Genomic DNA, 72,089 nt, shown 5'->3' on the forward strand with positions numbered 1-72,089 from the left:
GATTGGGAGAGCTTTAGAAACCAGCAAAAAATGACCAAAAAAATTGATAAAAAGGGAGAAAATAGATTACGAGAGTAAACTAGCAAGAAATATAAAAACAGATTTTTAGAGCTTCTACAAGTATGTAAAAAGGAAAAGAGTAGCAAAAGTAAGCATTGGTCCCTTAGAGGCTGAGACAGGTGAAATTATAATGGGATAAGGAAATGGTAGAGGCTTTAAACAAATATTTTGTATCTGTCTTCACAGTAGAAGACACAGAAAGCATACCAAAAATAGTGGGGAACAAAGGGGCTAATGAGAGTGAGGAACTTAAAGTAATTAATATCAGTAGAGAAAAAGTACTTGAGAAACTAATAGGAGTAAAAGCCGACAAATCCCCTGACCTACATCCTAGTGTTATAAAAGAGGAGGCTGCAGAGATAATGGATGCATTGGTTGTGATCTTCCAAAATTCCCTAGATTCTAGAACAAGTCCCAGTGGATTGGAAGGTAGCAACTGCAACCCCGCTATTCAAGAAAGGAGAGAGAGAGAAAATGAGGAACTACAGGCTAGTTAGCCTGATAAAGTTGTCAGGAAAATGCTGGAATCCATTGTTAAGGAAGTAGTAACAGGACACTTAGAAAATCATAATATGATTAGGCAGAGTCAACACGCTTTTATGAAACGGAAATAATGTTGAACAAATTTATTAGAATTTTTTGAGAATGTAACTAGCAGGGTCGATAAAGGGGAACCAGTGGATGTAGTATATTTGGATTTCCAAAAGGCATTTGATAAGGTGCCACATAAAAGGTTGCTACGCAAGATAAGGGCTCATGGAGTTGGGTGTAATATATTAGCATGGATAGAGGATTGGTTAACGGACAGAAAACAGAGAGTAGGGATAAATGGGTCATTTTCCAGTTGGCAGGCTGTGACTAGTGGGGTGCTGCAAGGATCAGCTATTTACAATCTATATTAATGACTTAGATGAATGGACCAAGTGCAATGTATCCAAGTTTGCTGATGATACAAAGCTAGGTGGGAAAGTAAGCTGTGAGGAGGACAGAAAGGGGGAGAAATTCAGTATCGCCCCGTTTGGGGTGCAATTATCGGCTGGGCGCAAAGTTTAGCGCCTGCCGCTAATTATCGCCTCCGACTGCAAACTTGTCTTCTATCGCCCCGGAGGTGATTTGAGCGCTAAATCAGGCTCTACACACCCCTCTTAAGGCGTTAACGCCGAGGAGCGAGGCGCTATCTCAGAGCGCTGGTGAAGCTTATGTGATGTCAGTCAGCAATGGAACACAGACACACTGGCGCTGGCCAGTTCTTAAAGGTTGATCTTGCGCTCCATCCACACCCTGCTCATTGCAGCCTTGAATCTCGGCCTGGAGAGACCTGTACATCAAATCTGCTGGAAAGATCAATGGAGAGGCCCAGGGAAAGAGCTCAGAGTGCAGCCCCCACAATCTCTTCTAAATTGATGCAAGGAAGGTCAAATCAAAATGAACCTGCAAAGTGCTGCGCAGTGCCCAAAACTCCTTCACACAGCGTTGAATCTCTCCAGAAGTGTCTCTCTCTCTCTCAGAATGCATGGTGCAAAAATGTCACCAACAATAAAAGGCAGGAAGCGGTCTCCTTTAAATAGCACTCCTGAGTCCCTTCCCGACTGCAAAATGCTCCCCTCAAACTGTCATTGCTAATGGTAGGTGGTAAGGCAGGGGGCGCCACTCAATATCCGGTCTGGGGCACTACCAGAGTGTTGCACGCTCGACTGACGTCACGATCTGTGGGCACAGACCGCAAAATATCTGGTCAATTTCACGAGTGGCGCAGACATCGCCGCGCCCGGGCACTAGTTGCTTTGCACCCCATTAGTGCCCTCTTAGGGCACTAATGGGAGGTGCAAAGCAACTGAATTTTTCCCCCAAAGAGCCTACAAGGGGATATAGGCCGGTTAAGTGAGTGGGCAATAAGGTGGCAGGTGGAGTATAATGTGGGGAAATGTGAGGTTACTCACTTTGGTAGGAAGAATAGAAAAACAGAATATTTTTTAATTGTTAAACTATTAAATGTTGGTGTTCAGAGAGAGTTAGGTGTCCTTGTACAGGAAACACAGAAAGTTGGCATGCAGGTACAGCAAGCAATTAGGAAGGCAAATGGCATGTTGGCCTTTATTGCAAGGGGGTTGGAGTACAAGAGTAAGGAGGTCTTACTACAATTGTACAGGGCTTTGGTGAGACAATACCTGGAGTACTGTGCACAGTTTTGGTCTCCTTATCAGAGGAAGGACATAGATGCCTTAGCGGCGGTGCAACAAAGGTTCACTAGATTGATTCCTGGGATGAGAGGGTTGTCCTATGCGGAGAGATTGAGTAGATTGGGCCTATACTCTCTGGAGTTTAGAAGAATGAGAGGTGATCTCATTGAAACATATAAGATTCTGAGGGAGATTGACAGGTTAGATGCTGAGAAGTTGTTTCCCCTGGCTGGAGAGTCTAAAACTGGGGGGCATAGTCTCACGATAAGGGGTTGGCAAGTTAAGATTGAGATGAGGAGGAATTTCATCACTCAGAGTGTTGTGAATCTTTGGAATTCTCTGCCCCAGAGAGCTGTGGGTGCTGAGTCATTGAGCATATTAAAGGCGGAGATAGATAGGTTTTTGGACTCTAGAGGAATCAAGGGATATCAGGATTGGGCGGGAAAGTGGAGTTGAGATCGAAGATCAGCCATGATCTTATTGAATGGCGGAGGAGGCTCAAGGGGCCGTATGGCCTACTCCTGCTCCTAATTCTTATGCCTTATGCTCTTACAACATGCTACCGCAATATCGGGCTGTCGTGCTGAAGACTTGTGCTCCAGAACTAGCCGCGCCTCTAGTCAAGGTGCTCCAGTACAGCTACAACACTGCCATCTATCAGACAATGTGGAAAACTGCTCAGGTATGGCCTGTCCACAAAAAGCAGGACATGTCCAATCCCACTACTTACCGCCCCATCAGTCTACTCTCAATCATCAGCAAAGTAATGGAAGGTGTCGTCGACAGTGCTATCAAGACGCACTTACTTACCAATAATCTGCTCACCAATGCTCAGTTTGAGTTCCGCCAGGACCACTTGGCTTCAGACTTCATTACAGCCTTGGTCCAAACATGGACAAAAAAGCTGAATTCCAGAGGTGAGGTGAGAGATACTGCCATTGAAATCAAGGCAGCATTTGACCGAGTGTGGCATAAAGGAGCCCTAGTAAAACTGAAGTCAAAGGGAATCAGGGGGAAACTCTCCACTGGCTGGAGTTATACCTAGCACAAAGGAAGCTGGTTGTGGCTGTTGGAGGTCAATCATTTCAGCCCCAGGTCATCGCTGCAGGAGTTCCTCAGGGAAGTGTACTATGCACAGCCATCCTCCATCATAAGTTCAGAAGTGGGGATATCTGTTGATGATTGCAGCGTTCCATTCCATTCACAACTCCTCAGATGATGAAGCAGTTCATGCCCGCATGAAATAAGACCTGGACGACATTTAGGCTTGAGCTGATAAATGGCAGGTAACATTCGCGTACACAATTGCCAGGCAATGACTATCTCCAACAAGCGAGCTTCTAACCACCGCCCCTTGACATTCAATGGCATTACTATCACTGAATCCTCCACCATCAACATCCTGGTGGTTACCATTGACCAGAAACTTAAGTGGGCCAGCCACATAAATACTGTGGCAAAAAGAGCAGGTCAGAGGCTGGGTATTCTGTGGCGAGTGTCTCACCTCCTGACTCCGCAAAGCCTTTCCACCATCTACAAGGCACAAGTTAGGAGTGTGATGGAATACTCTCCACTTGCCTGGATGAGTACAGCTCCAACAACACTCAAGAAGCTCAACACCATTCAGGACAAAGCAGCCCGCTTGATTGACACCCCATCCACCACCTTAAACATTCACTCCCTCCACCACCGGCGCACCGTGGCTGCAGCGTGTATCATCTACAAGATGCACTGTAGCAACTCGCCAAGGCTTCTTTGGCAGCACCTCCCAAACTCGAGACCTCTTCCACCTAAAAGAACAAGGGCAGCAGGCGCATGGGAACACCATCACCTGCAAGTTCCCCTCCAAGTTACACACCATCCTGACTTGGAAGTATATTGCCGATCCTTCGTTGTCGCTGGGTCAAAATCTTGGAACTTCCTCCCTAACAGCACTGTGGGAGTACTTTCACCACACGGACTGCAGCGGTTCAAGAAGGCAGCTTACCACCACCTTCTCAAGGGCAATTAGGGATGGGCAATAAATGCTGGCCTTGACAGCAATGCCCACATCCCACAAACGAATAAAAAAAAAAGAAGCTATGCCTGTCATCGGAAATAACCTTCACATTTCGGGAATGGAAGCCTTTGCACTTCATTTACACCTGGGATATCTCCATTTGGAGCAATTAATGCCATGCGTGTGCAATCAATAGCTCCGACAACCCTGCGGAATCTGGTGATTCTGAAAATTCAGTCATCCATCTGGAAGCACTGTCAAATTGTATATATTGAGCTTCCTTGGCAAAGAGGACATTGGTGACTTGCCTTGCGTAGGTCTCTGCAGGGAAGCAGTAGTAAGTGGATCAGACAGGAGGGAAATTGCTGGGGACTTGGATCTCACCTCAGGCCCCTGTTGCAGTCTCTGCTGAAGCCTACATGGCAGCCAATCTTCTCAGCTTCAGGGCGCCTCTGCCTCTTTAAATGCCCAGTCATCTCTTGTGGCACAGCAGCAGCGTTCCCATTGCAGGACCACCAAAATAATGTGGCCAATAATGGCGGACTCCCTCTTGGTGGTGGGAATCCTACTGAGCATGCAGGATGAACCCTGACCCAGTTTCCCAGGTGATGGAGGTGTGGGCAGAAGTCTCTTAAAATAAAACAAAAAAGGTGACTCAACATTGGCTAACAAGGGAAATTAGGGATAGCATAAGATCCAAGGAGATGACATATAAATTGGCCAGAAAAAGCAGCAAACCTGAGGATTTGGAGCAGTTTAGGATTCAGCAAAGGAGGACAAAGGGATTAATTAAGAGGGGGAAAATAGAGTATGAGAGTAAGCTTTCAGGGAACATAAAAACTGACTGTAAAAGCTTCTATAGATATGTGAAGAGAAAAAGGTTGGTAAAGTCAAGCGTAAGTCCCTTGCAGTCAGAATCAGGGGAATTTTATAATGGGGATCAAAGACATGGATGGCAAATTAAATACATACTTTGGTTCTTTCTTCACAAAGGAGGACACAAATATACTCCCAGATATGTTGAGGAACATAGGGTCTAATGAGAGGGAGGAACTGAATGAAATCAGTATTTGTAGGGAAATGGCGTTAGGGAAATTGACTGGATTGAAGGCCGATAAATCCCCAGGGCCTGATAATCTACATCCTAGGGTACTTAATGAAGTGGCCCTAGAAATAATAGATGCATTGCTGGTCATCTTCCAAAATTCTATAGACTCTGGAACAGTTCCCATGGATTGGAGGGTAGCTAATGTAACCCCACTATTTAAAAAAGGTGGTAGAGAAAAAATGGAGAATTATAGACCGGTAAGCCTGACATCGGTAGTGGGGAAAATGCTAGAGTCCATTATAAAAGATGTAATAGCAGAGCACTTGGAAAACAGTGACAGGATCGGACAAAGTCAACATGGATTTACAAAATACTCAAGGTGGGGTCTCACCAAGGCCCTGTACAACTGCAGCAAGACATTCTTGCTCCGGTACTTGAGCTTGACTAATCTACTGGAATTTTTTGAGGATTTAACTGGTAGAATAGATAAGGGAGAACCAGTGGATGTGGTGTATTTGGACTTTCAGAAGGCTTCCGATAAGGTCCCGTATAAGAGACTAGCATGCAAAGTTAAAGCACATGGGATTGGGGGTAAGGTACTGACTTGGATAGAAAACTGGTTGGCAGACAGGAAGCAAAGAGTTGGAATAAATGGGTCTTTTTTCCGAGTGGAAGGCAGTGACTCGTGGAGTACCACAGGGATCGGTGCTCGGACCCCAGTTATTCACAATATATATTAATGATCTAGACGAGGGAACTAGATGTAATATCTCCAAGTTTGCAGATGACACAAAGCTGGGTGGGCGTGTGTGCTGTGAGGAGGATGCAGAGAAACTCCAGTACAATTTGGACAGATTGGGCGATTGGGCAGATGCATGGCTGATGCAGTATAATGTGGATAAATGCGAGGTTATCCACTTTGGTGGCAAAAACAGGAAGGCAGATTATTATCTGAACGGTAATAGATTGGGAAAAGGGGAAGTGCAACGAGACCTGGGTGTCCTTGTGCACCAGTCACTGAAGGTAAGCATGTAGGTGCAGCAGGCGGTTAAGAAGGCAAATGGTATGCTGGCCTTCATAGCGAGAGGATTCGAGTACCGGAGCAAGGATGTCTTGCTGCAGTTGTACAGGGCCTTGGTGAGACCCCACCTTGAGTATTGTGTGAAGTTTTGGTCACCTTATCTGAGGAAGGATGTTCTTGCCATGGAGGGAGTGCAGCGAAGATTCACCAGACTGATACCTGGGATGGCAGGAATGACGTATGAGGAGAGATTGGGTCGATTAGGCTTATATTCGCTAGAGTTTAGGAGAATGAGAGGGGATCTCATTGAAACTTATAACATTCTAACAGGACTAGACAGACTAGATGCAGAAAGGCTGTTCCCAATAGCGGGGGAGTCCAGAACCAGGGATCACAGTCTAAGGATAAGGGGTAAGCCATTTAGGACTGAGATGAGGAGGAATTTCTTCACCCAGAGAGTGGTGAACCTGTGGAATTCTCTACCACAGAAGACAGTTAAGGCCAATTCATTAAATATATTCAAGAAGGAGTTAGATATATTTCTTAAGGCTATGGGGAGAAAGCAGGGACAGGGTACTGAATTTGGATGATCAGCCATGATCGCATTGAATGGCGGAGCAGGCTCGAGGGGCCAAATGGCCTACTGCTATCTTCTATGTTTCTATGTTTCTCTGCTGGAACACCGCTGCTGGGAGGATAATCCTGCCCCAGTTTCTAGTTCAGTGTATACTTATAAAATTCCAATAACAAAATTCAGAAATAGAGGGTGGAATTTTAACTCACCCCGCCTGGCAGGAACAGAACAAATGCATAGTTAAACAGGCTGTGCAAAGATTTAGCGCCCCATTTCTGCTCAATTTTCGCCTGCTGTCATCTTAACTGGATCCTTTTTTAAGGTGGCCAAGGAGCCCTCCTGATTCTTGTGGGAGCTTCATTGATAAATGACAATTGGGCTCCTGTTATGTCATTTTAATGGCCTACTGAGCAGGAAAGAAGAGGAGGCTCTTAAAGAAAGAGGGAGGTAAGCCAAAAACTATCTTTAGTGGGGCCAGGAGGAGCAGGAGCCCCAGAAGGAAAGTCTGAGCCTCTGTTGCCCCGGGATCCCCTCCTCTTCCTACCTACAATATGGCCCCCCCCACCCCCGTCACTTACCTTGGTGCTGGCGGGCAGTCTCTGGGCACCGCGATTTCAACATGCCCAAAGCCGGCCAGTTGCCTTTTTCCATCCTTTTCGAGCAGGTGACTGGCCGGCGGGATGCAAATGAGGCGTGGGAGTTAAAATAGCTTAGGGATAAAACTGGTGACGTCAAGCAGCTTTGACACAACATCGAAAACCCGCTCCCAGTTAAAATCCGCCCCCCCCTCCAAAGTATCTAATAATTATAGAAAGGAATATTAAGAGACATGTGGCAAATATTTATTTGTTATTCAACTGATACAATTCGCAATCAGTTGCAAAACCCACATAGCAAATGACTTAGGAGTTGGCACAAACATTGCTGGTTACTTATATTTGTCAACTCCAAGATGTAGTCATGAGGGTTAAAACCGTAAAGACTGTAATCATCACAAGATACTACTGGTCTATTATCATAACAATTTCCAGTAACTCCTTCAGTAGCCTTTCCTTCCTTTTTCCCTATTTGTTTCACTGATTAAGTCCTTTCTCAAAACCACCCTCTGGAACAAGGGCAATATTTATCAGTGGGAGTTGCTTTTGGGACACTGTTAATCTTGATTATTACTGGTTATTAATTAGCAGCTGACTGAACTTTCTCAGCAATCTTCCTGTTGGCTCCATATTTCCACAACTGACCTTTGAGCTTCCTGTCACAAGGACCTTCTTCCTCATCCCCTGTCTCTTATTAGATATTCAATCAGGTAGTAATGTCATAGTGGCTGCACAGGAATTTCAAAATGAGTCATTGTAAAAACATATTTTTCCACATGTTCAAGCATTATTAATGCCAGCTGTAATTGTTCACTGTATTAATATGTCTCATATGACCATTGAAAGAAGACAATGTGAATCAATTAATCTTTTTTCTAAGTAATGTTTCTGAACTAAAACTTGATAACTGTGGTATTGTTTTTGTATATCCTCTTAACAGACACGGTCAACCCAGTCGATGGATTGGTGGTGAGGCAAGCGATAAGAACAACAATATGCAGGGGTATGCCTGTACCATGGGTAGATGCCGCCCTGGTCTTGTTCACATCAGAATTGTGAGGCTCTTCTGTTGTTATCAGTCTGATAGTGGATTGTGATCTGCTGTGAAACAATAGGATCATAGTGTAGAATCTTTTATCTGAAGTTCATACTTGTCATACTTTTCAAAATGTTACAATGGTGGATATTGTTTGTTTACTTTATTGTTCAGGAGCCATAAGTTTCTGGCAGACATACCCCTTAAAGAGGCAATATACTATAATTCTAAATATGGGTTAAAAAGCAGCTTTTCTTTTTGGTCAGTGTTCCTTTGTGTTCAAGTAAGTAATCTATCAGAGTGGAAACTGCATCCAGACCATCTGTATTTTGTAAATCAGAGTGCAGTCAAACAAAGACATCTAGTAATGATATAATTGCAGGCAGAATTTGTTTTGTACAATCATTTCCTGCACTGGAGATGCCTTTATACTTTTGGTTGGCTGTAGCTTGCAACATGAAATTCTTACCAATACTTACATCAGTCTAACTGTAGAAGAAGCTAATAGATTAACTTGTTTTCAAAGAAGTGAACTGTATGCAACTTCTTATCCCTACATCATTATACAGTTAGAGATAAATCTAAATTTCTCATGATACTGACTATTCAGCTCACTGTGAATATAATTATAGTTTTATTCCTAATTAACATCTTTGATTAACAAATTCATGGTGAGTACCTGGATGAAAGAAGGAAAAACTTTTATTTATATAACACCTTTCACAACTGTAAGAAATCACACAACACCAGGTTATAGTCCAACAGCTTTATTTGAAATCACAAGCTTTCGGAGCGCTGCTCCTTCTTCAGGTGAAGTGGAGAAATGCATAAAGACACAGCTTATATAGTCAGAGAATCATGTCAGATGTTTACAGGTAACCTTTCCAACTGCCATTTATCGCACCTCGGCAGAGAGATAATCACAGCAGTCAAAGGTGTGAATGGTGTCCAAACAGGTCAGTCAGGGAAACATTACATCAAAGAACAATGAGGTGGGGTCACAAGGGGTCAAATATTGCAGATGCTGGGGTCTGTATGAAAAACAAAAAAACAGACAAAAAAAATGTCTTTTTTTTGTCTGTTTTTTTGTTTTTCATACAGACCCCAGCATCTGCAATATTTGACCCCTTGTGACCCCACCTCATTGTTCTTTGATGTAATGTTTCCCTGACTGACCTGTTTGGACACCATTCACACCTTTGACTGCTGTGATTATCTCTCTGCCGAGGTGCGATAAATGGCAGTTGGAAAGGTTACCTGTAAACATCTGACTTGATTCTCTGACTATATAAGCTGTGTCTTTATGCATTTCTCCACTTCACCTGAAGAAGGAGCAGCGCTCCGAAAGCTTGTGATTTCAAATAAAGCTGTTGGACTATAACCTGGTGTTGTGTGATTTCTTACATTTGTCCACCCCAGTCCAACTCCGGCACCTCCACACCTTTCACAACCTTAGTGTAGTGTATGTACCTTTAAGGGGAGAACTACTTTTTACAGCTCCTGTATACTGTAGTACCGGCAGTGACCACACCGGTATATAAACCCTGAGTAGGGATCTGTACTTTTAGTTTTACAGTAACCCTCATCCAGTAAATACCTGTTGATTGTTCCTGCAGTCTCGTGTCTAGTTATTGAAGGACACACTACATCAAAAATACACGGATCTAACAGTGGCGACAAGGCAGATTCAAACCTACCTGCAACTCTGCATTACCTCCCAGGGATTCGCTCCTGGAGAACAGTGGAAGAAAGTTGAGGCCAGAAGCACAGGCGTCGACCACGAGCAACCGCCCAGTCATCCAGCAGAGATGCAGCATCGCAGGGGAGGCTGTTGAGAGCTGGGCTTGGTTCTCCAGTCACGGTGGTCCAGCGAAATGGGCTGGCAACAGGTGCGGCGCAGACCCTTCCCGGACAGCGGCGGCTAGAGCCGACCGACGGCACAGAAAAGGCCGAGCAGTGTCGATGGGAGAAGAGAGAGGGTAGAGCGCACAGGGCGCAGCCGGTGTTCAGGACCGAACGGCGTCGACGGGAGAAGAGAGTGGGTGGAGCGCACAGGGCACAGCCAGTGTTCAGGACCAAACGGCATCAACGGGAGAAGAGAGGTGTGAAAGAAAATGCGCAGAGCACAGCCGGTGTTCAAGGGACGAGCAGCGTCAGCGGGGAAGAAAGGGAAACATGCAGAGCGCAGCCGGTGTTCAAGGGCCGAGCAGCCGCAGCGGAGAAGAAGGGAGAGTGCAGGAAAACACCATTTTGAGCCGCAGCGGAGAAGAAGGGAGAGCGCGGGAAAATGCCATTTTGAGCCGCAGCGGAGAAGAAGGGAGAGCGCGGGAAAACGCCATTTTGAGCTGCAGCAGAGAAGAAGGGAAGCGCGGGAAAACGCCATTTTGAGCCAGTCTAACCACACCCAGGGATGCCGAAGAGTGGCAGTACCACAGCGTTCGACAATGAAGTCGAAGATTGGACGACATATGTCGAACGCATAGAAGTGTACTGCAAGGCGAATGAAGTGCCAGATGAGAGGAAAGCGCTGGTATTGTTGAATTCCATGGGTGCAAAAACGTATGGCTTACTGCGAAACCTAGTAACCCCAGAGAAACCAGTGGACAAGGATTTTGGAAACAGAGGCCTAGAAATTGAGTGCCCTTAGCGCCGATTTTGCGGCGCTAGAGGGCCTAGCGCTGCATTTGGCGCCGGCGCCGAAATTGCCTGGGGCCCTTACGCCGCGGTAGACCGGTAGCGCTGCGCCGGCACCGATGACGTCATCGGTGTGCGCAGCGTCCCGGTTGCCATGCCGACGGGCCCCAGCGCCGAAATTCAGTTGCGGCCGCCTCGCCCGTGACAGCCGCAACTAAGACTCTGGCAACAGAGTCTTACGAGTCTTTGCGCCGGCGCATTAAAGGCCCCGCGGCGGCCGGCCGCTTTCCCGCCGGCCGCCTGGCCGCAGCTCCCTCCCCGGACTTCCCCGCCCCCCCCCCCCCGGAACAGAAGCAAGCCCGGCACTTGTCCGAGGTGCCGGGCTCATTTTTTAAAAGATTTTCGCGGGCCGCGATCGGGTGCAGGCAGCTCCTCCTTAAGGGAAGGAGGAGGCCTGCACTTCCCGAGCCTGCCGCACCGCATCGGGTGCCGCAGCGCCGGAATTGTGGCGCGAAACGGCAGTTAGCGCCGATTTACCGCCGCAAAGACCCTTCAGTAGCGCCGGCAGCCGTTTGGGCGCGGCCCTGCTGAATTTTTGGCGCGCGCAGGGGGACTTAGCGCCAGCACTAACTTCCGGCGCTAAAGCCCTGGCTAAGCCAAAACTCAATTTCTAGGCCATAGTGTCAACCCTACAGAACCACTTAAACCCCACACCGCTGCTGATAGCAGAAAGATTTAAGTTTCACAAAAGGAACCAGCATAAAGATGAAAGTAATGCTGAGTATTTAACGGAACTGCGTAAGCTATCGAAACACTGCCAGTTTGGAGCGGGACTGCCAGATACCTTAAGGGACAAGTTTGTGTGTGGGCTTCAAAGTGAAGGAACCCAGAAACGGCTTTTATCTGAAAAGGACCTTACACTGGAAAAGGCTTTCAGCATGGCAGTATCACACGAAGCAGCCGCATGGGGCGCTGCAGAGATACAACGGAGACCGCAAGAATATGGCGCAAATGAAATGTCATACGGAACAGTGAAGTGTTATCGCTGCAGCAGAACAACACATGACCATAATGATTGCTGGTTTAAGGACAAAGCGTGCAGACAGTGTGGAAAAGTAGGACACATAGCAAGAGTCTGCAGGTCGGGAAAGAAAACCAGCAGCAAGAAATCTCCACAGGAGAAGTACAAGAAGGTACATAAGGTGACGGAGAGTAGTTCAGATGAACAGAAAAGTGATACAGACTCCGGAAGCAAGGAGCTGGGATGTCTGAAACTACATAAGGTGATCCAAACGGAGGATCATCAAACTATCTGGGTCACGCTCAAGATAGCTGGAGTCCAAGTGAAAATGGAATTGGACACAGGATCAGCCGCAACAGTCATAAACCGAAGGGACTACAAGCGGCTATTCTCACATATACCCTTGAGAGATACAGAGATTGTCTTGAAGATGTACACGGGGCAAAAAGTCTACCCCAAAGGAAAAATAAGGGTGAATGTTGTATATAACGGTAAGGAAACACCAAAGATGGACCTATATGTATTGCCAGATGGAGGACCACCACTACAAGACTTAAATGGATCCGGAAGATACAGCTAGATTGGCATTCCATACAAGCACTAACTGTAGATGCCAAAAAGGAAGACGACGCCACACCTGGACGACTGTCAAAAATGCTAACTGACGCACAAGAAGTGTTCCAGGAGGGACTCAGAACACTAAAAGGCATAACAGCGATGATCAAAATAGAGGAAAATGCAAGCCCAAAGTTTTTTAAGGCCAGACCGGTGCCTTATGCGATCCGCCCAGCCGTCGAAGCAGAGCTGGAAGGTTTGGAATGTTCAGGAGTACTGTCCAAAGTGGACTGGAGCGAGTGGGCCACACCCATCATTCCTGTAATGAAGAGGTCGTTGAGTAATACGCCTGGGGAACCAAAGAAAGTTCGCATCTGTGGGGACTTTAAGGTGACAGTGAACCCAGTCCTTCACACGGTACAATATCCGCTTCCGCGGATTGAAGATATTTTCGCCTCACTATCTGGAGGGAAACGCTTCACGAAGATTGATCTGGCCCAGGCGTACCTGCAAATGGAGGTAGAAGAAGCCTTGAAACAGTACCTCACGATCAACACTCATAAAGGTCTCTACCAATACTACCGGCTGGTGTTCGGGGTAACATCAGCTCCGGCTATTTGGCAAAGGGCAATGGATCAAGTCCTGCAAGGGATGCCAGGGACCCAGTGTTATTTGGACGACATCCTGGTCACGGGCGAAAATGACAGTGCTCACCTTGCCAACCTGGAGCAGGTGCTCACTAGATTGAAGGAATATGGGCTCCGAGCAAATCGCCACAAATGCGAGTTTTTCCAGAAGCAGATCTCGTATTGTGGCCACGTTATTGATGAAGAGGGGTTACATAAGTCCCCTGAAAAGATTGAGGCAGTAGTCAAGGCTCCAGCACCGGAAAATGTGTCACAACTGAGGTCGTTCCTCGGGCTGGTGAACTACTACCATAAGTTCTTGCCGAATTTGTCTACAGTACTACACCCACTGAACACCCTACTGCAAACGGGGGTACCATGGAAGTGGAATGACGAATGTAAACGAGCTTTCCAGAAGTGCAAAGAATTGATCACATCAAAAGAGGTGTTGGCTCATTTCAACCCAGCACTACCAATTCGGTTGGCGTGTGATGCATCACCCTATGGCATTGGAGCGGTGCTTTCGCACAAGTTCCCGGACGGCTCGGAGAGGCCGGTAGCCTTTGCGACTCGGTCACTAACCTCAGCTGAGCGTAACTACGCCCAGATTGGCAGGGAGGCCCTCAGCCTAGTGTGGGGAGTGTAAAAGTTCAACCACTATCTGCACGGGCAGACGTTCACCTTCCTGACGGACCACCAACCACTTGTCTCCATCTTTAATCCAAAGAAGGGCGTGCCGGTGATGACTGCGCAACGGCTACAAAGATGGTCGCTTTTTCTAGGGGCGAACCAATATGAAATCGAGTTTAAGGGCACGAAACAGCATGGAAACGCTGATGGGCTATCACACCTGCCACTGCCTACTGCGGAGGAAGCACCAGCAGTGGACCCTGTCGAAATATTTCATTCGACTATAATTGAACACTTGCCAGTAACTAACGCTGATATAGAGAAGGAGACCCGAAATGACCCGACACTGTCTCGGGTATATGACTTGACGGTGAAGGGTTGGCCAACACATGGCGACTCACTGTTGCCAGCATTCTCATCCAGAAGAGAACAGCTGTCAGTATGCCAGGGGACCTTGATGTGTGGTTCCCGAGTGGTAATTCCACCCAAGTTAAGGGAGAGAGTGCTCAATGAGCTTCACGAAGGCCATCTGGGAGGGGTAAAAATGAAAAGCCTTGCTGGGGCTTATGTGTGGTGGCCCGGGATCGATCAGCAAATCGCGGACCTGACAAAGAGCTGCTCAGGATGCCAGAAGGTCCAAAATGCACCACCACATGCCCCTCTACACCCATGGGAGTGGCCCTCATCTCCATGGCAACGGGTGCATATTGATTTTGCTGGTCCATTCATGGACTCAATGTTTCTAATAGCCGTGGATGCGCACTCGAAATGGCCTGAGGTGATCAAAATGTCGTCCACCACCACGGAGAAAACTATTGCAGTCCTACGGACCATATTTGCCAGGAACGGCTTGCCAGAGCAGATTTGCTCTGATAACGGACCACAGTTTGTGTCCGAAGAGTTTCGAAGATTCATGAAAAGGAATGGGGTAAGGCATTACACATCCGCCCCGTATCATCCAGCCACAAATGGATTGGCTGAGAGGTTCGTACAAACCTTTAAGAAAGCAGTAAGGGCCATGTGCGATGACGACATTCCACTGCAGCATAAGGTGGACAATTTCCTGTTAGCCTACAGAAATGCGACACATGCAGTCACCAACCAGACCCCGGCCATGATGTTCTTTAACCGAAGGTTGAGATCTCGTCTGGATTTGCTCAGACCAAATGTATGAAGAGATGTTGAGAATAAGCAATTCCAGCACATCAATGAGGAGCCGACAAGGAGCTTCAATGTAGGGCAACCAGTCTTGGCCCGCGACTACCGAACAGAGAAATGGCAACCAGGAACGATATGCACACGGCAGGGGCCACTAATGTACACAGTGGATGTTGGGGAGAACATTGTGAGATGCCATGTCGACCAGATCCTAGAGTCACAGGAACGAGTCAACCCCATGACTCGCGCACCTGGTGATGAACCCGACGTACAGGTAGCATCTACCCAAGAAACAGTAGCATCGGAAGCTGATGAACCAACTGACGACAGGGGGCCTCCGCACCAAGAACAAGACACTCAGGAAAGACGCTATCCAGAAAGGGTCAGGAAGCCGCCCCAAAGACTGAATTTATAAATGGACTATTTTCAGTTAATGTGCATGTTAAAAGTGTTAATTGTTAAATGAATGTCATGGTACTGTCAATCTAAAAGGGGAGGAATTGTATTGTATGTACCTTTAAGGGGAGAACTACTTTTTACAGCTCCTGTATACTGTAGTGCCGGCAGTGACCACACTTGTATATAAACCCTGAGTAGGGATCTGTACGTTTAGTTTTAGAGTAACCCTCATCCAGTAAATACCTGTTGATTGTTCCTGCAGTCTCGTGTCTAGTTATTGAAGGACACACTACATCAAAAATACACGGATCTAACACTTAGGACATCCCCAAGTGCTTTACAGCCAATTTAATACTTTTGAAGTGTAGTCGCTGTTGCAATGTAGGAAACGCGGCAGCCAATTTGCACACAGCAATCTCCCACAAACAGCAATGTGATAATGACGAGATAATCTTTTTAGTGTTGTTGATTGAGGGATAAATATTGGCCACGGCAACTCCCCTGCTCTTCTTCGAAATAGAGTCGTAGGATCTTTTACATTCACTGGAGAGAGCAGATGGGGCCTTGGTTTAAAGTCTCATCCAATGACAGCAATAGGACTCTAGCAAGTTTCTATCCTATTGATCACAAACATAATTCTCAAATTTAGGATAATTTCTGGACATAAGAGATCATAATGAATCATAACGAATCATAAGAATATAAGAAACTAGAGATAAAGGTTATTTGTCATCAAGTTTGTCCCTGATGCAATCTATGCACAATCTACTCTCTTATGGGTTTTACCCATTTATCAATGACCTTCACTCACACTATCCACCCTTTTACTGATAATTCAATCTACATTCATCAATGTCCATCAAATCCAATGTCCCCATTGCCTTTCCACCTCCCTGTCCTCCTTTAAGAACCTCCTTAAAATTCACCTCTTTGATCAAGCTTTTGGTCACCCGCTCCTGATATCTCCTTCTTTAGCTTGCCAACCATTTATTTCTGATTATGCCTCTGTGAAGTGCCTTGGGACATTATTCTATATTAAAGGCACTGTATAAAACTAAATTGTTGTTGCATATGACCAACAAAGACAGCTTAAATGCTCTTGTTCTAAAATTAAAACAAATGGTATTCATATAAATACTTTAAATATTTGGAACTTTTTTCACTTGCCTTATGCTTCCTCTCTCTTGGCTTTAGTTTACAGTAATTCCATTTATCGCTTGAAATGTAAATATTGAAATGGTTATGAAAGGCATGATAAAATACTTTATAAATGTCTTCATTTTTTTCTTGTTGTGCTCTTTTTCTCTCTCTCTTCCCCCTCATCCCATTCCAGCCCAAATACAGGGTGCAGTCAGAGTAAACCATTAGCAGGATTATTGATCCTTTAGATCTCTTGAATAGCCACAGGATATTTCAAATTAGGGATAAATACTTCCTTTTGTTACTCATAGCTTTACCATTTCACTTTACTAATTCAAATGCTCATTTAGGCCCCAGACAATCCCCTTTGGAGAGTCTACTCAAAACAACCAAGCCGTTACAACATTGCTGGAGTTTTATGGAACTTTTTGTTCAATGCTTTTAATTGCAGTGATGGATTAAAGTGTGTATGGGGAAAGAATTTGAGTGTTTAAATTGCTGAGCTCTCTTCTAACTGAATCAAAAACAGCAATATAGCTTAAAACGGTGTGTAAATTCCATTACACTATAGGGTGAACAATAACCTGCAGCAATATTTGCCACATTTCTATGGTAATTACATTATTGTTTCCGAATGCTGGGATGTTTTCTTGCAAGACTAAGTCTCAGCAACTCCCCATACTCCACACATACATTGCATTTTACTTATTAGCCACAGAGTTCATTCCTAACTCTCTGAGTCATTTCCTCTCCAATTAAAAAAAAATGCAATAAAAGTTAAAGATCATAGCACCAAGAGCGTTTGATACTCAACAATCATGCTCCCGTTCGAACTCTGCACCTTCACATCTGACAGAGGGCATTATGTACATGCACACCTTTCATTATGCATAGAATGGTTGTCACTAATCTGGTGAGATATGGAGTTGGATCAGCGAGTGCTACCAGTAAGATTGGAAGCTGCTGAACTTTAACTTTGCTGTATTTATTAAAATTTATAGGGGAATTGAGCCACAGAAGTAGAAACTTGAATCAGTTCTATGACACTAAAGTGAAGTTGTTTTCTTTGGGATTCTGAGGAGTATTCCATTTGACTCTAATCAGCAGCAGGAAGTCCCACTCTGCTGTTGTTATGGTGTCAGATCGGGACATGCGGTTTTCTGTGGCCTGGATATTTCTATCTGCATTTTACACAGACTATTCCCTAATCTCAGCATAGGTGATGGGTTGTCAGTACGTCCGCTTTCATCATAAAGTTCTGTCTTTTTGGAAGGTTACAGGAAAAACTTTTTTCCAGCCAAGTGTGAGGTCAACTCCCTAGAACCACACTGCTAGAACACAATCAAATTCCCCAACAAGAATATATAAAAAGGAGAGGTCATAGATCGCCCTGCTTTTTACTGTGATTAATATTTTTCCAACCAGATTTAAAAAAAAATATATACATATTGGCGATGCGTCAATGCCACTTTACAGCAATGGAAAGACACTGCACTTGCTAATCTTTTGCAATGGCTGAGTATCATTTTGAACTGGGTAACAGTTGGGACAATTACATTAAATTTGAAAAGGAAATTGAAGGGGGAGAAATTGGGTATAGCCCCGCTCGGGGTGCTAGAATTGGCGATGCGCAAATTTTATCGCCAGGCGCAACTTATCGCCACCTCCAGCGATATTGGGTTGCTGCGCCACTGAGGGTGATTGCGGCATTAAATCAGGCACTGCACGGGACTCCTAAGGCGCTAACCTGCCGGCGCTACTCAATATCTGGGCGGACGGGTGTAGCGCAGGTGCTGTCAATAATCGATGACCACGAGACATGCAGGCACTGGCCAGCTCTTAAAGGGGCGGGTCATTTAGGTTCAGCAGCCAGACTCATCGCCCTGTAGGCCTCAATTTCGGCGCTGTGCAAACTGAGGCATTGCAAACTTTGACAAGATGGAGAGGGTGAGGCAGAGAGCAGAGCGCTTTTCCCAAAGGGCATTGGATGCTTTGGTTGACGCAGTGGAGCGCCGGCGAGCAGTGCTGTACCCTGACAATGTCAAGAGGCCTCCTCAGAACGAGTACTGCAGAGCTTGGAGGGACGTTTGTCAAAGAGTCAACTCCAGCAGCGTGGCGCCCAGGACTCCTGTGCAATGCAGGAAGAAGTTCAATGATCTCACTCGGGTCGTTAGGTTGAGTGGCTTGTTGGCAATCTTCTTCATCCCTCCATTTGCACCTGACTTTATGGCCAGAGGGTGCGCGATGCCCCAATGGCCATCTGTCAGCCAGGACCCATGGCCTTTTCTGGGAACGCACACGCACATTCAATTCAGGGCATACTGTAAGGGCTGATCCACCATGGGGGGACATGAGATGACAACTCAGGGCATACAGTAAGGGCTGATCCACCATGGGGGGGGCATGAGATGACAACTCAGGGCATACGGTAAGGGCTGATCCACCATGGGGGGTCATGAGATGACAACTCAGGGCATACTGTAAGGGCTACTCCACCATGGGGGGCATGAGATGACAACTCAGGGCATACTGTAAGGGCTGATCCACCATGGGGGGGCATGAGATGACAACTCAGGGCAGCATGTTTCAGAACTTCCCGTCCTTTCTCCTGCAGGGCAAGCTGGCCAGGAACCGGAGTGAACAGAATCGTACTGGCGGGGGCCCTCCTCAGCTGCAGGAACTGATGGACCTGGAGGAAAGAGTCCACCAGATTGCTGGAGGCCGGATGATAGGTCCTGTCACCACTGGAGCTGCCGACCCCATTGTGCACAGCGATGGTAAGGTCATCACCTTTTTGAACTCTCTCCTTCCACTTGTTCCCCCCACCAGCATGCTTTTTCAGCCTGGACCCATGTCAGAGCATTGCAGCACTCTTGCATCCCTTGCTACCACCCTGGCCTTTCGCTAAATCCACTCTTCAACCTCCCTGCTTTCAGATGCTGCATCACCAGCTCGGGAGCCGGGCCATCTAGCTGCCAGGGACACTGACTCCGGAGGCAACAACCAGGAGGAAGCCGGACCATCCGTCCCACCCTCAGGTGAGCCAGCCCATCTGCAGACTGGGGATAGTGCTTCCCTGGAAGGGAGCGGGGGTGGGGGGGGATGGATCTGAGGAGGAACCAGTTGCAGGAACCAGCGGCTTCCAGCAGCGCAAGGGGGGATTGTGCAGGACTTCGGGGCAGCCCTGGAAAAGACTGCCCAGGGCGTCGCGACATCATTGGAAAGGACTGTCCAGGGCGTCGCGACATCACTGGAAAGGACTGTCCAGAGCTTCACCGATGCACTGGCACCTGCCACGCAGTCCCTCGCTGGCCTCATGCAGAGGCAGATTGAGGCCACACAAGCACTGACTGCTGTCACCCTCCATGGTTCAGGCAGGATTACCTGGGGCCCTTGCAGCACCACATCAGGCCAGCAATCTGTGGACCAGCCGATGGGTCTGCATGCTGTGGTGCTGCCCCGTCAGAGTGCCAGTGTGTCGGCCGACCACGGAGCTGGTGTCCGCTCTCAGGATGTCAGCATTCCTAATGCCAATGCAGGCACGTCTCCACTGCAGCTGCCATCACCTGCAGGACAGACTGCTTCCACCCATGCCCAATTGGAGCAGTCAGCATCCGGCCCCTCCAAGCCCAGAGTCCGTCCAGGCCATCCCTCAGGGGCATCAGCGCGTTCGGACAGTCAGCAGGCGTCCCCCAGCTTTCATGCAGCCACTGGGGTCCCATTACGGAGGAGCTGCAGGGAGGGAAGGGGCTGTTCTCGCAAGAGAAGTAGATCTCCATCAAAGGGGAAAGAGTAGAAGGAGCTGCAGAAACGTCCTATTTCTAGAAATCAAGGCCGTGGATGGTGGTCTGAATGGTAGTCATGTTTTGGATAGTCTCCCGGGTGTGTGAGGAACGTGTTCTGAATGTTACTCATGTTTTGGATAGTCTCCCTGGTGTGTGAGGCACTTATGTGTTAGTTTGTTAGTTAAGCTTTCAGTTGCCATTGCTTTGTCATGTTGGAAGGAAGCACAGTTTTCAAAATAAACAAAGAATTTTAATGTCATTGGCCATGTCTGCTATTTACAATCATTGTGGCCTTCATAGGCTTTGGGTTATCCGAATGGTTCCATTCGTGGTCTTCCAATGGCACCAACCAGTCCGTGAGTGGGGCCAAGAACCAACTCCTTATCAGCCTCAGACGGACGGCCCTTCAACTTTCTCGGACCCTCCCATCTTGGTCCTCCTCCTCCTCCTCCTCCTCCTCCTCCTCCTGCTCCTCCTCCTGCTCCTCCTCCTGCTCTGCTGGTCCTTCAATGTCTGCTGTCATTGGCTGGGTGCGCAGGGTGGCGAGGTTATGGAGCATGCAGCAGACAACGACGAAGTGGGAGACTCTCTCTGGTGAGTACTGCAAGGCTCCTCCCGAATGGTCCAAACAGCGGAACCGCTGCTTGAGCACGCTGATTGTGTGCTCCACAATGTTCCTCGTCGCCTGATGGCTGACGTTGTAGTGCTTTTCTGCAGGGGTGCTGGGCGTACGGAGCAGGGTCATCAGCCATGGGCACAGTGGATAGCCCTTGTCGCCGAGAAGCCAGCCTTCTGAGTGAGCCGGGGCCTCGAAAAGGTCAGCGACTGAAGTCTGGCTCAGGATGAAAGCTGTAGTGTATGTACCCGTCTACCTTTAAGAGAACTATTGTATGTAACCGTCCACCTTTAAGAGAACTACTTTAGGTGTTGCACTACTTTGTTGGCTTCTGTATACTGTAATACCAACGGTGACCACACCGGTATATAAGTGCTGTGTCAGGAGTTATTGGGCAGATTCGCCCTGACCTTCGAATAGTAAAGTCCTGTTTTAAGTTACTCTTGGAGTCTGTGTATTAATTAACTAAACAACCCACAGACTTTACAGTGGCGACGAGTCCGATCGTACCCTGCGGCAACAATACGTCCGAAGCAGTTAACGAGCGTCGAGAAGAGGCAACCGCCCTTGTCGTTCTGCTGGGAAAAAACTCGAGGCTGCAGAACTAGAAAGGAGGAAGAATTTAGAGACAAAGACTTCCATCAGCAACAGGCACTGACTGTCCCTTCTGCCACGGTGAGGAGTGAGCTGATCAGCACGAGAAGCAAGGCGGCCGCGGTGACTGTGAGTAAGGGAAAGTAAAAAGAATAACCGGAGGATAAGGGCGGTGCACTCGACCACGGTCGAGGGGGAAAGGAGCCGGACAGAAGTCGGGCCCAGAGGCGCTGAGACTGGGGCAGCGTGGAGCAAGGAAGCCGCGGTACAGACAGGCTGGGGGACGCAACGGCGTCGTGAGACAGCTAGACTGCGACCGGCAAAAAAGGCCGGGCAGCGACCGAAGCCACGAAGCGCTGCGACCGGGAACGTAGGCGCGGGAAGAGATAAACTCAGCCGCAGCCGGGGAGGGAAGCACCGGACTGCGAGAGGGCTGGGAGGCGCGATTGGGAGCCGAGCGAGCGGGAGAGGCAGAGCCAACCAAGGGAGACTGAGCGAGAGCCAGTCCAGCGGCTGAAACTGTTCTCCGTCAACGGGGTGTACCCAGCGCCGGTAGAGCCGAGCGAGCGGGAGAGAGACAGAGCCCGAGCAAGGGGAACTGAGCGAGAGCCAGCCCAGCGGCTGAAACTGTTCGCCGTCAATGGGGTGTACCCAGCGCCGGTTGCCCTGCCGAGAAAAGGGAAAGCACTGAAGCCGACGCGCAGGCTGTGAACCTGAAAGCCAGCGGCCGTCGCCCGTGGGGAAAGTGTACCCCTCCCGCCAGGGGAAGAAACGCGGGAAACCGCCATTAGGCGGAGAAGAAGACAGAAGCGGGGAACCGCCATTGAAGTGGGCGGGGAGAGAAGATAAGCACGGGAAACCGCCATTTTCGCGGGAACCGCCATCTTGAAAAAAAAAAGAAAATTTAAAGAAATAATCCGTGGTGTTATCAGGAAGAGAGGAAGATGCCTAAGCATGGTAACATCAACGATTTTAACTCCGGGTTAGAAGACTGGGCCACGTATGTGGAATGCATTGAGATCTATGGTGAGGCCAATAAAATAGAAGAAGATGACAAAGCTATAACCTTGCTAAACTCGATGGGCGCGAAGACATACGGGCTCTTGAAGCATCTACTAGCACCAGCTAAACCGGCGGATCAGACTTTCGATGATATTGTTGCTGTCCTGAAGGATCATTTTAACCCCGCAGCACTGATGTTAGTGGAACGATCCAAATTCTATGCGAGAACGCAAAGGAAAGACGAAAGCAACACAGAATACTTGGTCGAACTGCGTAGACTAGCGAAACACTGCCAGTTTGGAGGGAACCTGACAGAGGCATTGCGAGACAAGTTCGTGTGCGGGTTGTCAAAGGAAGGAACGCAAAAGCGACTACTCGAAGAGAACGATCTTACACTTGAGAAGGCTGTCCTTATTGCTGCATCGAACGAAGCCGCAGCGAAAGGAACGGCGGAAATGCAGCTAAAGGCAGCGGCACTCAGGGTGCAGCAAATTACTTCGGGTATAACGAAATGCTATCGTTGTGGGAAGACAACACACGACCGGAACCAATGCTGGTTTAAAAACCAGGAATGTAGGAAATGTGGCAAGCTCGGTCACATAGCTAAGGTATGCCGGTCAGGAAAGAAGACCAACAATAATGAGTCACCACAAAAGAGGTACAGAAAGGTACATGAGGTGACTAGGAGGAGTCCGGAAGAACAGAATTCGGACTCACACTCCAACTGCAAGGAACTGGATAGTCTGAGAATTCACAATGTGAGTAATGAAGCTGACCGATAAGCTATCTGGATCACACTACAGATTGCAAAAGTCCAAGTGAAAATGGAAGTGGACACCGGATCGGCGTTGACGGTCATGAATAAGCATGATTATAAAAAGTTATTCAAGCATATTCCCCTACGGGATACGGAACTAGTATTGAAGACATACACGGGGCACAAAGTATACCCCATCGGAAAGATAGAAGTCAAGGTGAGATACAAGGACAAAGAGCACCAAAGGATGGACCTGTATGTGTTGCCTGAGGGAGGTCCACCACTTCTGGGATGGGAGTGGATCAGGAAAATAAAGATAGACTGGCATTCACTAAACACCATGACGGTAGATTCCGGAAAGGAAGATGTCAAACCTGAACGATTGTCCAGAATATTAGACGAAGCTAAAGAGGTATTCCAGCAAGGACTGGGAACACTGCGAGGAATTAAAGCAAAGGTTAAGATTGCAGAACATGCAAGCCCAAAATTTTTCAAAGCCAGATCGGTACCTTACGCGATACGACCTGCTGTGGAGGCAGAACTGGAAGAACTTGAACGATCAGGGGTACTGTCAAAAGTGGACTGGAGTGAGTGGGCCACGCCCATTGTTCCCGTCATGAAGTCTTCACCAAGTGACAAGCCAGGGGGACCGGGGAAGGTCCGCATCTGCGGAGACTTCAAGATCACAGTGAATCCGGTGCTTCACACGGTACAATACCCGCTTCCGCGGATTGAAGATATCTTTGCTTCGTTGGCTGGAGGGAAACACTTCACCAAGATAGACCTGGCACAGGCATACTTACAAATGGAAGTCGAGGAAGAGTCGCGTCAGTACCTCACCATCAACACACACAGAGGCTTGTATCGTTATAATAGACTGGTTTTTGGGGTAGCTTCGGCTCCAGCAATTTGGCAGAGGGCCATGGAGCAGGTATTACAAGGAATTCCAAGCACGCAGTGTTACTTAGATGATATCCTGATTACGGGAGAAGACGAGGAAGAACACCTCACAAATTTGAAACTGGTGCTCACTAGGTTGAAGGAATATGGCCTTCGAGTTAATCGCAAGAAATGTGAGTTCTTCCAAAAACGGATCTCGTACTGCGGTCATGTCATTGACCGAGAGGGGCTGCACAAGTCACCTGACAAGATAGAAGCTGTCGTGAAGGCCCCCGCTCCGGAAAACGTATCACAGTTAAGATCATTCTTGGGGTTGATTAATTATTATCACAAGTTTCTGCCGAATCTATCCATGGTGCTGCATCCGCTGAATGCTCTGTTGCGGAAAGAAGTACCATGGAAGTGGAGTGAGGAATGTAAAAAGGCCTTTCGCAGAAGCAAGGCGTTGATTACCTCTGAAGAAGTGTTGGCTCATTTCAACCCAACGTTACCTCTTCGTCTAGCTTGTGATGCTTCCCCCTATGGAATTGGAGCAGTACTTTCACACAAGTTACCAAATGGCTCGGAAAGGCCAGTGGCATTCGCGTCCCGATCATTGACCTCCGCGGAGTGAAATTATGCTCAAATAGATAGGGAGGCCCTCAGCCTTGTGTGGGGTGTAAAGAAATTCAATCATTACCTGCAGGGCAAGAAGTTCACATTACTGACAGACCACCAGCCGTTGGTGTCCATATTCAACCCTATCAAGGCCATTTCCACCATGACAGCGCAAAGGTTACAGAGGTGGTCCGTGTTACTTGGGGCACACCAATATGACATCGAATACAAAAGGTCCAAACAGCATGGAAATGCTGATGGGTTATCGCGCTTGCCATTGCCGATAGTAGAAGAAGCGACTACAGTGGACCCGGTAGAGATGTTCCACTCATCCATAGTGGAATGTCTACCAGTAACAAATTCGATGATCGAAAACGAAACAAGAAATGACCCGGCTCTCTCACGATTCTATGATTTAACGGTGGAGGGATGGCCAGCACAGGGCGAACCAACACTGCCAGCATTTTCACAGAGAAAAGAACAGCTGTCAGTGTGTCGAGGAACCCTGATGTGTGGATCTAGAGTGGTGATTCCACCCAAACTTCAACAGAAGGTGTTAAAGGAGCTGCACGAGGGACATCTGGGTGGAGTGAAAATGAAGAACCTAGCAAGAGCGTTTGTGTGGTGGCCAGGCATTGATGGGGACATTGAAGAAATCACTAAGAGCTGTCTAGGATGCCAGAAGGTCCAAAACGCGCCACCACAGGCTCCTCTGCATCCATGGGAGTGGCCCTCATCTCCTTGGCAAAGGGTACACATCGACTTTGCTGGTCCATTTATGGACTCAATGTTTCTAATAGCGGTGGATGCACACTCCAAGTGGCCGGAGGTAATAAAGATGTCCACCACCACCACGGAAAAAACCATCACAGTGTTAAGGACCATGTTTGCTAGGAATGGGCTGCCGGAACAGATCTGTTCTGATAATGGACCGCAATTTGTGTCCGAAGAATTCAAGAAGTTCTTAAAGAGCAATGGGGTTAAGCACTACACGTCAGCCCCATACCATCCCGCCTCCAATGGATTGGCTGAAAGGTTTGTCCAGACCTTCAAGTAGGCCATAAAGGCCATGGGTAATGAAGCCATTAACTTACAACATAAGGTGGATAGCTTCTTGTTGGCGTACAGGAATGCAACACATGCGGTCACAAATCAAACTCCCGCCATGATGTTTTTTAATAGACGACTAAGATGCCGGCTGGATTTGCTTAAGCCAAATGTCAGAAGGGACGTAGAGAACTGGCAATTCCAGGGCATGAATGAAAGGCCAACTAGATCTTTTCAGATAGGTCAACAAGTTTTGGCCCGCGACTACCGTACCGAGAAATGGCAGCCTGGAACTATTGGAAAAAGGCTAGGGCCGTTGATGTATACGGTGGACATTGGGGACAGTATAATAAGGCGCCATGTTGACCAGATCATAGGGTCAGCCACAAATGGCCAATCTACTCCACCACCTTACACGGTTAATGTTGAGACAGAGATACCCAGAACACCTACCTCCGATCTGGTAATACTGGAATCAGATGAACCTGACACTGTCCTTCAAGCCGAATCGACCTTGCCAGAAGCACCTGCTACCCCGCCGGGAGTTACGACACCACCGAGGCGTTATCCGGACAGAGTCCGGAAACCTCCAGAGAGACTGAATCTGTGAACTGTCTTGCATCAAGTTGTATATATGTTATAATGTATGTTTAATGGGGAATCAGTATGTTGTAAGCTAAAAAGGGAGGATTGTAGTGTATGTACCCGTCTACCTTTAAGAGAACTATTGTATGTAACCATCCACCTTTAAGAGAACTACTTTAGGTGTTGCACTACTTTGTTGGCTTCTGTATACTGTAATACCGACGGTGACCACACCGGTATATAAGTGCTGTGTCAGGAGTTATTGGGCAGATTCGCCCTGACCTTCAAATAGTAAAGTCCTGTTTTAAGTTACTCTTGGAGTCTGTGTATTAATTAACTAAACAACCCACAGACTTTACGAAAGCGTCGTGGCTGCTGCCTGGGAACTGTGCATTGACTGCCAGGATCAGCTGTCGGTGGTCACAGACCAGCTGCACATTCAAGGAATGGAACCCCTTGCGGTTGCAGAACTCCTCAGGATTCTGTACAGGCACACGCAAAGCCACGTGCGTGCAGTCAATGGCGCCCTGCACCATGGGGAAGTCCGCTATTGCCGTGAAGCCCTCTGCGCGCTCCTGCTGCTTCTCCGGTGTCACATTGAAGGAGATGTACTGACGCCGCCTTTTAAACAGGGCATCTGTAACCTGCTGGATGCAGCTATGCACCGCAAACTGGGATATGTTGGCAATGTCCCCAGTTGCTGACTGGAAGGAGCCGGTCGCATAGAAATTCAATGCCACTGTTACCTTCACAGCCACCGACAGAGAGGTCCTGCACCTTATCTGCGGCTGCAGATCTTCCTGAAGCTGGTGGCTAAGCTCAGTCACCACCTCCTTTCGGAATCACAGCCTCCTAACACACTGCTCCTCCGACATGTTGAGGTAAGAGAACTGCTGCCTGAATACCCTGGCAGCGTAAGGTCTGGTGTGGCGACGTCTGTTGGCCCTCCTCTGTCTGGCCATTCCTGGCCCTCACTCCCTCTGTCCCTGTGCCCTTTCAAGATGGTCGAGCAGCAGGACGTTCCCCTCCAAAGCAGCCCCCATAATAATAGGCCCCAATTCTCGGCCTCTTTAGGCGCTAATCGCTGGCGCTAGCAACCGAATTTCTCCCCCGAAGTGTTTCTATCAAATTTAGACTCCATTTTCTGACAAGATTCACACATTGTGAGTTATATTTATTTGACTTTTCATAATCTCCTGAAACACAATTAGATTTTTTTTCTGCACCTACAAGAAGAGCAATAATCAGCGTCTTCAAGCTACACTTATGGAGTTGCTTCTCAGTAACTTAATCATTGTGGCTAAATTAGAGCTTCAGGCACATACATATTCATGCATGCATTTAATATATAAATAATCATTGTAAACAAGAAGCAAAAGACGTCAGATGCTAGAAACCTGAAACAAAAACAGAAAATCTGGAAACACTCACCAGGTCAGTCAGCATTAGAGGAGAGAACAGGCAAGTTAAAGGGTTCTATTTTAACACTAACCACTCATTGGAAACCAGAGAGGTGGACAGTTAAAAATGACCAGGTTACTTACCTGCTCAGATCCCGACCATTTCTGATTTAAACCTGCAAGGTTTTTGAGGCAGATAAGGAACTTGATTAAAGTAGGTGGAGCCTCAAAAATTTATGCAAATTGAGGTTCTGTAAATAGGTCTCTGTTGCAGTTTTAACCTGGGTCTGAACAGAGAGGCTACGGCAGCTTTCCCACCAGGCAGAAGCTGGTGTGAAGACAGAAGCAACCCTGTCAAGTAAGTCTAAAACTTTCCTTTGTGCAGCCAGGTGGAGCAGGAGTGCTCCTCTGGGCCCCACAAGGAAAGTTATGGCTAACCCTGCCCCAGAATTCTGCCCCCCTCTCCTGTAAGACTCTCCCGAAAACCCCTTCCTGCCGTTTACCTGGAAGTCAGCTTACAGCTGCTCTGTGACCTCATCATGCGCGTCTTGGGCGTGAAGTCGACAGCGGAATTAAATTTAGGTCATTGAGCACGTTTCACACTCAATCCATGCCTCGTCCACCTGAAACCTGCTCTGGGTTAACCCCAAAGTTTCAGGTATAGACCCTTCAGCAGAACTTCCATGGTGGAGGAGCATCCTTGAAGAAAAAAAGGGAACATTTCAGTCGCTCTGATGTAGCAGCTGGCATCATCAGAACAGATGCACTAGAGATGGAGAAACTGGGGGAAAAAATGGAGTCCTTATAGGAAGTAGGAGGAGTAGAAGTTTAATCCAGTGGGAGTCAATGGGCTTGCTCCCCCTAGATAAAGAGGGAGAAGTCCAGGAAGGGAAGAGAAATAGCAAAGGTGGACAAGGGACAGCTGGAAATTTGAAGCGTAGTTAAATTTAAAAATCCCCACATTAGGGTGAGAGCAGGAAGTAGCACCAGCACAGTCATTAAAGTAACATAAAAAGAGGTCAGGGAGGGAGCTTGAATAGGACTGGAACAAAGCATGTTTACTAAAACTTACAAATGGTCAGGCATAAATAAGACCCATGCAGGATCCTATAGCAGTACCTTCTTTCTGGAGAAAGTGAGTGGAGTTAAAGGTAAAGTTGTTCAGAGTGAGTTCAGATAGCTGGGGTAGGGTCGTGGTCAGTGGGAAGTGGTTAGGCCGCTGTTCAAGGAAGAACTAGAGGGCCCACAGGCTGCCCTGGTAAGGGATAGAGGTGTAAAGGGACCATATGTGCACAGTAAAAAGGAGATATTCGGGATAGAATACCAGAATTAATTAAAGTGGCAAGGGCCGCTGTAAAGTCCAGATATAGGTAGATGGGAAATGGATGGGGGGGGGTGCTGTGGGTGGTGGGGGTGGAAAGAAAGAATAAATTAGTTTAATCGCACAGGAGCCGGCTGGACTGATCAGTCTACCAGGACAGTCTTGTTTGTAGACCAAGGGGAGAAGATCTCAAGGCAATAAGGTCAGTAAAGGTCTGGGAAATTATGACTTTATGTTCCGTAGTGGGGCTGTGCTCCAGGGGGAGATAGGAGAAGCTGTCAGAGAGTTGGCGTTCAGCTCAGCAAAGTAGAGACCCTTCCACCGTGCAACAACTGTGTCCCCTTTGCCATTTGGTTTGATAATAATGTCAGGATTGATCCTGAGAGAAATAATTGTTACCTTAGATTGATTAAAAGTTTTATTAAAGGGGTTAAATGATGACAAGTTCAAACAGTTTAGAACTATTATGTGAACTTCAAAATAATGTTACATAGAATTACATATAAAGTTACAGCACAGAAACAGGCCATTCCACCCAACAGGTCCATACCGATGTTTATGCTTCACAAGAGCTTCCTCCCACCCTACTTCATCTAACTCCATTAACATCACCTTCTATTTCTGTCTCCCTTGTGTACTTACCTAGCATCCCCTTAAATGCATCTATGCTAATCGCCTCAACCACTCCATGTGATAGCGAGTTCCACAATTTCACCACTCTCTGAGTAAAGTGAATGGTTGCAAGGCAATATCGCAGACAATACAGCTCATTGGTGTCACAGGTTATGTCATGCATTTGACTTTTTTCCTATTTTTATTTGTTTCTCTGTTTTTTTTTTCCATTTATTTTTCTTTCATTAATCTATCATAGGGGTAACTTTAACCCTGTCTGCCCAGCAGAAAGCGGACAGACAATTTAAATTGTCTCGGGGACTCATCCGCCGACGTCTCACTCTCTTCCCGAAGGCTACGGTTTTAACCTGCTCTTCTGAGTAGCCAGGAAGGGCACCCGCTGGAACCCTGCAGGATTCTTCTTGAAATATAACTAATGAATGATAGCAATATACCCTTGACAACCTGATTCATATAAAAGTATATAATATAGACTAAAACATGACAGGCATAATAAAACAAATAATGATTGCACCCTCCAGGCTATGTGCATAAGGTAAATCATTACTGCTCTCTTCACAGGAGTGAACTTGATTTTGCAATAATGCTCTCAGCTGTAGCTTTGGCTTTATAACACACTCTAATGCTGCGATTTGCCCTTCCTCGGTGGGCGACATTGGTGGTGGGTCCCGACCCCACTGCTGGCTCCATCCCGGCCTCCGACATGACTTTCCGATGATTGGGTTTGTTAAGCCCACCCAGCACGTTTCCCAGCCAATTGAAGGAAGCGGGTCTGATGATGTCATTTATAACGCATCATCAGCCGGTTTCCTTAAAGGGACCCTGCGTAAACTTACTTTGACATTTTGTGCGGTCAGTGTTCTACAGCACTGAGTTGCTGCAAACACTGACAAGCACTGCTTATGGAGGGAGTCACAGCACGCAGGGAGGTTCTCTTCCCTTCCAATGGGCAGAAGAGACCTCCCCAGGAGACCAACACACCCTGGTTGCACATTGCACAGGAGGGCACAAGCAAGGATGTCGTTAGGAGGACCAGGCTGCAGTGGTGCAAACCTTTCAATGATCTCAATAGATCACAAAATGTTAGTGCAAAGCCACACTCAACCTCACCCTGCTGTGTCACTCATCACATCCCCATCACTCTGCCTTCCCTACCCTAATCCTGCACATCCTCACTCACACCAACTTACCTTGCACCTCCACCCATCCCTCTCTATCTAGATTATCACTTTCCCATCTCACTAGCCACCCCTCACCCTCATCCTAGTGCAATCATACCAATTAACAACACACAAGGGTAGGCACTTGTGTGTTTTAGCCAATGTTCATGTGAAGTTTCTGTTAATGTGCTGTCAAACATTGAAATCTTTATTTTCAACACTTTGCTTTCTTGGACAGATTTGTGTGCACCTTTGGAAGTGGTTTAGTGAGTTGCAGTGAATGGTGAGACATAACGGTACCCCCCCGCAATGGTCATGAGTGTGAAAGGAATGGCTTGGGCATTGGAGAGATGCTTTATGGTGCTGATGTGAGGTGGTGCCAACCTGGCACATCATGTGGCAGCCAAGATTTGCAGCATCAATGAAGTAAATGTGGCCATGGTGAGGCCATTCCTGGCAGCCCGGGCAACAATGTGGTCAGGTGCTGATGTTCTCTGTCCTGTGCAGCATCAAGTAATTGCAGAGAAGGTTGGTGTGGTTGTTGTTGCTGCTGGTGTACCTGGTGCTGCTGGTGTTGGTGCTGATCGTGGTCAGATTTTAAGGACCAAGGTGAGAGAGTATAAAGTGCACCCATGCTGATGGAATAGATGGCAGGTGAAGTAGAGATGACAGAAGCAATCTGTCAATGGTGGGAGAAGTAATGAGGTTAGACTACATGGAGACTTGTGTAAAGACTTGCAGCATCCTGAATCTGTAGTGGAAATACAGTTTAGAGAAGCTAGTGCTTAAGGGAAGATATCTGAATCAGCTGAAGCTGTCAACTCATCAGCTGATTCAATGGCCACTGACCTCCTGCCTCAGCTTCACTGACGAGGTCTAGGCAGAACGGGAAACCCATGGGAGACCTGTGAAAGTTAAAAAGCTGGGGAAAAAAGCATTGTTAACTGGCTGTAAGCAAGCCACTAATGATTTGAATTGGGTCCCCCGTCACTGCCTGTCTGATCTGGTCAGCGCCGCGGTCCCAACATTGGGAAATGCAGGTGTGCGCGTTTTGACAGTGGGTTCCTGACCTGCTGTCAATCATTTTAAATTTCACAGCTGGCCCGCCACCAATTGGGTTTACTGAGCGCCAGCAAAATCACAGCCTAAGTCACCTCTTTAATGCTTAGATCAATAAATGCTTGTAGAGTATGACTTGGAATGGATATATGCTATATCTTCTTAATTTTTGTTCTATTGGAAGTCAATCTATGTCAGAGAATCCAATTGTTGATCACTTGCAGCTTCACCCCATTACTCAGTGAGACATGATAAACTCCCTGCCACTTCTACCACTTTACACAACTTTGATGGACATCGAACTGGGTGGGTTTGAATAATTTCCTTTTAGGACCTCCAGATGGATGGGGGTACAATTCACTCTTATGCTTTTAAAATATATACTTAAAAAGGCATCAAATTTATAAATACGAGGTAGTAATTTTAATGACAAGCACGATATGGTAGAAAAATGTCCTTTAACCTTCTAAGTAATGATAACATTTTGTGTTTTACAAAGTATATATTTATAATCGGTCTGGAACATAAGTAGAGACATCTTGCAAAGTTCCACCGAGTACTTTTAAGGGGAAGCCAAACTGAAATACTCAACAATTCTCTCTACAGTTACATCTCATTTGAATACAGAAAGCTGATTGCCTGAAGGGCATCTTCATGGTTTTGATTAAGAACGGTTCAGCTTGATTGAGCCTGCTCTCATAATGTTAGTCCATATGTGGACTCAGCCAGAGGTAGTAAAAGGAAGGATTTTACACTGCTCAGTTTTTGGTAAAGAGCTTAATCAATGGGAAAAAAATACGGAGTTGAGTTAAAATCTATAAGTTGTACTGGACTACATAGATCCAATTTTCCTTGATCTGCAGTAAAAGCTGTTTGAGTAGCACATTGTGTTAAATTCACTGCCATGAATATACATTGTAAATCTTTAAATTAAGTCCTTGGTGACTGCTTCCTGACTTAGTCGGTGGCCATTGTTAATATGTATGAGTAACTGGTCGAAAGTGCACCACAAAGGTAAAATAATTTACACTTGTCATTTTTTTGGTATAGGATGGGCAAAGAAATAATACATAAAACCTGTGTGGAAACTTCGCTGCAGTTGGACATAAACCATTCAAATTTTATTTTTAAAGCACAATCTTAAATAAATTGACTTTTATCCAGATTGACTTTTGCAAAGAGTTCAGACTAGCTTTTTAAACAGATTTCCCATTGCAAATTTAAATTCCAGCTGTTTGAGAAGAAAGCAGGATAGTAGTACATTCAACATACTGCTCTGTCCTGGGTAGACTTGTAAAGCCCTCCCTCAATCACGGCAATACTTTTCTAGACCTAGGCCTTAATTTTTCAATTGATGTCACTGATGCTAATCCCCCATTAACAGCTACAACAGGGCATGGGTTTAAATTGCTCAGCACAGTACAACACCAAAGGCAAATTTAGGTTTGAAATATGGTAGCGTTTGTAAATCTGAGAAATCTGAGTCACCAACAGATAGCTTTTCGTTTGATCCTTCACTTGTTACCAGCTTAATCTGAAAATATGTACTATACACCTGTCCATTATTCATTATGGCGAAAAGGGGCCGTAACCAATTTCCACCCCCTAATCTGTTACCATACTGCCCCTTCCTCCCACAGCCATCCATTTGATTGAGCACCACATCCAAAATACACATCACTAGTCAGACATTTGTTTAACTGCTGTTAACAATCCAGGACAAGGCTCAGTTCAACAACAAAGCACCAAGATAATTTAATGGAGGTTTGAAAACATTTATTTTTACATAGAATTACATAGAATTTACAGCACAGATCTTTCCCCTCTTTTCAGTCATCAAAAGACCCCAATTGTGAATATAACAGTAAATGTAGATAATTAGTTTTGAAGTGAGAGAGGAAAAAAAAAAAAATGGTACAGACAGACTGAAGCAACTCATATTGACCAGGCTGTGCTTCATTCCCTGCTATCAATTCTCTTCTAATATGCTAAGAGCGTGAAGCATGGGACTGTTGATGATTTGGCTGCGATTATTCACCATTTAATTATCCTTCTGGTTGCTTTGGAAAATGGGTCACCAGTTTTGGTCTCCTTATCTGAGGAATGATATATTTGTCTTAGAAGCAGTGCAACGAAGGTTCACTAGATTGATTCCTGGAAGGAAAGGGTTGTCCTACGCGGAGAGATTGAGTAGATTGGGCCTATACTCTCTGGAGTTTAGAAGAATGAGAGGTGATCTCATTGAAACATATAGAGGCAAAAATTCAGTCACGCCCCCTTTGGGGCACTTTTAGCGCCCCGAAAAAGTTAGCGCCCACGCGCCTGAAATTCACTGGTAGCGCCCCAAGAGGGAGGTGGGGTGCTACAGGAAGTGCACCCCCTCCCTCTTGGGGTGCTGTGAGTGAATATCGTGGCATTACATGCCGCGGTATAGCAGGCCTTCCTCCCCTTATCAAAGGGGAGGGGTCTAGCGCAGCACCACCAGGGATCGGGGTGCCAGCAAAAGAGCCCAGCACTCAAGAGGAGTGCCAGGCTGATGGAGCGCGGCCGGCACCCCATGGGGGGACTGCATAGGAGGCCGGGGACGACAGAGGGGCAGGTGCTGGCAGGCAGCCAGCAACAAAAATGGCCGCCCGGCACCTCCCCTTTAATTATCGCCGCCCTGGCGTCACATACGCCCCTCTGACACTGTCGGACATAGTGTCTGGCAGTATGTCAGGGAGTGCTACCGAAGTTCGTGGCCATGGCGCAAGCAGGCACTGCGCATGGCGATGAGGTCATCAGCGGAGGCGCAGCGTCGTGGTGCGCTACTGGTTACCGCTGCCACTAACCTCCCGCTGAATTTCACGGGAGGCAGTAGCGGCACCGCGCCCGAGCGCTAGTTGCTTTGCGCCCCATTAACGCCTTCTTAGGGCACTAACGGGAGGCACAAAGCAACCGAATTTTGCCTCCATAAGATTCTGAGGGGGATTGACATGGTAGATGCTGAGGGGTTGTTTCCCTTGGCTGGAGAGTCTAGAACTAGGGGGAATAATCTCAGGATAAGGGGTCGGCATAGTCTCAGGATATGGGGAAGACTGAGGAGGAATTTCGTCACTCAGAGGGTTGTGAACCTTTGGAATTCTCTACCCTAAAGGGCTGTGGATGCTGAATCATTGAGTATATTCAAGGCTGAGATAGATAGATTTTTGGTAATTAGAAATTTGATACAGCCAAAAAACGGGTGCGGGCACCGCAATGTGACATATGCCCACACCCATTCAAAAACCGCAGGCAGCATGTCAACTTTGTGCAGCCTGCTAATTATAATAATTACAGTGCACAGCCTAGTGCTGAACACGCTGCTGACAGTCTGTGTGCTCAGCAGGGGCCGAAGTCCGCGTTGTTCAAGCAAGGCTAGAACTGCCTTCTGTTGATGAAAATTGTTTCAACACTAACACAAATGGTTCAACAGGCCAGGGAAAGGGCACCCAGGGTTTCTGATGCAGCATTCGAGCTTTGTGCAGGGGGCTCGAACACTGGAAGAGAGGACCTCTACAGGGAGCCAGAAAGAAGGATGTGAGACCAGATTACCAAGACAGTGTCACCCCCCAAAACTTGGTTCCAGTGCCCAAAAAAGTTTCATGCATCAGTCGAGTGGTCAAGGTCAGTGAATGCATCTTCAAAAGCCATCTCCTACCAACTGCATCAATAGCCTCACACATTGCTCAATGTATGATCCCCATCACTCACCTGCCAACAATCTCTACCAAACACGAGGTACACCTCAAGTTCCTAGCTTCACCTCACCCCCTTGAAGGAGATGGTACTAACCATTCTTGGCAGGGGACATGGCGGGACTGAAAGAATACAAGATGCCGGTATCCTCATATGTTATCCTCCTTCTCGCATCCCACTTCTCCCTCATCCTACAATATCTAATCATTTACAAGCTGCACATGGTGTAAGCATGCACCTCTTGCTTTACCCCCTCCCCTCACCACAACCCTATGCTTGTGCCTTCCTTATTCCAGACACCCAAGAAATCCAGCCTGCCCAGCCAGTGGTTGATGAAGAAGAAGAAGAAGAAACAGCATCACTCGATTTGTTCTCCCAGCCACCAGCTCCTTGAGGTCGTCCTGCACCCCCACTGAAAATCAGCAGCCTTCCAGCACAAGGATGATTAGTTGATTTTTGAAGTAATATTGGCTGCATATATGGATAAAATTGGATTGGAAAGTTTGCTTTGTGGTGGCTTTTTTTTCAACATTGTGACCAAGAGAATGCTATGATGGTCAGTAACAGAGGGAAGGTGATGTATGGGACAAATGTTGAAAGGGGAATTGGAGTTGTGTTCACTGGTACCGCAGATGGATGATTCAATCCTGGATATCCCGGCCAGAAAAGGTCTTTCTGGGTTGCATCCTTCCTTCCACTTCATCCTGTTCTGCTTCTTCCTCTTCTGCTTTTTCCTCCTCTGATTTTTCCTCTTCTGCTTCCTCCTCTCTCTGCAAGCAGCTTGTCCCCTTTGCTGCCCCTGCTCCATCTCCATGTCATGCTGTTGCCCAAGGTGGGCTGCAACTAGAGCCCCCAGGACTGGGAGCAAGTGGTGTCCTCAGAGGCCTTCCTTTAAGTGCCAAAGCCTTGCAAATGTCCTGCAGCATGCCCAGCACTCCCTATGCACTTTAACAACTTTTTAAATGTCTTACACCAAGCCACTACTCCAATAAAATGTAAAGAAACCAGTACAAAAGCAAAACTCTAAACTTACCTGAAAGTTGCGCGTGTCCCTTTATAGAAGCACTGGCTGCGGCTCCGACATACTGCTGCATGTTCTGCCATGAGTGCTTTGGAGAGGGCATAAATAAGAACGGTGATGTCCAGAATACCAGATCGTGCGTTGCATGCCGATTGGCATCTTGCTCTCAACCATCTAAATATCTGAAGCGAGCGCAGGCAACAGCAGTGCGGCCGACCAGCCTAAAATGGTGGCTGCCTCATTCCTCACTGGGAGTGGGCGGAAGCGAGGTGGCTGGCATTTTTTCTTCCAAACGGCCTTAACGGCCAACACAAACGGGTCCAATTTCCTGGCCTTGGACTCTAGGGGAATCAAGGGATATGGGGATCGAGCGGGAAAGTGGAGTTGAGATCAAAGATCTGCCATGATCTTATTGAATGGAGGAGCAGGCTCGAGGGGCCGTATGGCCTGCTCCTGCTCCTAATTCTTATGTTCTTATGGTGCCATACCTCCCCTTGTTGGCATTGCTGAGATTGAAAACTCACTTTTTTTTATATTTGCTCTTGGGATGTGGTTGCCACTGGCAAGGCCACATTTATTGCCCATCCCTCGTACCCCTGAGTGATGTTTCCTCTAAGCTGCTCATGTGGGCGGGTGTGCAGCACTCTTGAAGGCACTACGCAGGCTGCTCACAAGCTCTCAAACACCGCGTGTGCAGCCGCACAAAAAATGTAAAGGTACCATGCATTGAAAAAACTGGCAGCGCAAAGCAACAACATTTTAGAGGGAACATTGTCCCTGAGGTCATTCAGAGTGTGTGGAACTGGAGTCACATGTGAGCCAGACCAGATAGACATTAGTGAACCAGCTGGGTTTTCATTGTAATTATTTTATGGTGCCTGTCCACAAATGACCAGATTTATTTAATTCAATTTCACATTGAGATTTGAACTCATGGCGTCTGGGTTCCGAGTCCACTACTATAATCACCACGCTACCATATCTTTAAATCACAGAAGTGAATCCATATAATAATATTTTGTGGCACAGTGATTTGGAACACTAACCTATTGCACTACCTTTTTGACAGCAAAGAAAAACTTTGTATGTACTATACTGAAGTGATAAATGAATGTTAATATGTACTGCACCAGAGAAATAAGGGTAGAAAAGTTAATCTGAAAGGTAAGACTACAAGTCAAATTTCTCCTAAATTATACAATACAATACAAGCAGACCCTAGGGAGTTAAAGGCTCAAAAAAAAATTCAGACATTCAGATAACTGCCATAATTCTTTTTGTTGGTGAACCTTTTCATGTTACCTACATTTAGCTAAGATTATGTTATACATACAATTACCTCATTTATCATTTGTGTCCTAATGATACATTAATGTATATGCAAATATTGCTCTTCAGATAATAAACTGCATGCATATTTAATACAGAAGACAGTAGTAAATAATTTATGTGAGTAATTACATAATGATTTACTTGGAGAATTGCACCTTGGCTAGAGGTACATCTAAACTAGTAAGGTTAAAGCAGAATCCCTTTTATTTGAATCGTTGGGGCTTGGAAGGGTAAATTCTGATTTGCCAAAAGCTCACTGTGCTGCCTGACAAGTGTCAAATAGAAACAAGCTTATCAACAGTTGTCATGGAGACAAGAGGCTAATCCAGCAGGATATAAGTAGATTTCACAATGCTCTACATAAAGTTGAACTCCCACACTGATCTTTCTTTGAAGAAACAGTGTATTACTGTTGTCTACACAGTCTGAATTTTATAGTTATATATTCATGATCTACTTATCTTCAACTTTCCTGCATCTAATCATTGCAATACAGCTGCTTGCTAGCTTCATTTTGTTCTACTATCTGTAGCTTAATGGTCATTGAAATCCTATCAACATCAAAAGATTCTTACACGGAAACAAGACACTGTGAGGCCTCAAGGTTCTCCTTAGTGGCCGTTGATAAGTATTATACTTGTATATTATTAATTGAACACTGGAGGGCTCCCTGATGGGAGAAAGCATACTGCAGGAATTACACTCCAGGGTCTCTTATATTGTATAAATATATCTAGAGGAGAATGTACCAGAGAGTCTAAAATAAGAGCAGCCATTACATGCTGTTATGAAGATCAAATATTGGACATGTTGATTACTTAGGTAGTGGTCAACTTGGTCCCTGGAATGTTTTTATTTATCATGTCAGCATTAGTTAGAAAAATCAAAGAGTACTAAATAGAGTCTAGCTGCAGTATGCAGAAAGACTTAGAACCGGAATTTGTGGTTGTAATGACGGCGAAACTGTCAGCATTTGCCATCATTACTGTGTAAAACTGATAGCAACAATTGGCATCTGGCCTGCGCAGTTAAACGTGGATATCTAGAAGTTGCTGTCAGTGATACCCTGCTCCTCCACAGGGTGCGCTGTTGCAGTCTTCGCAGATGCAATCATTAGAAATCACTGATTTGATGTGAGCTTCAACTTTTTACACTCTTCTCGCTGTAAAAATCTTTTAAAAAGTTAAGCCTTGTTGAATGAGGTGTAACTGAGTTTTTAACAGTGTACTAAATCATAATTACGGCTGAACAACCTCTCTGGCCCTGTAAAACTTATTTTATAAGTCTGGAGTGTCATTCCCTCCATTCCATGATAAAAATTCCATAGATTTTTAAAATAATTTAAAAAAAAATTTTAATTGTTTATAATTCAGCTTCTACCTTAATCCCATGTGTATTTCCCGACCATTATTTTTTTCTGTGACATGATTAAAAAGTGAATGATATTCAGTGCTTTTTACTTCTTAGTTTGCTGTCTGTGAGAATTCTTCAATCTCAGCCTGCTTGATGACTTCACTGTTCCTGGACGCCACAGATCCCCTATAGATGGTGCCAGAATGGAATTTATGTCATGATAGAGGAAATTGACAGCCCAGAGCCCGCTAAATCCTTGTGGGCAGCTTTCTTCGCGGTCAGCGGTGAGCTCCGTCCCTTTATCACTGACCACAAAATCTTTTATTTTGAGGCAAGTGAACGTATGAGTGTAGTGGTTTTCATTATGGTTCTAGTGTCGGCATAACCCAGTTTTCCTCTGTACTACCACGAGAGTGCTACAGTGTTTTTTTTAATCACTTTGCTTAGTTTACTTAATATTTTTGGTTTTACCTGCTAACCATGCTCATTCTTGGAGGTAGTCATTATCACTTCTAAACTCTGAGGGGGAAAGTGATTAGTATTGTATTTGCATATTGCTAAATGAACACTAGAGGGCCCCCGCGTGGGAGCAAGCATACTACTGTACAACAATTCCACTCCAGGGTCTCCTCTTATGTTGTATGTTATATCTAGAGGAGAATGTTCTCGAGGGTCTGAAATAAAAACAGCCATTAAGTTGTCACACCAACTTGAGTCTTTATTCAGGCATGATGATCCAGTACAATTTTTGTAATAATTTCAGACAGTTTTTGAATATTAAGTAAAAAAAGAACTGGCTTGAAAACTCGCCTCACCATAGTAATATTGCTAAATAATATTTTGACTGCTTTATTTTCTTTATAAAATAATAACGTAACATCCGCAGATCGCATGTAAATATCAGGGGTTGAAATTCAACTTTGGCAGGGGTGCAAAACAGGCGACAGTTGATCAGTCACTTATACATCCCAGCTCATCCATTACCACTTGTTTTGTTTTCCTGCCAAAGTTCAATTTCATCCCCAGATGAATGCCTCTGTTAGTGAGTTGATTTAAAATGCTTCAGATTTTAGAGATAGTGTCAAGAGATTGAAGGGATAGAGGTAGGAGATGAAGGACAGATCCAAGAAGCAGAAAAGGACAAAGCTCGGCAATAGAGGGAAACAGCTGGGGAAATCAAAGCTGAGATACCTGTGCAGAAACGTGCTCAGAAAACAAGATGGAGAAATTGCAAAGGAATCAACCTCAAACAGAGATAATGTAGAAATTCAATTGCAGAGAAAACTAAAGGGAAGAGTAGAACTTGTGATACATTTGCACATAAGAATTAGGAGCAGGAGTAGGCTTCGCCATTCAATGAGATTATGATGATCTTCAACCTCAACTTTACTTTCCCGCTTGATCCCCATATCCCTTGATTGCCCTAGAATCCAAAAATCTATTTATATCAGCCTTGAATATATTCAACAAATCAGCAATTTGGGGTAAAGAATTCCAAAGATTCATTAACTTCTAAGTGAAGAAATTCCTCCTCATCTCAAGTCTTAAATGGCCGACCCCTTATCCTGATACTATGGCCTCTTGTTCTAGACTCTCCAGCCAGGGAAAACAACCCCTCAGCATTTACCCTGTCAAACCCCCTCAGAATCTTGTATGTTCATCTAAGTCATTAATATAGCCATTGTCGGAAGCGGTGAGAGCGGAGTTTCAGTGAGTATTTAAGCTCACTTTCGCGGGCTTTTTTCCACAGGCCTGTAGGGGGTGGCGCGTGAGCCCAGTCAGTTATGCCTCTGACTGCCCGTGAGCGGTTCGAATCGCTCCCACGCCCCTGAGATTCTCGACATCGGACTTAGGTACAGGTAGTGATACAGAAACGACTCGAGTAGACAGGTGGTTTGGATGTAAGCAAAACTCAAGATTTTATTAACCAGAAAAATTAATACAGTCTTATGAGAAGTTACCAGTGTATAAAATTATAGGCAAATACAAATAACTATACTTAAACAGGGAATGGGGAACACACGGCACATCAAGGGAAAACAACTATCTTAACAATCCCCTTATCCTTAAGCTATGAGGGGCCAGAATTTAAGCTCACCAATCAAAAGGGTTTGCTGAACTCAAAACAGAGGTGGGGTTCGGGGTTCGCTCTTGGTGCTCTCTGGAGCCTGCCGTCGTCGCGTGGTCTCCGGGAGCTGCAATGGCGTTGTCCAGGTTCAAGTACCCCAAAGTTAAAGTCTCTGTTTGGGTACTTTACCTTGCAGGGATGATGGTTCCTCTTCTTCAGCCGACAGTTTGAGTTTGCATAAAGATAGTCGCAGGTTGGCTGAGACTGAAGGCCGGATGATTCGAAGCCCACCCTCAGTTTGTCTCCTCAGTTGGTCTTCCTCAGTTGGTCTTCCTCAGTTGGTCTTCCCTCCTCCCCTCATCGCGTCCCGCCTCACCTGGCCTGAATTGTCCGTGTCCGCCCGATGCAGTGCCTGGGCAATTTCCAGATGGAGTGGGAAAAGGCACGGGCAAAGGCCAGGGGATAAGCGCGGGATGGGGAAAGAGCAACAGCCACGAGGGCGAGGGGCAGAAGAGCCAAGCAGAGGGAGAGAGAGATTGCTACCCGGGGCCTTCAATTATACTCCTTTTGAAAACCCTTATCTGCGTGCCAAATCAGGTTAGTTCTTTGTCTTAATGTTGGCGGGCTATTTTAAATAATGGTAGCAATCTATACTAACTGTTTTTAGATGGCCGGTAATCGCATCTACCGGCCCGATAATTGACTTGTTTTGTTATGAATGTTCCTTGATGGGCCTGTCCAGCCTCGATGGCTTCCTTAATCTGTTGCCGATTATTAATGTAAACTGCTTGATGGCCTTAACTGTCAGCCTAACTGAATTTTGCTTTGTCTCCAATTTGATCTAATACATCATTCAAAGTCCTGTCTGCTTTCAAAATACAAAGTCTCTCTTCACAGAAACTGCAGCTTTGGTTTCGATTTCTCCACAAGCTGCCTGCGTTGCAGAGTCCAAGTTTTAAAATCTCACAGGCTTTCTGCCACGAGGCACGGATGCCATCTTGGGTACCCTTTTTGATTTAAAATGTCCACACAGGGTTCCTTTATATTAATAACAACCTTTGGGGAAATGTAGAAATTTTGCAAATCTTACAGGCCATTGTCGGGAGTGGTGAGAGCGGAGGTTCAGTGAGTATTTAAACTCACTTTCGCAGGCTTTTTCCCCACAGGCCATTGTCGGGAGCAGTGAGAGCGGAGGTTCAGTGAGTATTTAAACTCACTTTCGCGGGCTTTTTCCCCACAGGCCATTGTTGGGAGCAGTGAGAGCGGAGGTTCAGTGAGTATTTAAACTCACTTTCGCAGGCTTTTTTCCCCACAGGCCATTGTCGGGAGCGGTGAGAGCGAAGGTTCAGTGAGTATTTAAACTCACTTTCGCAGGATTTTTTTCACAGGCCATTGGCGTGAGCGGTGAGGGCAGAGGTTCAGTGAGTATTTAAACTCACATTCACGGGCTTTTTTTCACAGGCCATTGTCGGGAGCAGTGAGAGCGGAGGTTCAGTGAGTATTTGAACTCACTTTTGTGGGCTTTTTTTCACAGGCCATTGTCGGGAGCAGTGAGAGCGGAGGTTCAGTGAGTATTTAAACTCACTTTCGGGGGCTTTTTTTTCACAGGCTTACCAATCTCGCAGACCAGCGGTGGTGTTCCAGAGCCATATCATGATTCAAAATGTGATGCGGGCAGGAGGAAGCAGCTGATTGGGTGAGTACGGCCATGTGAGTATTTATACTAATCTATAGTTTGACAGTTAAGGTTCATAATTTATAAAGTTTAGAAGGTCTTAATTTTGCGGTTATGGTTTCTAAGGTCTCTGTTGTGTAGCGGGGAGTGCTAGGAAACAAGGGCCCTTGAGTATATCATTTAATTGTAGCATAATTGGTGGTATTGATTTAATTTAAATTAATGAAAGGGTAAGTCATGGCAGCAAAGCTCGGCCCCGTGGCATGCTCCTCCTGCACTATGTGGGAAATCAGGGACAATTCCTGTGTCCCTGACGACCACGTGTGCGGGAAGTGTATCCAGCTGCAGCTACTGGCAGACTGCATTGCAGTGCTGGAGCTGTGAATGGATACATACTGGAGCATTCGTGATGCTGAGGATGTCGTGGATATCATGTTTAATCAGTTGGTCAAACCGCAGGTAAAGGCTGCACAGGCAGGATGGGAATGGGTGACCGCCAGGCAGAGTAGTAGGCGCAGGCAGGTAGTGCAGGGGTCCCCTGTGGCCATCCCCCTCTCAAACAGGTATACCACTTTGGATATTGTTGGGGAGGATGGCTTATCGGGGGAAGGCAGCAGCAACCAACTTCCTGGCACCATGGGTGGTTCTGCTGCACGGGACAGGAGGAAAAAGAGCAGGAGAGCTATAGTGATAGGGGATTCTATTGTAAGGGGAATAGATAGGTGTTTCTGCAGCCGCAAACGAGACTCCAGGATGGTATGTTGCCTCCCCGGTGCAAGTGTCAAGGATGTCTTGGAGCGGCTGCAGGGCATTCTGGAGGGGGAGGGTGAACAGCCAGTTGTCATGGTGCATATAGGTACCAACGATATAGGTAAAAAATGGGATGAGGTCCTAAAAGCTGAATATAGGGAGTTAGGAGGTAAATTAAAAAATAGGACCTCAAAGGTAGTAATCTCAGGATTGCTACCAGTGCCACGTGCGATAAGCCATCCTCCCCAACAATATCCAAAGTGGTATATTTGTTTGAGAGGGGGATGGCCACAGGGGACGCCTGCACTACCTGTCTGCACCTACTACTCTGCCTGGTGGTCACCCATTCCCTTTCTGCCTGTGCAGCCTTTACCTGCGGTGTGACCAACTGATCAGAGTAGAAATAGAAGGATATTTCAGATGAATACATGGCTAGAAGAATGGTGCAAGGTGGAGGGATTCAAATTCCTGGGACATTGGAACCGGTTCTGGGGGAGGTGGGACCAGTACAAACTGGACGGTTTGCACCTGGGCAGGACCGGGACTGATGTCCTATGGGGAGTGTTTGCTAGTGCTATTGGGGAGGGTTTAAACTAAAATGGCAGGGGGTTGGGAACCTGTGCAGGGAGACAGAGGAAAGGGAAGCAAGGATAGAAGCAAAAGACAAGGAGAAAGGCAAACGTAGAAGTCAGAGAAGTAAAGGGTATAAATCAAACATGGCCGCAGTAAACAATAATTCTAAAAGGTCTAAGGGTGTTAAAAAAACAAGCCTGAAGGCTTTGACCTAGAAATTCAGTATAGCCACTTTTGGGGCGGAAAAGTCGGGCGGCCGCTAAAGTTTGCGCCCGGCGCAAAGTCGAGGCCACTTCGCCGATATTCAGTAGCTTCGCCCTAAGAGTTTGCTCGAGCACTAAAACTGGCGTTACACAACTATCTTTAGTCGCAAAGCCGGCGGTGCTGAGCTAAACCGCCGAGGCCGGGCGCAGCGCAGGTGCGGTCATTTCTTGATTGACAGCAGGCACCCTGGCGCCGGCCAGCTCTTAAAGGGGGAAGGGTCGAGTTCATCTGCTGCCACGCCCTGGACACTGCAGCCCTCCAGCTAGGCCTAAACACTGCTGCTGAACAGAAATAGCACCGGGAAAGATGCAGAAGGCCCGTGAACGAGCGCAGCGCTTCACTGGCCATGATTTGAGGGTGCTGGTTAGGGCTTTGGAGAGGAGACGCAAACTCTTGTTCCCGGACAGTGGCAAGAAGCCTGCCACCAGCATCTACAGGAAAGCCTGGAGGGAGGTCGCCCACAGGGTCACATCCAACAGCGAGGTCCCCAGGACCGGTGTCCAATGCCGGAAAAAGTTCAATGACCTCACAAGGATTGTCAGGGTGAGTCCCCTTTCCAGTGTCCTCCTCATCCTTGCATGTGCACCTCACATTATGGGCAAAGGGACCTAAAAGCCCTAATGGCCAGCCCTCATCCAGCAGCTATGGGACTGGCATGAACATCAATTGCACATTCTGCACTTTACACACTGGCCAAGCTATTCGACCATGGGAGGCAGTGCACACAAGATCAGGGCACCACACTGGCCAAGCTATTCGACCATGGGAGGCAGTGCACACAAGATCTGGGCACCACACTGGCCAAGCTATTCGACCATGGGAGGCAGTGCACACAAGATCAGGGCACCACACTGGCCAAGCTATTCGACCATGGGAGGCAGTGCACACAAGATCAGGGCACCACACTGTACTTAGAGGCCGTCCTTTCTCTTGCAGGCCAAGCTGGCACACAATCAGAAGAGCCGGACTGTGACCGGGGGAGGCCGTCCCCAGATCCAGCAGCTCAGTGACCTTGAAGAGCGCGTGGGTAGCCTCATGGGTGCCCGGGTGATTGGCCCCGTTGCATCTGGAGATGCCGACCCTGTTCTGGGCACCAATGGTAAGGACATCACCTTTTGGACCTCTCTCGTCCCACTTGCGCTTCAGATCTACATCCTTTGCCACTGTCGGACCAATGCGCTGAATGCCACCACTCATGCCTCCCTCACTGACGCCCTCTCCTCACTCTAAAGCTACTCTTGTGCCTTCCTGCTTTCAGATGGTGAGGAGGAGGTCCCTGAAGCTGCCAGTGACAGCCCCTCGGAAGAGGAGGAGGAGGAGGAGGAAGAGGAAGAGGAAGGCGGCCCATCAGGGTAACCCTCAGCCGCGCCAGGGGATGCCAATGGAGGGGGCACGTCTTCCCTGGAGGAGAGCCAGGGGGAAGTGTCGGAGGGGAGTGTAGCTCCTGTGCCCAGTGGCGTGCAGCAACGCGGGAAGGGTTGGGCAGCTCGGCGGCCTTCTTCCCAGAGGGGGGAAGGGTCGCAGGGGAGTGTAGTTGCTGGGCCCAGTGGCATCCAGCAATGCGGGAAGGGTCGGGCAGCTCGGCGGCCTTCTCCCCGGAGGGAGAGTCCGGCCTGCAGTCCGGAGACGGTCCTCGCCAAGGAGGTGCGCCTCCTCGATCAAATGACCGTGGACTCGGATCGCCGGCACACCGAGTTCATGGGGGTTGTGGCACGGTTGCCTGAGGCCATCGAGTCCCTGGCTCATAGTGTCGCCGATTTCGGCGCCTCACAGGCCAGGAGTTTCGAGCAATTCGAAGCAGCACACGCCGCGAGTCGGTCCGAATTCGGGGCAGCACAGGGCGCGAGTCGGGCCGAATTCGGGGCAGCACAGGCCATGAGTCGGGCCAAATTCAGGGCAGCACAGGCCGCGAGTTGGGCGGAATTCGGGGCAGCTCACGCAGCGAGTGGCCAGGTGATCAGTGGTGCCGTGCAGTCACTGGCTGGTCTGATGCGGGCACAGACCAGGGCAGCACGGGCACTCACTGCTGCCACACTCGCTGTGTCAGCCAGGCATCGCCAGGGCACCCGCCGCGCTGCAGCAGCACAGCGGTCTGTCCTTCAGCAGATTGCTATGCATGCTGCAGTGCTGGCCCGGGCGAGTGCGAGTGTCTCAGGCGAGCAGCGAGCGCCTGCCATCAGCCAGCTTGCCCCCATTCCTGCAGCCGCCACTGCCACTCCCCCAGTGGAGCTGCGACGAGCTGCTGGAGAGACTGCTGCTGCCCAGCCACAGCTGCAGCAGTCACCAGCCGGCCCCTCGAGGGCCAGAGCTCGTCTAGGCCGACCCCCAAGGGCATCTGCCGTCACGCCATGTGCCCCTCAGGAGCCTTCCCCCAGCCTTGCAGCAGCCACTGGGCACACTTTGAGGAGTAGCAGCAGGGCGGCCAGGGGCCGCAAAAGGCTGGACAAGGAATCGCCCTCGCGGGCCACAAAGTAGAGGGTGTGGGCAAATGTGTTTTTATATGGGGATGGTTGTTTTGTTTATGGGGATGGTTGTTTTTGTAAGGCCGAGGATGAAGGCCATTTTTGTGGAAATGTTTTGTTATTCCTCCCCAGGTTGTGGGAGTGAGTCATGTGTGTGACTGTTTTTTGGGGGTGTTGTCTGTTTTTGGGTTTCATGTGGGAAGGGCCCTGAGTTTGTTCAATAAAGCATTTTATTTATTCAGCTTGTCTATGTTTGATGTTTGAAGTGGTTGTTGCCTTAACCGGCTGAGGGCTTGCGGAGTGGCTGCATTCAGGTCCCTTCATTGCCACAAGCCATTCCCTGACAGGGGGCCTAGAAGTGACGTTCAATAAGCCGCCGACGGGCGGCCCTTGGACCTTGTGCCTCCCTCCTGGGCTGGTACTCCTCCTCCTCCTCCTCCTCCTCATGCTCCTCCTGCTCCTCCTCCTGAGGTGGTGCTCCAGTGTGAGGTGGCAGTGCCTGAGTCCTGCGGATAGCCAGGTTGTGCAGCATGCAGCAAACGACCACGACCTGGGAGACTCTCTCCGGCGAATACTGCAGAGATCCGCCGGAACGATCCAGGCAGCGGAACCGTTGCTTGAGGACGCCAATCGTTTGTTCTATGATGTTCCTAGTGGCTTGATGGCTTTCGTTGTATGCCTCCTCAGCAGGGGTCCTGGGCGCGCGGAGCGGGGTCATGAGCCAGGTACACAAAGGATAGCCTTTGTCCCCGATAAGCCATCCTCTTGGGGGAGGCTGTGCCTGGAACATGTCAGCCACAGTAGTCTGTCGCAGGATAAATGCATCATGGCTGCTGCCTGGAAAGCGGGCATTGACAGCTAGGATGCGCTGCCTGTGGTCACACACCAGCCGTACATTGAGGGAATGGTAGCCCTTCCGGTTGCGGTAATCCTCGGCATTGTCGATAGGTGCCCGCAAAGCCACATGCGTGCAGTCAATGGCGCCCTGCACCATGGGGAAGCCTGCTATTCTTGCAAATCCCACTGCACGCTGCTGCTGCTTCTCCAGGGTCATGGGGAAGGAGATGAATTGGTGTCTCCTTCTGAAAAGGGCATTGGTCACCTGGCGGATGCAGCAATGCACGGCGAACTGGGATATGTTAGCAATGTCCCCAGCAGCGGCTTGGAAGGAGCCGCTTGCATAGAAGTTCAGAGCCACCGTTACCTTCACTTCCACCGACAGAGACGTCCTGCACCTCAGCTGTGGACGCAGATCTCTGTGAAGCAGCTGGCAGATCTCTGCAACCACCTCCCTTCTGAAGCGCAGCCTCCTAACACACTTCACGGCAGGCATGGTGAGATAGGACACCTGCTGGCGGTATTTCCTGAGTGGGTAAGGCCTACGTTGCCGACGCCTGTTGCCCCCTCTGCGTCTAGCCAGGGCTGCCCCTCTCACACAGCGTCTGCGAGCCCTTCGCACATAATGCTGAAACTGAGGGTTGCCACCCCATGCAGCCCCCATAATATACTGGCAAACAATGACCTCACAATGAAGGCGAATTGCCAAGCTCTGGCCTGAAGCCAAAAATACCTCTCCTATGTTGGGCCAAAGCAGTAAGCTCTCTTCCTTGGTCTCTGTCCATAAATCCGTTGCACAAGAGTGATTGCTGCAAAATGGCTGGCCTTTATAGTTCAGGGTAAGTGCCCTTTAATTTGCGCTCCCCGCGGCCCGCATGGCCTCTGCTGCGTTCCATTTCACAGTTCTTAGGACCGCCACACCCACATTGGGCGGGCGCGACTGAAATTCCGGATTGGGGCGCACAAAGGGCGTTGCACGAGGAAATGATGTCATAATCTGCGCGCGCAGCTGAGCGCGCGCAAACACTTTGCGCCGGCGCTAAATGTCTACTGAAGTTGGGCGTAGGCGCAGATGCTGTGCCCGCCCGCTAAGTGCCTAGCGCTCGAGATCTACTCCTCCTAAGGCGCTAACGGCTGGCGCACGCAACTGAATTTCTAGGCCTTTGTGTCTTAATACGAGGAGCATTTGTAATAAGGTGGATGAATTAGCTGCGCAAATAGATGTAAATGGATATGATATAATTGGGATTACGGAGACATGGCTCCAGGGTGGCCAAGGCTAGGAATTCAACATCCAGGAGTATTCAATATTCAGGAAGGACAGGCAAAAAGGAAAAGGTGGTGGGGTAGCTTTGCTGGTTAAAGAGGAGATTAACACAATAGTAAGGAAGGATATTAACTCTGATGATGTGGAACCTGTAGGGGTAGAGCTGAGAAATACCAAGGGGCAGAAAACATTAGTGGGAGTTGTATACAGACCCCAAACAATAATGCTGAGGTTGGGGATGGCATTAAATGGGAAATTAGAGATGTGTGCAATAAGGGCACAGCAGTTATCATGGGTGACTAACCTACATATAGATTGGTCTAACCAAATTAGTAACAATACTGTGGCAGAGGAATTCCTAGAGTGTATATGGGATGGTTTCCTGGACCAAAATGTCAAGGAACCAACTAGAAATCAGGCCATCTTAGACTGGGTATTATGTAATGAGAAAGGATTAATTAGCAATCTTGCTGTGCGAGGCCCCTTGGGGCGGAGCGATCATAATATGATAGAATTCTTAATTAAAATGGAGAGTGAAGTTGATTCAGAGACTTGGGTACTGAATTTAAATAAAGTAAACTACGATGGTATGAGGCGCGAGTTGGCTAGGATGGATTGGGGAATGTTACTTAAAGGGTTGACAGTGAATAGGCAATGGCAAACATTAGGGGCAAAAATTCAGTTGGTAGCGCCACCCGTTAGCGCCTTAAGAGGGTGCTAAGTGGGCGCAAAGCAACTAGCGCCCAGGCGCGGCGATATCTGCACCTCTCATGAAATTGACCGGACATATTACGGCGGCGCTAAACAATACCGCCACGATCTCCTGCACCGGCAGATCGTGACGTCAGTTGAGTGCGCAACGCCCCGTTAGCGCCCCAGTCCAGAAATTGAGTGGCGCCCCCTGCCTTACCGCCTGCCGCTAGCAACGACAGGTTGAGGGGAGCGTTATGCTATCAGAAAGGGAGTAGGGGAGCGCTATTTAAAGGCGACCACTTCCTGCCTTTTTTTTCGGTGACATTTTTGCACCACACATTCTGAGAGAGAGAGAGAGACTTCTGGAGAGATTCAATGCTGTGTGAAGGAGTTTTGGGTACTGAGCAGTACTTTGCAAGTTGGTTTTGATTTGCCCTTCCTTGTATCGATTTAGAAGAGACTATGGGGTCTGCACTCTGAGCTGTTCCCCTGGTTCTCTCCATTGTTCTTTCCAGCAGATTTGATGTACAGGTCTCTCTAGGCCGAGATTCAGGCCGAGATTCAAGGCTGCAATGAGCAGGATGTGGATGCAGAGCAAGATCAACCCTCCCCTTTAAGATAAAAACAGAAAATGCAGGAGAAACTCAGCAGGTCAAGCAGCATCTGTGAAGAGAGAAACAGATTTAAAGTTTCAGGTCGATGGCCATTTGTCAGAACTCCCCTTTAAGAACTGGATGGTGCCAGTGTGTCTCTGTTACATTGCTGACTGAAATCACATGGGCTTCACCAGCGCTGTGAGGTAGCGCCTTGCTCCTCTGCCTTAGCGCCTTAAGAGATGCGTGTAGCGCCTGATTTCGCGCTCCAATCACCTCCAGGGGTGATAAAAGCCAAGTTTGCTGTCGGAGGCGATAATTAGCACCAGGCGCTAAACTTTGCGCACGGCCGATAATAGCGCCCCAAACGGGGCGATACTGAATTTCTCCCCCTTAAAGATCACATGGATGAACCACAGAATTTGTTCATCCCTGTTTGGCATAAAAATGAAACAAAAATGGTGACTCAACCGTGGCTAACAAGGGAAATTAGGGATAGCATAAGATCCAAGGAGTAGACATATAAATTGGCCAGAAAAAGCAGCAAACCTGAAGATTGGGAGCAATTTAGGATTCAGCAAAGGAGGACAAAGGGATTAATTAAGAGGGGGAAAATAGAGTATGAGAGTAAGCTTGCAGGGAACATAAAAACTGACTGTAAAAGCTTCTATAGATATGTGAAGAGAAAAAGATTGGTGAAGTTTGCACATTCTCCCCGTGTTTGCGTGGGTTTTCTCCGGGTGCTCCGGTTTCCTCCCACAGTCCAAAGATGTGTGGGTTAGGTTGATTGGCTATGATAAATTGACCCTTAGTGTTAGGGGGATTAAAATATGTGGGGTTACGGGGATAGGGTGGGATATGTGTTGGTGTAGGGGTTACGGGGATCGGGTGGGATATGTGTCGGTGCAGGCTCGATGGGCCGAAATGGCCTCTATCTGCATTGTGGGGTTTCTGTGATTTCTGTGATTTCTGTGAAGTCAAGCGTAGGTCCCTTGCAGTCAGAGTCAGGGGAATTTATAATGGGGAACAACGACATGGCAGACCAATTAAATACATAGTTTGGTTCTGTCTTCACAAAGGAGGACACAAATAAACTCCCAGAGATGTCGGGGAACATAGGGTCTAATGAGAGGGAGGAACTGAATGAAATCAGTATCTGTAGGGAAATGGTGTTCGGGAAATTGACGGGATTGAAGGACGATAAATCCCCAGGGCCTGATAATCTACATCCTAAGTGTTGTGTTTTGAGTTTTGCTTCAATTAAGTTTGTCCCAGTTCCCGGGTGTTACCTGAAGGGGGTGCTGGGGGGCTCGGTTTTACTTTGTCTTTCACTTTCAGTTTCGGATTCTGCCATGCAGGCAATGTGCTGTAATGTCCACCCATTTACTCAGTAAATAGTAAAAGGTACATTCCGTCTCCTCTATTCATTACTGTTCGGTCAAGATGCAATACTGGTGACGAGGCAGCTGTTGAACTCTCTAGAAGGACGGAGATAGACATGCGAACCTACAGCCGTGATATTGGAAATTGCGATGAGCGGGCCACTCAGCTAGCAACATCAACGGCATTTTGATAGTTGGCTAGCTGCGATGTAGACGGCGGACAGAGTATTGTGCGGGCCAGGCAACTACCGTGAGTGTAGCTACCGTAACTCTGGCCGGAGGAGAAAAATAATTTTTAAAAAAAGAATAAAGTCCGGGGATCTTAAAGGGACAGTGCACATTAAAACTATGATGACCTTGGGACGTATTGAAGAGTTCTCTGGGGATAAGGACAGTTCATGGGAGGAATACGCAGAAAGACTGGGGTGTTTCTTTGAGGCCAATAATATTGACAAAGAAGAGAAGAAGCGCTCAGTGTTGCTAAGTGTATGCGGAGCTGCTACTTACTCCGTCCTGCGTTCATTGGTGGCTCCTCGTAAACCTAGTGAGGTGGATTATGCTGATTTGATTGAGAAGCTGCAGAAACATTTTAACCCAAAACCCTCAGAGATTGTGCAGCGTTTCCATTTTCACAATTGTAAACAACAGCCTGGACAATCTATTTCAAGTTACATTGCTGAGTTGAGGAAACGCTCATTACATTGTAATTTTGGTGACCATTTAGACAATATGCTCCGTGATCGGATTGTGTGTGGAGTGCTGGACTCGACATTGCAGAGACAGCTATTAGCGGAGAAGGCCCTGACGTTCCGACTGACTGAGGAGAAGGCTTTAGCAGCAGAGGCTGCATCGATGAACACACGTATGCTCCGTACAGAGGCAGCACCATCTCAGGCCGCCGAGGAGGTGCACAAGACCACACACGCAGCTGCTGCTGCGAGAGACATGGAGGCAACTAAAGAGACAGGAAGAAAATGTTTCCGCTGTGGGGCTCTCCATGGTTCCACTACATGCAAATTTGTGTCAGCAGTATGTAATTTCTGTAAGAAAAGAGGACACATAGCTCGTGTCTGCATGAAGAAAGCTCAGGCTGCTGCAGCAGAGCCAACACAAGCATCGCAGACACACACCCCGACACTGGAGGACAACAATGAGTACACAGTGTATACCACGGAAGCTGAGCAGCTACCCCACAGACGGTGGGGATACACGGCAAATGTGATCATGAATGGGGCACCACTCTGCATGGAGGTGGATTCAGGCTCAGTGTGTTCGTTGATAAGTGAAGAGACTTACAATAGGCTGTGGCCAAGTGAACCCCCGGCGATGGCTCAGGTCAGTGGCGTGCTACAGCAGTGGTCCCAAGCTCAACTCCAGGTGCTGGGTATGATTCATGTGGAAGTTAAGTATCAGGCAGTCAAGGACACACTTCCACTTTATGTGGTGGCGGGGCAGGGCACAAACCTGCTGGGCAGAGATTGGTTTGAGCCCCTCGGTATTGAAGTGACAGAAGTACACACGGTACAGCGACAGCCCATAATGCCTATGTTGGAGAACTATGAAGAGGTTTTTGGTGAGTTCGGGGCCTGTCGGGGACCGCCAGTCTCAATCGAAGTGGACCCAGGGGTAGCGCCTAAGTTCTTCAAGGCACGACCAGTTCCTTTTGCGTTGCGCAAGAAGGTGGATGAGGCCCTGGATAAGCTGGTGAACCAAGGGGTTCTCTTGCCAGTGAAGAACTCCCGTTGGGCCACCCCTATCGTGCCCATTGCAAAGAAGGATGGGGGCCTGCGAATCTGTGGAGATTACAGATGTACGGTTAATACTGCTGTGTTACCAGATGTGTATCCCTTACCAACAGTTACAGAGCTGTTTTCAACACTGGCTGGAGGCACTCTGTTCGCCAAGCTGGATCTCAAGCAAGCATACCAGCAATTGGTCCTGGATGAAGAGTCAGCCGAGCTGTTGACAAGCAACACCCACAGAGGACTTTTCCGAGCCACAAGGCTGCAGTTTGGGGTGTCTGCGGCTGTGGCAATCTTTCAGAGGTTCATGGACACCCTGTTGGCTGGTGTTCCGGGAGTTCAGCCTTACTTGGATGACATACTGATTACAGGCAAGACACAGGAAGCCCATGATGAGCGGCTGCAGGAAGTACTACGCCAGCTGGCTGAGGTAGGACTATGCCTTCAGAAGGAGAAATGTGTGTTCGCTGCCAATGGGGTGGAGTTCTTGGGATTCCGAGTGGACAAAGACGGTGTGCATCCGACTACGGAGAAGGTGGAGGCTATCAGGAGCGCTCCCAACCCCAAGAACAAGACCGAACTGCAGGCATTCCTCGGACTGTTAAACTTCTACAGTTGTTTTCTCAAGGGCAAAGCCACAATCTTAGAGCCACTGCACAGGCTGTTAGACCAAGCAACAGTGTGGAACTGGACCTCAGCTCATGAAACAGCCTACAGACAGGCAAAGGAACTGCTACAAGCAGATAAGGTTCTGGCACACTATGATGAAAACAAGCCATTGGTGTTGGTGTGTGATGCCTCACCATACAGGCTGGGAGCTCTGTTGGGTCACATAGAGCCAGATGGCCGGGAAGCGCCTACCAGTTTTGCCTCAAGAACACTCTCAACAACAGAACGTAATTACGCCCAGATTGACAAGGAGGCCCTAGCCATCATATTTGTGGTAAAGAAGTTCAGCCAGTACCTGTTAGGGAGACAGTTCGTCATCTACACAGACCACAAGCCACTCTTGGGGCTCCTGCATCACTCCAAGCCTATGCCCCAGATCATATCACCGCGTATGCTTCGGTGGAGTCTGATGTTGGGGGCCTACAGTTATGAACTTTGCTACAGGCCTGGGAAGATGCTGGCTAATGCTGATGCTCTGAGTCGGTGCCTTTGAACCGGCCAATGGCTAAGACGCCACCACCCCTGGAGGTGCTGCTACTGGAGGAGGTTCCGGAGGCCCCACTCCATGCCCAGCGGATTGGCAGCCTCACACAGAAAGATCCAGTCTTATCACGGGTGCTACGCTGGCTGCTGCATGGCTGGCCCTCCGAGGTCCAGGAGGAGCATTTCAAGCCCTTCGTTCAGAGGCGCCATGAAATGTCTGCACACAAGAACTGCGTGCTCTGGGGAAGACGTGTGGTGGTTCCTGCCACCGCAAGAGAGGAGGTGCTGAAAATGCTGCATGACTCACACCCTGGGATTGTGCACATGAAGGCGTTGGCGAGAAGCTACGTCTGGTGGCCGGGGTTGGACCGAGACATGGAGGAGGTGGTAAAGAGCTGTGAGACATGTCAGCTGACTCGCCATAGCCCATCCAAGGCTCCCCTTCACCCCTGGGAGTGGACCACTCGTAAATGGCCAAGACTCCACGTTGACTTTGCAGGGCCATTTCAGGGGAAGGTCTTTTTGATAGTGGTGGATTCTCATTCGAGATGGCTGGAGGTGGTTATCATGAGCTCCATGACTTCCAGTGCAGTGATCAACGCGTTGCGTTTGCTGTTTGCCACACATGGGGTCCCCGACGTGCTGGTTTCGGACAATGGAGCAGCCTTCACGTCAGCGGAGTTCAAGGCTTTTGCAGGCAGAAACTGGATCCGCCACGTGACCACAGCATCCTATCAGCCCTCCTCTAACGGGCAGGCAGAGAGGATGGTGCAAACCACAAAAGAGGCACTGGTGAGGATATCGGTGGGGGACTGGCAAACCAGATTGGCCAGGTTCCTGTTATCACAGCATACCACACCAAACTCAGCAATGGGGAAGAGTCCTGCCGAGATGCTGATGGGTCGCTGGCTGGCGACTGCACTGCACCGGCTACACCCGGACTACAGGGATGAGATGCACACAAAGCAAGAGGAGCTGGCTAAGAAGCACCAGGGCACCGCCAGGCAGTTCGAGCCGTCAGAGACTGTGTTTGCCCGTTGCTATGCAGGAGGAGACAAACGGATGCCTGCAGTGGTGGAGCAGGCCATGGGTCCCCTGTCATACAGCGTCCGTGCACCTGATGGCCAGCTACACAGACGCCACGTAGACCAGCTACGGGGTCATACTCCGGTGAGAGTAACAGTGTACTGGCCGCGCTAGATGTGCTCCTGTCTAGTTATCCAGCAAGTTAAACATGTATTCAAAATAATTCTTCGTGAAGCCGTTTGCTGTTTGAAGCCTTTACTTGAACAATTTTTGTGAAACTGCAAACAAAGACAAAGTATGTTTTGTACATAAACTGAGTACTATACATTTGATATTACATAAGAGATAAACATGTTTACAACAGTAGAATCGACTAATTGTATAACTAACTAACATTTGGACTCACTTCTGTAACTATCAAATATTAACCTTTTATAAACATAGTGTTATCAAAATACTACTCTGACAACGTTGCTATTATGCTAACAAACAAAGATACTCACAGATATTGTGCTTGGCCTAACATATGAAATCAGATTGCATTGGATTGTGAATCCCTTATGGAATCCTCCATTACTGCCAGGTTCTTCCTGGAATTCTACTTCCTGGGATTCTACTTCCTGGGTTATGCAGGGAGAAAGGTACGCAGGTCAATTGACCTCTCACAGGAAGAAAGGAACAAAGGTCAAATGACCTCACACAGGAAGAAAGGAATAAAGGTCAAATGACCTCTGTTTCATACAAACACACTGCTAACACAATAACCACCACCAGAGGGTGCTACTGCATGTAAAAATGTCCAGAATGTCACATAATGTCCAGAACACTCCCCGTCTGGGGTCATTAACGACTCCACATAGTCCAAACTCTACTTGTCACTGGAGTCCTCTGGCGACAAAAGAAGAACCACCTCAGAGACAGTCCGTCGGTGTTGATGATAGGATGTAGCTTCCGGAGACTGCTGTGAGGGGGTAGGTTGCGTTCTGCTATGCACAGTTCCAATCTGGGTATGGTGAGGTCTGGCTGGGGTGCCAACTTGCCTCTATCAAAGACGAAGCCAATTTTGCTTTGTCCTTCTTGAGTGGTGACCTTCAGATAAGCCACACTTGCAATGGCCTTAGCAGATGCGTCTGCAAAGACACAAAGCTCTTTGCCTTTGGCATTTAAGGGAGTGAAAGACGAATAGGAGCGAGGTATTCGGATTTCCTGTAGGTCTTGGAGTGAGTCTCTCTGATGGGCCTTCAATAACCACAAAACTAGAAGTTATAGACTTAAACAAGTTGGCTTTTAATCACTAAGATCAGAGCTAACATCTCAACATGCCGACTGGTTCACAGGAATGAGTCATACAGATCCTGGGATCTTTATGTAAAAGAAGTCAGGGGCGGAGCCAAGAGCCAAGACCTGGAACCTCCCAGGTTAGTCGGGAAAGAGGAAGTGAAACTATACACAGTGGGGGAGGGTAATATACATGAGTGCAAAACGAATACAAGATCAAGACAAACAGATTTCATTACATTCACCCCTTCTATAGATTTAGTCCATCGGGGTGATGTTTCTTAGAAGTTGGTATAAGTGAGTCTGTCAGGAGGTTTTGCAGTTCTCAGTGATCGGCGCAATGTCGGTTGGGGTGCCTCTAGGGGAGTGGATTCTGGTTCCTCTGCTGTCCGGGCCTCCGCAGTGTCTTCCAGGTTATCTGCAGTGTCCTCCAGGTTAAAGTTGGGTATTGATACCTCTGGGCGTCCTGTCTCTTTGTAGTGTAGGTCTTCATCGGGTAGTCTCCCATCGTTCTCTCCGCTCCCCGAGGGAGCGAGGTCTTTTATGGAAACAGTGCCCTCTCGCCCATCAGAGTATTCGATATAGGCGTACTGAGGGTTTGCATGGAGGAGCTGTACCTTTTCCACAAGGGTTCCGTTTTATGGCCTCTCACGTGCTTCCGCAATAGTACTGTCCCCGGAGACGTCAGCCACGCGGGTAGAGATATGCCCGAGGTGGATTTCCGGGGGAAAACGAACATCTTTTCGTGAGGGGTAGCGTTAGTGGCTGTACATAACAGAGACCTTATGGAGTGGAGCACGTCTGGGAGACTTCCTGCCAGCGGGAGGTCGGAAGGCCTTTTGACTTTAAGGCTAACGTGACAGCCTTCCAAACAGTAGCATTCTCCCTTTCCACTTGCCCATTACCCCGGGGGTTGTAGCTAGTGGTTCTGCTAGTGGCTATCCCCTTCGAGAGCAAGAACTGGCGCAGCTCGTCACTCATGAATGACGTCCCCCTATCGCTGTGTATGTAGTTCGGCATGCCAAACATGCAGAATAGATTACAGAGACACTTGATGACCGTGGCACTGGTCATGTCTAGGCAGGGAATGGCGAAGGGGAAGCGGGAATATTCATCAATGATATTGAGGAAGTATACGTTACGATCGGCAGAGGGAAGGGGTCCCTTGAAGTCAAGACTTAGGCGCTCGAATGGCCGTGTGGCTTTGATAAGGTGTGCACGGTCAGGCCTGTAGAAACGAGGCTTGCATTCCGCACAGATGCGGCAGGCTCTGGTCATTGCCCTGACCTCCTCGATGGAGTGGGGCAGATTGCGGGACTTTATAAAATGGTATAGTCGGGTGACCCCTGGGTGACAGAGGTCGTTGTGGAGACCCTGTAATTTGTCCGTATGAATGCTGGCACACATTCCCCGTGATAGGGCATCTGGGGGTTCATTAAGGGCTCCCGGCCTGTACATAATATCATAGTCGAACGTGGATAGTTCAATCCTCCACCTGAGTATTTTGTCATTCTTGATTTTCCCCCTTTGTTTGTTATTAAACATGAAAGCCACCGACCACTGGTCGGTGAGCAGGGTGAAACGTTTGCCGGCTAGGTAGTGTCTCCAGTGCCACACTGCCTCCACTATAGCCTGTGCCTCCTTCTCGACAGAAGAGTGCCTGATTTCAGGTCCCTGAAGGGTTCGGGAGAAGAAGGCCACAGGTCTCCCAGCCTGATTGAGGGTCGCAGCTAAGGCAAAGTCTGACGCATCGCTTTCGACTTGAAAGGGAATGCATTCGTCCACTGCACACACTGCAGCCCTTTCAATGTCTTGTTTAATACTGGTGAAAGCCTCCCGAGCTTCAGCTGATAGTGGGAAGGACGTCGATTTAATGAGGGGTCGGGCTTATCAGAGTAATTGGGCACCCATTGGGCATAATACGAAAAAAATCCCAGGCACCTTTTTAAAGCTTTGGGATTGTGTGGCAGGGGCAGTTCCTTTAGGGGGCGTAATCGGTCAGGGTCCGGTCCAATTACCCCATCTTCCACCACACAGTCGAGGATACAGAGACGGGTTGTGTTGAAAACACATTTGTCTTCGTTGTAGGTTAGATTCAGCTTTAGGGCAGTTTTTAAAAATCTCGCAAGATTTAGATCGTGGTCTTGCTGGTTGTGCCCGCAGATAGTGACATTGTCCAGATAGGGGTAGGTAGCTTGTAGTTTATTCTCATCAACCATGCGGTCCATCTCACGTTGGAAGACCGAGACCCCATTTGTTACTCCGAAGGGCACTCTGAGAAAATGGTAGAGGCGCCCGTTCGCCTCGAAGGCGGTGTATGGGCGGTCCTCCGTTCTAATGGGGAGCTGGTGATACGCAGATTTGAGGTCGATAGTCGAGAAGACTCGGTATTGCGCAATCTGGTTGACCATTTCTGATATGCGGGGTAAAGGGTAGGCGTCCAGCTGGGTATAAATATTAACAGTCTGGCTGTAGTCAATTACCATCCGTTTCTTTTCGCTATTTTTAACTATGACTACTTGGGCACGCCACGGGCTGGTACTGCATTCAATAATGCCTTCCCGCAGGAGTCTGTCCACTTCCGCCTTGATAAAGTGTCTGTCTTCCAGAGTGTACCGTCTACTTTTGGTCACTATGGGCCTACAGTTCGGAGCGAGATTAGCGAATAAAGAGGGCGGGCTGATTTTTAAGGTTGATAGGCCACAGACTGTGAGTGGCGGCTGTGACCCGCCATATGCTAGCGTGACACTTTCGTGGTGGCACTGGAAGTCCAGGCCCAAGATTACATTAACACAGAGTTCTGGCATCACGAGGAGTTTAAAATCCTTGTAGTCCGTGCCTTTTACAGTCAGTGTTACCACACAGTAGCCCAAAATGTCTGAAGTGTGGGGCTTAGCAGCCATAGCAATTCTGCTCCGTGTAGGGGTTACCGTTAATGAGTGCCGCCGTACCAGGCTAGGGTGGATAAAACTCTCGGTACTCCCACAGTCAATTAAACATTTCGTTAAATTCCTATTTACCTGTATGTCCATCATGGATTTTGTCAACGGGTGTGGCCTGGACTGATCCACCGTGATCGAAGCCACTGTTGGGCCTTGGGCGGCCATTGAGTCAGGAAAAGATGGCGGATCCCAAGATGGCGGCCCGCACGGCACGCACGAGGCAGTGACGGAGTTGGAAATCGGATTTCCCCTGCAGACTTTGCTAAAATGCCCCTTTTTCTTACATTTGAAGCATATAGTGTCCTTCGCTGGGCATCGTTGTCTGGGGTGCTTGGCCTGGCCGCAGAAGTATCATTTCGGGCCTCGAGACATTGCCGCTGTAGTAGGACTCCTGGGTGAACTTCTGTGTGGGGACTCCGGTGGCGTAGAGCTAGTCTGAGACCTGGATGGGGAAGATGGCTGATTCCAAGATGGCGGCCCCCTCGGTACGCATGAGGCGGTGAGGGCCGCATGGCCGGAAGAATAAGAGTCAGAGTTTTTCTGGGCCACGTCCAGTGATCGCGCAGTGGCCACTGCCTTTTTTAAGTCCAGGACCTCCTTCTCCAGCAGTCTCTGCCGGATATAATTCGATTTGAGGCCCGTGATGAAGGAATCGCGGACCAATTCGTCAGAGTACGCATTGGCGGTCGCGGCCTTGCAGTTACAGTCCCGGACCAGGTCCTTTAGGCCCTGTAAGAAATCGTCCATTGATTCCTCTGGTCGCTGCCTGCGTGTAGCCAGCAGATGTCTGGCGTACACTTCGTTTACCGGCCTCTGGTATTGGGCCTTCAGGATAGTGATGGCCTCCGTGTAAGAGGTGGCATCCCGGATGAACGAATAAATCCGATGACTTACGCGAGTAGTCAGTAGACTCAGTTTATCTACCTCGCTAGCGGATGAGGCCCCCGCGAAGAGTTCGAAGCATTTGAGCCAGTGTCCAAATTGATTTGATGCTTCAGCAGAATGTGGATCCAAGTCCAGACGCTCTGGTTTTAGGAGTCGATCCATCCTAGTATTCTTTAGTGATTAAAATTGATGGGCCTTCGATAACCACAAAACTAGAAGTTATAGACTTAAACAAGTTGGCTTTTAATCACTAAGATCAGAGCTAACATCTCAACACGCCGACTGGTTCACAGGAATGAGTCATACAGATCCTGGGATCTTTATGTAAGAGAAGTCAGGGGCGGAGCCAAGAGCCAAGACCTGGAACCTCCCAGGTTAGTCGGGAAAGAGGAAGTGAAACTATACACAGTGGGGGAGGGTAATATACATGAGTGCAAAACGAATACAGGATCAAGACAAACAGATTTCATTACATGAATAGGAGCGAGGTATTCGGATTTCCTGTAGGTCTTGGAGTGAGTCTCTCCATCTGTCCCACTCTGCTTCCATCTCTTCGGGGAGAGGTGAATCCCACTCTTCAGTGCGTGTGGAGAGTTCCTTGAGGAGCAGCCTGCCTTGTATGGTGACAGGGGCTAAGAAGCCGAGAGGGTCGTATAGGCTGTTGACTGTAGAGAGCACTCCTCTACGTGTGAAGGGTTTCTTGACGTCTAAGACTTGGAACGTGAACGTGTCTGTTGCTATGTTCCACGACACCCCTAGGCTACGCTGTAGGGGGAGGTCATTAGTGAAGAGGTCTAGGTCTTTGACGTCCTTAGCACGATCTTCAGGGGGGAATGCCTCCATCACTGTTGGTCTGTTAGAGGCTATCTTATGCAGACTGAGGTTGGATAGTGCAAGTAGTTCCTGGGCTCGTCCGAGGGTACTGATGGCCTCTGCTTCGGTCGGGAATGACTTCAGTGCGTCGTCGACATAGAACTCTCGTTCGATGAACCCTCTCACATCACTGCCAAAGTCGTCGTCTTCCTTGGCAGCCCTCCTCAGTCCGTATATGGCGACAGCAGGGGATGGGCTATTCCCAAAGACATGGACACGCATTCTGTAGTCCACAATGTCTCTATTGGGGTCATTGTCCCGATACCACAGGAAGTGGAGGAAGTCTCTGTGGTCTTCTCTCACCACGAAGCAATGAAACATGTGCTGGATATCGGCAGTGATGGAGACGGGCTCTTTCCTGAATCTCATGAGTACTCCCAAGAGGCTGTTGTTAAGATCGGGCCGTGTGAGGAGTACGTCGTTGTGAGAGACTCCCTGAAATGGTGCACTGGAGTCAAACACCACGCGGATCTGTTCCGGCTTTTTGGGGTGATAGACTCCGAAGGAAGGGAGGTACCAACACTCTTGGCCTTCCTGGAGTGGAGGAGCTATCTCTGCATGATCGTTGACAAGCATTTTCTTGACATATTCTAGGAAGTGTGCTTTTGTGGCGACACGCCACCACTGGACACAATCCGCTCACGGCGGTACGGACAGTTTAAGCAGACGCCCCCAACCGGGGGCCCTTTCCTCCAGCAACTTGTTTCCCACAGGGACAGGCTGCCGGGAGCACTTCCTGTCTGGGGAGTATTTAAGTCAGGCGCGGGCTCTTCCAGTTCCTGTTTTGCCATGAGGCTGAAATAAAAAGCTGTTCTGATTTACTAGCTCTGGTCTCGACTCCCACGTTTGCCGCGGTATCTCAACACTGGTGACCCCGACGCTCAGGACGAATCCTAAGCTAGCATGGCGGATACAAACGCAGTCACGGTTAAATTACCAGACTTTTGGGAAAACTTGGCCGAAGCCTGGTTCGTTCAAGCCGAGTCCAGATTCCGGCTGAAAGGCATCACAGGCGACACCATGAAGTATGACTACCTCGTCTCCTCGCTCACGTACGCTACCGTCCCCAAAGTTTGGGCAGCGCTGCAGGACCCACCACAGACTGGCAAGTACGAACATCTGAAGGCTGCGCTCCTTAAAAAATTTCAAACGTCCTCTTACCAGCGCCACTGCCAACTCCTTGACCTCCCCAGTCTCGGTGACGCTTCACCATCAGACCTGCTTTCCCACATGCTGTCCCTCGCGGACGACAAGCCCCCCAGCGCCCTCTTTCACACGCTTTTCATTCGGCAGCTTCCCGCCAGCATCCGCCCGCTCATTGTGGAGTCCGGCTCCACGGACCTGAATGACATAGCAGAAAAGGCCGACCGGCTGCTCTCTGCACAGTCTGCGCGCGACGTCACGCCCGACCTCGCGGCAACGACCACGCGGTCTCCCCGGCCCACCAGGCCCGCCCGCCCTACCACTCCGGGCCACTGTTACTACCACACCCGCTTTGGCACTAAGGCCCAACGCTGCACGCCACCGTGTACCTTCAATTCCCCCCCCGCACCGGCCCCCGCGATGGCCGTGGGGCAAAAGGGGCCTCTACTGTACGTCACTGATGACAGAACCAACCGCCGTTTTCTGTGCGACACAGGGGCCCAGCACAGCATCACCCCCGCCTCCACCCTCGAAATCCAATGCGGCACACGAGGTATCACGCTGGCCGCCGCCAATGGCTCGGACATCCGCACATATGGCACCCGCATGGTCACGCTCGACCTCGCGGGCCGCCGCTACCGCTGGGAGTTCCTCACCGCCGAGGTCCTCTGCCCACTCATCGGAGCCGACTTCCTACACGCCCACGGCCTCCTTGTCAACATTCCGAGGCACCGCCTCGTCGACGCCAACACTATGGCCACCATCCCCGGCGCCTTTACCCCGGACCGTTCGGCCGGCCTGATGACCTACTGCCTCGCCAGGGCCGTGGACGACTACTCGGCACTCCTAGCCGAGTTTCCCGCCCTCACCAACCCGACCTTTTCGGCCAAAGCCGCCAAACACAGGGTGGAGCACTATATCCCCACCACCGGCCCTCCAGTTTCTGCCCACGCCCGCAGGCTCAACGCGGCCAAGCTGGAAATCGCGCGGGCCGAGTTCGCCACCATGGAACAACTCGGCATCATCCGCCGCTCCAGCAGCCCCTGGGCCTCGCCCCTGCACATCGCCCCTAAGCCCAGCGGAGGCTGGCACCCTTGTGGGGACTACCGCCACCTTAACGACGCCACCACCCCCGACCGATACCCGGTGCCTCACATCCAGGGCTTCTCGGCCCGACTGGCCGGACGAACCATCTTTTCCAAAGTCGACCTGGTGCGCGGTTACCACCAAGTCCCCGTACACCCCGCGGACATCCCCAAAACGGCTGTCATCACCCCATTCGGCCTGTTCGAGTTCCTGAGGATGCCCTTCGGCCTCAAGAATGCAGCCCAGGCTTTCCAGCGCCTTATGGACTCGGTCCTGCGGGACCTGAACTTCCTATTCGTCTATCTAGACGACATTCTCGTGGCCAGCTCCTCCAAACAGGAACACCTCGAACACCTTCGCGTCCTGTTCGGGCGCCTAGCCCAACACGGGCTCATCCTCAGCCCGGCGAAGTGCCAATTCGGCCTAACCGAGATCGATTTTCTCGGTCACCACATCACCCCTGCTGGGGCCGTCCCCCTGCCCAACAAGGTGCAGGCCGTCCAGCAGTTCCCCCGCCCCACAGCCATCAAGAGCCTCCAGGAGTTCCTCGGGATGGTGAACTTCTACAACAGGTTCATCCCCAGAGCTGCAGCCCTCATGAAGCCCCTATACGACTCCCTCCGAGGTAAATCCGGCAAGATGGCCGTAGCCTGGACCACTGACACATCAGCCGCCTTCGATGCCACCAAAAACGCGCTCGCCGACGCCACTCTGCTCGTGCACCCGAGGGCCGACGCCCGGGTCGCGCTCACCACCGACGCCTCCGACCACGCGGTCGGGGCCGTGTTCGAGCAGTGGGTTAATGGCGCGTGGCAGCCACTTCTGACACCAAGGGCAGCACGGTGGCATAGTGGTTAGCACTGTTGCCTCACAGCGCCAGGGACCTGGGTTCGAATCCGGCCTCGGGTGACTGTCTGTGTGGAGTTTGCACATTCTCCCCGTGTTTGCGTGGGTTTCCTCCGGGTGCTCCGGTTTCCTCCCACAGTCCAAAGATGTGCAGGTTAGGTTGATTGGCTATGATAAATTGACCCTTAGTGTTAGGGGGATTAAATACATGGGGTTACAGGGATAGGGTGGGATATGTGTTGGTGTTGGTGTAGGGGTTACGGGGATCGGGTGGGATATGTGTCGGTGCAGGCTCAATGGGCCGAAATGGCCTCTATCTGCACTGTGGGGTTTCTGTGATTTCTGTGATTACTTGCCTTCTACAGCCGCCAACTGCGCCCCCCGGAGGTCAAATACTCCACTTTCGACCGCGAGCTTCTCGCGCTCCACCTGTCGGTCCGCCATTTCAGGTTCCTCCTGGAAGGCCGCCACTTCACCGCGTACGTGGACCACAAGCCACTCACATACGCGATGGCCAAGCACACCGAACCCTGGTCCGCTCGGCAGCAACGCCAGCTCGCGGCCGTGTCCGAGTTTACCACGGACATCCAGCACGTCTCCGGTAGAGACAACGTTGTCGCCGACTGCCTTTCCCGTCCCGCCATCTGTGCGAATCACCTCGAGGTCGACTACGCACAACTAGCAGTGGCCCAGCTCACGGACCCAGACCTCCTCTCGGCGGCTACCAGCCTGCCAGGGCTACGCCTAGCCAAGGTCGCGCACGGGCCAGAAGCCACGGCAGTTACTTGCAACATCACACTCAGCCAACCCAGGCCGGTCGTCCCTGAAACCTGGCGCCACCGCATCTTCGACGCGCTCCACGGGCTCTCCCACCCGGGTTCCCACGCGTCCGTCAAACTCCTCTCCCAGCGTTTCGTCTGGCGCGGCCTCAGCAGAGATGTTCGGACTTTGGCCACCTCCTGCCTCGCCTGCCAATGGGCTAAGGTACAACGGCATACAAAAGCACCCCTGGGAGACTTCGAGGTACCCAGCCGCCGCTTCGACCACGTACACGTCGACATTGTCGGGCCCCTGCCGCCATCGCAAGGCCAGACTTATCTCCTCACGATGGTTGACCGCTACGCACGCTGGCCTGAGGCAGTGCCGCTAACCTCCACCACCACAGCCGACATCGCCAAGGCGTTCGTTAACACCTGGGTAGCGAGGTTCGGCGTACCGGCCGACATAACCTCCGACAGAGGCGCCCAGTTCACCTCCGAACTCTGGACGGCCACAGCACGCAACCTCGGTGTGACGCTCCACCGAACCACGGCGTACCACCCGCAGGCCAACGGGCTTTGTGAACGCTTCCACCGGTCACTCAAGGCCTCACTCCGCGCCAGCCTGCAGGACAGTACCTGGACTGACCGCCTACCATGGGTACTACTAGGCCTACGCACTGCGGTCAAAGAAGACCTCCAGTCCTCGGCAGCGGAGTTAGTCTACGGACAACCGCTGCGCGTCCCAGGCGAATTCCTTCCGGAGGCTACCACGCCTTGGTTGGCCGACCAGCAGCGGTTCAACTTTTTCTCTTCCGCTCAGTAGTTCGCCCCACTTCCGGTCAACCGACACGGCGAACTCGCACCTCACGTTCCGCCAAATTTACAGCAGGCGCGCTTCGTCTTCGTGCGACACGACGCGCACCGCGGACCCCTGCGACCCCCGTACGATGGACCGTACGAAGTACTACAAACCGGGGACAAGGTCTTCAAGCTGCGACTCGGCGACAGGGTCGAGACAGTCTCCATCGACCGGCTCAAACCAGCACACACAGAACCAGGGGAACAGGTCCCCGTGGCCCGGCCTCCAACTAGAGGCCGTCCCGCCAGCAAGCCAGCACAGCCGGCGGTGAACCGCCAGGCCCCGCCAACTAGACCGGCGATCACGCAGAGCCGCTGCGGCAGAACCATCAGACCACCGTCACGACTCGTCCACTCCTCCTAAGCGGATTCTGGGGGGAGCTCTGTGGTGACACGCCACCACTGGACACAATCCGCTCACGGCGGTACGGACAGTTTAAGCAGACGCCCCCAACCGGGGGCCCTTTCCTCCAGCAACTTGTTGCCCACAGGGACAGGCTGCCGGGAGCACTTCCTGTCTGGGGCGTATTTAAGTCAGGCGCGGGCTCTTCCAGTTCCTGTTTTGCCATGAGGCTGAAATAAAAAGCTGTTCTGATTTACTAGCTCTGGTCTTGACTCCCACGTTTGCCGCGGTATCTCAACACTTTCATCTTTTCAGATTCCTGGCGACGTCCTACAGGGTACACATTAACGAGGCATATCTTGGAGCATGCTCTTGCGCTCACTCCTTCGCCACACACCTCGGTGCACCTGGATGTAATCTCTGGACCGGCAGCTCCCTCTCTCTCCCCACCGTGCTCTGAAACGGGAGGAGGCGACTCTGACTCCCAAGGAGCTGGGCCTGGGTGTAGTGCTGAAACATACCGATCACTTTCGCCTTCTGTGCATTTTGCATCTACCTTGCAGTTCTTGGCGAGATGGCTCGTGGAAGAGCAGCACTTGAAACATATAGAGTTCTCTTTAAAATATTGTTTCCGATCTTCCAGGGACATCTCCCTGAAACCTCTGCACTTCATTAAAGGATGGGGCTTGTTGTGGATTGGGCATTGTTTGCTCATATCCTCAGGTTTCTTCTGAATCTTTGTGTGCTCAGTTGAGGACACTTGCATTTTGTGGACGGATATTGATGTCTTTCCATGTCTGTCGAACTTGTCTCTTCTGGCAAGTGCTGGGTGGGAGGAGAAGAAGTTGAAGCTGGGGTGGTTCCTGGCTTTGGCATCTTTACGGATGAATTTAACGAATGCAGAGAATGGTGGGAATGCCACGTTGTGCTTTAGCTTGAACTTTGATCCAAACGTTATCCACTTCTCCTGCAGGTTAAATGGAAGCTTCTCAATGATGGGACTTACCCCTCTGGAAGTGTCTAAGTACGATAGACGGAGTAGGTAGCCGTCCTGCTTTGCGGCTTCGAGTTCTGACAGCAGATCTCCAAGGTCGCGGAGCTTCTGGGGTTCCTTACTCGTCAACCTCGGAAAGTTCTCCAACCTGTCAAAGAGAGCCCTTTCAATGGCTTCGGGCGAGCCGTAGCTTTCTTCCAGCCTCGCCCAAGCCTTCTTCAACCCCTCTGGCAGCTGCCCCACATTGGCCGCTTTTATCCTGCAGGCCTGTCCGGAGGACTCTGGGCCGAGCCATTTGTTAAGGAGGCCGAGCTCTTCTCCTGCCGACAGGTCTAAGCTCGATATGGCATCGTGGAAGCAGGACTTCCAAGCCCGATAATTCTCCGGCCTGTCATCAAACTTGATTAACCCCGAAGTCACCAGCTGGGTGCATGCAAGGTATTTGGCAAGGTTGTAGGTGCTGGGACCTGTGCCAGGGTTGCCTTGGCTAGGGGCTCTGTTGGTGGTCACAAGGAACCGAGAGGGGATTTGCCTCTGACTTTCTCTATTCAGCGTCCTATTCCTCTGCACCGTGTCTTCCGTTCTGCTGCTATGCACTTCAACTCTTCTTAATAACACTCGTGTCTCGGCTAATGCAGCATCTATCTCTTCTTGTTGCTGCAGAGCGTCTAATGTGGCTTGGAGACGGGCCTGCTCAGCCTGGCGTTTCACTTGGTGACGGGCCTGTTCCGCTTGGAATTCAGCTTGGAGTCGGGCCTGTTCTGCTTGGAGTCGGGCCTGTTCAGCTTGGAGTCGGGCCTGTTCAGCTTGGGGTTCAGCTTGGAGACGGGCCTGTCTTACTTTTATTTCTATTTCACTGTCCGCATGTGCAGCTCTGGCTTGAGCTGCTACCAGCTTAGCCCGTGCTTTGGCGATAGCTATGCTTACTCTAGAACCACCCGATGACCGTGAACCAACTTGCGATCTGTAGTAACCGAAGCTTATAGACCGATTGTCACGTGCTACAGTTTTGTCTGCCTGTTTAAGGTCTTCTACTTGCTGCAAAGCATTTTCGTTATTATCTTCTGACATGTTGATGTGAGGTAGGTGTGGTCTACGAGGTTAAGACTCACTCTGAGTTCCTGTGGCTCCGCTCTTCACAGCTAGCCGTATTGCTATCTTTTCACTGATATCTTCTAACTGATATCTTTTCACTGTAGTGGCCGTGCTAGACGTGCTCCGACCTAGTTATCCAGCAAGTTAAACACTTATTCAAAATAATTCTTCGTGAAGCCGTTTGCTGTTTGAAGCCTTTACTTGAACAATTTTTGTGAAACTGTAAACAAAGACAAAGTATGTTTTGTACATAAACTGAGTACTATACATTAGATATTACATAAGATATAAACATATTTACAACAGTGTAGAATAGACTAATTGTATAACTAACTAACATTTGGACTCACTTCTGTAACTATCAAATATTAACCTTTTATAAACATAGTGTTATCAAAATACTACTCTGACAACGTTGCTATTATGCTAACAAACAAAGATACTCACAGATATTGTGCTTGGCCTAACATATGAAATCAGATTACATTGGATTGTGAATCCCTTATGGAATCCTCCATTACTGCCAGGTTCTTCCTGGAATTCTACTTCCTGGGATTCTACTTCCTGGGTTACACAGGAAGAAAGGTACACAGGTCAAATGACCTCTCACAGGAAGAAAGGAACAAAGGTCAAATGACCTCTGTTTCATACAAACACACTGCTAACACAATAACCGCCACCAGAGGGTGCTACTGCATGTAAAAATGTCCAGAATGTCAGATAATGTCCAGAACAAACAGAGACATCACAGGCTAGGCCATTGTCTCCGCCACCTCTGCCAGGCAGTGACGGCCTGCTTCCTGCAACAACGATGGAAGCCACATCGACAGAAGGTGTCACAGAATCATCAGCCACGGAGGAAGGTTTTCCTGTGGCTAGCAGTGGCACCCCGACTATGCCTGTCCAGCGGCGCTCAAGTCGGGTTAGATTCCGTCCCAGATGCCTGGAGGACTAAGGGGTTTTATCTGGGGGAAAGGAGTGTTGTGTTTTGAGTTTTGCTTCAATTAAGTTTGTCCCAGTTCCCGGGTGTTACCTGAAGCGGGTGCTGGGGGGCTCGGTTTTACTTTGTCTTTCACTTTCAGTTTCGGGTTCTGCCATGCAGACAATGTGCTGTAATGTCCACCCATTTACTCAGTAAATAGTAAAAGGTACATTCCATCTCCTCTATTCATTACTGTTCGGTCAAGATGCAATACTAAGGTACTTAAGGAAGTGACCTACGCTTGACTTCACCAATCTTTTTCTCTTCACATATCTATAGAAGCTTTTACAGTCAGTTTTTATGTTCCCTGCAAGCTTACTCTCATACTCTATTTTCCCCCTCTTAATTAATCCCTTTGTCCTCCTTTGCTGAATCCTAAACTGCTCCCAATCTTCAGGTTTGCTGCTTTTTCTGGCCAATTTATATGTCTACTCCTTGGATCTTATGCTATCCCTAATTTCCCTTGTTAGCCACGGTTGAGTCACCTTTTTTGTTTCATTTTTATGCCAAACAGGGATGAACAAATTCTGTGGTTCATCCATGTGATCTTTAAGGGGGAGAAATTCAGTATCGCCCCGTTTGGGGCGCTATTATTGGCAGTGCGCAAAGTTTAGCGCCTGGCGTTAATTATCGCCTCTGACAGCAAACTTGGCTTTTATCGCCACTGGAGGTGATTGGAGCGCTAAATCAGGCGCTACACATCTTCCAAAATTCTATAGACTCTGGAACAGTTCCCATGGATTGGAGGGTAGCTAATGTAACCCCACTATTTAAAAAAGGTGGTAGAGAAAAAACAGGGAATTATAGACCAGTAAGCCTGACATCGGTAGTGGGGAAAATGCTAGAGTCCATTATAAAAGATGTAATAGTAGAGCACTTGGAAAACAGTGACAGGATCGGACAAAGTCAACATGGATTTACAAAAGGTAAATCGTGCTTGACTAATCAACTGGAATTTTTTGAGGATGCAACTGGTAGAATAGATAAGGGAGAACCAGTGGATGTGGTGTATTTGGACTTTCAGAAGGCTTTTGATAAGGCCCCGCATAAGAGACTAGCATGCAAAGTTAAAGCACATGAGATTGGTGGTAAGGTACTGACTTGGATATAAAACTGGTTGGCTGACAGAAAGCAAAGAGTTGGAATAAACGGGTCTTTTTCCGAGTGGAAGGCAGTGACTAGTTGGGTACCGCAGAGATCGGTGCTAGGACCCCAGTTATTCACAATATATATTAATGGTCTAGATGAGGGAACTAGATGTAATATCTTCAAGTTTGCAGATGACACAAAGCTGGGTGGGCGTGTGCGCTGTGAGAAGGATGCAGAGAAACTCCATTATGATTTGGACAGGTTGGGCGATTGGGCAGATGCATGGCAGATGCAGTAAAATGTGAATAAATGCGAGGTTAACCACTTTGGTGGCAAAAACAGGAAGGCAGATTATTATCTGAACGGCAATAGATTGGGAAAAGGAGAAGTGCAATGAGACCTGGGTGTCCTTGTGCACCAGTCGCTGAAGGTAAACATGCAGGTGCAGCAGGCGGTTAAGAAGGCAAATGGTATGCTGGCCTTCATAGCGAGAGGATTCGAGTACCGGAGTAAGGATGTCTTGCTGCAGTTGTACAGGGCCTTGGTGAGACCACACCTTGAGTATTGTGTGCAGTTTTGGTCACCTTATCTGAGGAAGGATATTCTTGCCATGGAGGGTGTAGTGTCCGTGTGTAGATAAAGACACTGAAGACAGGAGTTGGTTCATAGGTATTTACTAAGCAAGTCTGGGGGGGGTTTCTAAAGGATATACACAATACACAGGCTTATATAGCCCAAGTGGCAATTACCGGCATTACGCACACCTGGGGCTCTTAAAGGCACATACACCATAATTGCTCTTAAAGGCACATACACCACAATTCCTCCCCTTCTAGCTAACTAGTACATCATATTTTAAGTAATTATTAATTAC

At 48.7% G+C, this 72,089-nt stretch overlaps 1 protein-coding gene across 1 annotated transcript; it reads left to right on the forward strand.

Moving 5' to 3' along the window:
- Positions 1-8,423: 8,423 nt before the first annotated feature.
- On the forward strand, positions 8,424-36,337 carry LOC147115740 (uncharacterized). The gene is made up of 4 exons (XM_085989444.1): positions 8,424-8,533; positions 19,292-19,454; positions 19,614-19,715; positions 36,147-36,337. Exons 1-4 carry the CDS (start codon positions 8,474-8,476, stop codon positions 36,242-36,244), a joined length of 423 nt encoding a protein of 140 aa, XP_085845570.1. The 5' UTR covers positions 8,424-8,473; the 3' UTR covers positions 36,245-36,337.
- The last annotated feature ends 35,752 nt before the right edge of the window (positions 36,338-72,089 follow it).

This window comes from Somniosus microcephalus, chromosome 6 (genome assembly GCF_052327205.1).
Source record: "Somniosus microcephalus isolate GS21.2 chromosome 6, FLI_Smic_1.0, whole genome shotgun sequence".
NCBI lineage: Eukaryota > Metazoa > Chordata > Chondrichthyes > Squaliformes > Somniosidae > Somniosus > Somniosus microcephalus.

What these genes read in the sequence shown, in the direction of transcription:
- LOC147115740 (XM_085989444.1), top strand. Translation starts at nt 8,474, where the DNA reads ATGCAGGGGTATGCCTGTACCATGGGTAGATGCCGCCCTGGTCTTGTT. An exon ending in CCCCATTGTGCACAGCGATG is followed by an intron (nt 19,455 to 19,613) that starts GTAAGGTCATCA and finishes CCCTGCTTTCAG; the next exon opens with ATGCTGCATCACCAGCTCGG. An exon ending in ACCATCCGTCCCACCCTCAG is followed by an intron (nt 19,716 to 36,146) that starts GTGAGCCAGCCC and finishes TCCTTATTCCAG; the next exon opens with ACACCCAAGAAATCCAGCCT.